Source organism: Taudactylus pleione, unplaced genomic scaffold (genome assembly GCF_031769625.1).
Source record: "Taudactylus pleione unplaced genomic scaffold, aTauple2 ptg000407l, whole genome shotgun sequence".
Lineage (NCBI taxonomy): Eukaryota > Metazoa > Chordata > Amphibia > Anura > Myobatrachidae > Taudactylus > Taudactylus pleione.
Window position 1 is genome coordinate 3288652 of NW_028284809.1, and position 72089 is coordinate 3360740.

General features: G+C 47.3%; 1 protein-coding gene across 2 annotated transcripts; it reads left to right on the forward strand.

The window, feature by feature from the left end:
* Positions 1–827: 827 nt before the first annotated feature.
* LOC148506377 (uncharacterized) lies at positions 828–37958 on the forward strand. 2 transcript variants are annotated; one of them, XM_088446849.1, is made up of 8 exons: positions 828–915; positions 22945–23277; positions 25744–26043; positions 27055–27339; positions 29369–29455; positions 31194–31562; positions 34693–35025; positions 37066–37958. In XM_088446849.1, the coding sequence occupies exons 1-8, from the start codon at positions 897–899 to the stop codon at positions 37146–37148; spliced, it is 1809 nt and encodes a 602-aa protein (XP_088302975.1). In that variant the 5' UTR covers positions 828–896; the 3' UTR covers positions 37149–37958. The 2 variants fall into 2 exon arrangements, with proteins under 2 accessions (XP_088302975.1, XP_088302974.1); XM_088446848.1 differs by lacking the exon at positions 828–915 and adding an exon at positions 12388–12624.
* Positions 37959–72089: the final 34131 nt, after the last annotated feature.

The following is a 72089-nucleotide window of genomic DNA, read 5'->3' on the forward strand; positions in this document are numbered from 1 at the left end:
GCCTCATTTTTTCAGTGGGCACCATAGATGTTGGTGCACATACAATACAAGTCACAGCAGTAGACTTGAAATACCAATGTATTTTTTATTAGAATTATAAATAGTATTGTCCCTCACATACTATTGGATGCAATTTAGACAAATACAATACTCTAATGTTCTCTAGCAAGTAGCAGTTTGAGGAATAGGTTCAAAATGACCTGACAAACTCTGAATGCAGCTTTAATAGGTTTGAAATGCACTAATATACTCTGAATTAGGGGTGTGCACCGGCCACTTTTCGTGTTTTGGATCTGGATCTTTCTTCGTGTTTTGGATCTGGATTGGTTTTGCCAAAACCACCATTCCGTGTTTTGGGTTCTGGGTCTGTATTTTTTTTTAAAAAAGCATAAAAACAGCTAAAATCACACAATTTGTGGGTTATTCTGCTCCTATGCTATTATTAACCTCAATAACCTTAATTTCCACTCATTTCCAGTCTATTCTGAACACCTCACAATATTGTTTTTAGGCCAAAAGGTTGCACCGAGGTAGCTGGATGACTATGCAAAGCGACACGAGTGGGCGGCACAAACACGTGGCCCATCTAGGAGTGGCACTGCAGTGGCAGACTGTCATGATTGGTGTCTGCGAGTTACCTGTCTCAGGTGGTGATCGGGTTTCAACGGAGGCCGGCATGACTGGAATCACAGATAATGTAAATAGCTCTATTTACAAGACTTGGGTAGCAGTGAAAACTGCCTTTGATGATAAATGACAGGAACTGGAGGGACCGGACTGGGACCGGCAGGAAGACTTGTTGAATTGAACTGATGAACTAAGAACTTGACTCTGGACTGGAACAACGTGGACTGAACTGATGAGCTTGGAACTTGACTCAGGACTGGAATGTGACAATGGCTGAAGGGAAGTCAGGTAATGCTGAGACGAGGGCTAAACAGGGTAATCTGGAATTACTATGACAAAGGCTAGAACTCAGGTGCAGGCTGGACAGGATAATTGGAAATAACAGGTTTCAGGAAGGAATGGGTAGGTTTGGGAATTTGCAGGCTGGACAGGATAATTGGAAATAACAGGTTTCAGGAAGGAATGGGTAGGTTTGGGAATTTTAGGTTCAGGGAGGGAATAGGTAGGTAACAGGGGCAGGAGTTGATCCACAGCAGGAAGCAAAGCAGGGTGACACGATGCAGGTTTACAGAGTGCCAGGGACCAACCAGGAGTAGGACTAGCAGCAGAGCACAGGCCAGGTATTGCTGTAACAGGACGTCTGGATGCCAGGTATTACTGTAGCAGGTTTTCGGGATGCACTAGAGGTTGCTGTCAGCAGGCTTACTGGATTGCCAGGTTTGGCTGTAACAGGTTTTCTGGAAGCACCGGGGGTTGCTGCCAGCAGATTTACTGGATTGCCAGGTACAGCTGAAACAGGTTTTCTGGATAGCGCCAGGGATTGCTGTAGCAGGTTTCAGGGACAGACTTGAATGCATGAACCATACACCACGGGAAGACGAGATGTTCAGGCCTAGAATGCTATCAGGAGAGGATATATATACCATGGGTCTGGCAGCAATTGGTAGATACGGACAGGTGGTCTGGTAGTAGCATTCTGAGTGGTGGAAGGCACAACATGCAGAGGGAGTATACATCTCTGCAGCTCTGAGAATCAGAACCACACCTGTGATTCCAATCAGGGCTAGCAGTGCTCACAGACAGAGGAGAGGCCAGGTGCAATAATCAGAGCAAATCCTCCAGGCAAATTACACACACAGATCCATGGGGGAGCTGACAGGGGTAAGTCCCAAGGCAAAAAGGTGACAACTAGATAGGGTCGTGACACAGACAGGATGGCAGTTTGAAAAACTAGCCCCAAACAGTAAATAATGCAAAGAAAAAAAAGAGGTGCAAGATGGAATTGTCCTTGGGCCCTCCCACCCACCCTTATGTTGTATAAACAGGACATGCACACTTTAACCAATAATTTCAGCGCCAGGGTCTGCCACACGACTGTGGCTGAAATGATTGGTTCGTTTGGGCCCCCACAAAACAAGCTGGCAATTAATCTGTCCCTGCACAATCTGGCTCTACAGAGGCAAGATGTCGTCCTCATCCTCCTCATCCACCGATTCCTCACCCTCTTCAGTGTTGTGTACATCCTCATCATCACAAAGGGCTCTATTTATTAACATTATTTTTACTAAAATAATGTGAAAAAGGGTGTTTTCACACCCTTTTCACATTATTTTAGTATCACCTATAGTTATTACAGGGCAATTGGAGTAGAATTCGTAAAATTCTACTCCAACCCCTAAGTATCACTTATTTTTAGTAATCAGATCGCATTTCCCATAATTGTAATGGGAAATGTGATCTGGCCAAAGTTACTAAAAATAAATTGTAAAAAAATATCGGGGAAAGCCCTGTGATAATAACGCCACCTGGAGGTGGCGTTATCCAGGGTCTCCCCCGGTTACCGGATTCCTGTTCTGCTCTAAAAGGCAGAGCAGAGCCTGGAGCCGGCCCCAGTGATCAGCTGTGTGGTCTAAACAGACCGCAAGCTGATTACTGTAAAAAAAAGAAAATAGTCAAAACATTTTTTTACTTACCTGACTCCAGGGACCGGTGATCGGGCGTCCGGTGAGGACTCCCCTCCGGTCAGCTGGTCTCCCATAGTGCACTGCGGCCCGGTCATCAGGTGATTGGGTCCCAGTGCAGTATGGGAGATCACCTGATCGGAGGCATGGAGGACATCACCGGAGGCCCGTATCATGCAGGTGAGTGTAATTGGGGGAGGGGGTTGCGGGGGGGTGGGGGTGTCGTGGGAGGTCCGCGATCATGGGGCGGGGCTTGGCACCGGGGGGGGGGGGTAGCAGCGGCGGCCGGTCAGCACATGTGCAGGCACTTTGTCACGGTATTTTTTGCGAAAATACCGTGACTAGTGTGCGGAGGGGATTCGCAGGGACAGAGCTTTATCGCAAGCTCTGTCCCTGCAAGGAATTTGTTGTAAATCCCTGTGATATTGCCTGAATTCGCAATGCGAATTCAATCGTTAATATCACACTACAATCTGCATTCAATATGCGGATTGTGGTAAATATAGCCCAGAGTGTTAATTCGTCCCCGCTGGAATCCACCACCACAGGTCCCTCTGTACGTTCTGGAGGCTTGTCTCCCTGGAAGAATTGATAATTCATTTTGATGAACATCATCTTCTCCACATTTTGTGGAAGCAACCTCCTACGCCTTTCGCTGACAAGGTTCCCGGCTGCACTAAACACTCTTTCGTAGTACACACTGGAGGGGAGGTAAAATAGAGCCAGTTTGTACAGGGGCCTTCAAATTGCCTCTTTTTTCTGCCAGTACAGGTACAGACTGTCTGACATGCCTACTTGGATGCTGTCACCGATGTAATCCTCCACCTTTCTGTCAATGGTGACAGTATCATATGCAGTGACAGTAGACATGTCAGAAATTGTTGCCCGGTCCTTCAGTCCGGACCAGATGTCCAAACTTGGTCATGCCTGCCCTGCATCACCGCCAGCGGGTTGCTTAGGATACCTAAGTTGTTTCCTGGCAGCCCCAGTTACGGGAGAAAATGAAGAAGGAGCTGTTGACGTGTCCCGTTCCTCTTCAGCTGACAGTGTTTTCACCAACAGGTCTTTGCACCTCTGCAGGCTTGTGTTAGCCGGAAAGAGAGACACCACATAGGCTTTAAACCTAGGATCAAGCACGGTGGCCAAAATGTAGTGGTCTGATTTCAACAGATTGACCACCCTCGAACCCTGGCAAAGCGAATGAAGGGCTTCATCAACAAGTCCCACATGCCGAGCGGAATCGCTCCATCTTAGCTCCTCCTTCACTTTCTCCAGCTGTTCTGCAAAAGCCTGATGAGGGGAATGACCTGACTCAAGCAGGCAGTGTCTGAACTGACTTCACGTGTGGCAAGTTCAAAGGGCTGGAGCACAACACGGAAATCATTCTCCACTGCGCTTGAGTCGGATGCATACCCCCTCCTTTGCCTATGTTATAAGTGGATGTATAGGCTTGAATGGCCTCTTGCTGCTCCTTCATCCTCTGAAGCATATAGAGGGTTGAGTTCCACCGTGTCACAACCTCCTGCTTCAGGTGATGGCGGGGCAGGTTCAAGAGTGTTTGCTGGCGCTCCAGTCTTTGGCACGCAGCCGCTGAATGGCAAAAGAAATTTTTCAGGCCACCCAAAGCGTCTCCTGCACGCCCCTGTCGTTTTTCAGAAAATTCTGCACCACCAAATTTATTGTGTGAGCAAAACATGGGACGTGCTGGAATTTGCCCAGATGTAATGCCCGCACAATATTGGTGGCATTGTCAGATATCACAAATCCCCAGGAGAGTCTAAGTGGGGTAAGCCACTGGGCGATGATTTCCCTCAGTTTCTCTAAGAGATTGTCGGCGGTGTGCCTCTTACTGAAACCGGTGATACACAGCGTAGCCTGCCTTGTAACGAGCTGGCGTTTCTGAGATGCTGCTACTGGTGATGCTGCTGTTGTTGCTGCGTAAGGTGTTACATCTACCCAGTGGGCTGTCACAGTCATATAGTCCTTAGCCTGCCCTGTTCCACTTGTCCACATGTCCGTGGTTAAGTGGACATTGGGTACAACCGCATTTTTCAGGACACTGAGGACACTTTTTCTGACGTTTCTGTACAGTCTCGGTATCGCCTGCCTAGTGAAGTGGAATCTAGATGGGATTTGGTACCGGGGACACACTACCTCCATCAATTGTCTAAATCCCACTGCACTAATGGCGGATACCGGATGCACGTCTAACACCAACATAGCAGTCAAGGCCTCAGTTATCCATTTTGCTTCATTTTGACTGCTGTCGTACTTCATCCTCCTCGCTAAGGACTGTTGGAGGGTCAATTGTTTAGTAAAAGTAGTGGTGTTCCTACTTCCTCTCTGGGATGATGAACGACTCCCAACAGCAACAGCAGCAGCGGCAGTAGAAGGCATAGCAATGCAGGATCCTCCGGAGGAATCCCGGATAGGAGAGTCAGTCATGCCAGTGACATGGCTTGCAGGACTACTTCCGATCCTGACTAAGGAGGAAATTGATGAGGAGGGAGTTGTCTGTGTGGTTTGCAGGTGCTTGGATACAATAGGACAAAGGGATTTAGGTGTCCCTGGACTGCTTACGGTCTTAGCCAAAGTTTCTGAACTGGACAGTAACTTTTTATGAACGCACTGCAGGTGACGTATAAGGGAGGATGTTCCTAGGTGGTTAACGTCCCTACCCCTACTATTTTCACAAAACAGTTGTTGTCCAGATTTGGATAGAAATATTGCCAGACCAAAGAGGTGGAATGTTTGGTCTTCTGCCCAGGCATGACCGTGATGGGCTTTTTCATCCCACGGACAACAACTGTCTCCCCCGGAGCCTGATTTAAACAAACCACATCACCATCAGAATCCTCCTCGCCAACTTCCTCCTCAGCGCCAGCTACACCAGTATCCTCATCCTGTTGTACTTCAACAGTGACATCTTCAATTTGCATATCAGCAAGTGGACTGTGGGTGCTCCTTTCAGCACTTGCAGGGGGCGTGCATATGGTGGAAAGAGCCACCTCTTCCCGTCCAGTGCTGGGAAGGTCAGGCATCGCAACCACCACCACACTTGGACTCTCCTTGGGGATTTGGGATATCTTCTTAGAACGCACAGTTCTTCGCTGTGCTTTTGCCAGCTTAACTCTTTTGATCTTTTTAGTGGGAGGAGGGCTTCCATCGTCATGTGAAGCTGAACCACTAGTCATGAACATAGGGAAAGACCTTAGCTGTTCCTTGCCACTCCGTGTCGTAAATGGCATATTGGCAAGTTTACGTTTCTCCTCAGATGATTTAAATGCTTTTTTTAAGGTCATTTTCCTGAACTTTGTCATTTGGGATTTTATATGCCCTCTACTATGACATTGGGCATCGGCCTTGGCAGACGACGTTGATGGCATTTTATCGTCTATGTCATGACTAGTGGCAGCAGCTTCAGTACTAAGAGGAAGTGGTTCTTGATCTTTCCCTATTTTATTTTTATCGGACAAAGTTTTGTTCTCCATTTATGTTATATTGATAGATACGTGCGGCTAAGGCGCACACAAACACAGAAAAGAAGAATTTTTATTTTTTTTGGAGTGCACTTTGGGAGTTACACCACCCTTTAACAGACGAGCCAGCCAGCCCTTTACTTATGACACAGGCGCACGCTTGGCGCTGCTCCTTTGTTGATGCACGTGCGGCTACAGCACATACAATTCACAACACAGAAAAGAAGAAATTTTTATTTTTTTTGGAGTGGACTTTGGGGGTTACACCACCTTTAACAGACTTATGACACAGGCGCAAGCTTGGCGCTGCTCCTTTGTTGATGCATGTGCGGCTACAGCCCACACAATACACAAACACAGAAAAGAAGAATTTAAAAATTTTTTGGAGTGCAATTTGGGGGTTACACCACCCTTTAACAGACGAGCCAGACGGCCCTTGATTTATGACATAGGCGCACGCTTGGCGCTACTTTGTTGATGCACGTGCGGCTACAGCACACACAATTCACAAACACAGAAAAAAAAATTATTTTTTTTTGCACTTAGAGGTAGCACCCCTGATGGACAGAACACCCCCTGGACAACACTACAGCACCCCTTTAGGACTACTGCCTTTATGGGACACTGCACAACACAGCCCAGCCAGCCCCTATAGACTTTGGAGTGGACACAGCCCCTATGGACAACTGACTGCACAACACAGCCCAGCCAGCCCCTATAGACAACAAACTGCACACCACAGCCCAGCCAGTCCTATGGAGTTTGGAGGAGTGGACACAGCCCCTATGGACAACAGCAGCACAGCACAACACAGCCCAGCCAGCCCTAACTCCCACCCTCCCTCTTCACTGTCCACAGCCGGAGTGAAAAATGGCGCCGACGCAGGGACCTTTTATAGAATCCAAAACCCGCGAGATCCGACAGCGGGATGATGACGTTTTGCCTCGATTTCAGATCCGAGTCAGGCGGGAAAACTCGAGCCTGATTCGGATCCGACTCGGATCGGGGGGGGTTCGGATTCCATAAATCCAAACCCGTTCATCCCTACTCTGAATACAACTTTAATAGCTTTGAAATGCACTAATATACTCTGAATGCAGCTGTAATAGGAATGAAATGCACTAATATACTCTGAATGCAACTGTAATAGGAGTGAAATTCACTAATATACTTTGAATGCAGCTTGCAGATGTAGCACACTGTTTTAGGGGCAGATTCAATTACTTGCAGTGTTTATCGCATGGGTAAAGCTTCAGGTTTAACGCCCGGAGCTATCCAATTATTAGTCAATTTGTCTGCATGGTAAACCCGAAGCTACTGTACTGTAGCATGCATTAACCCATAGATTAAGTGCTGGAATCTATGGGTTTCCCTGCGCGTTAAACCCCAGAGGGTGCATTTAATACAGATTTTTCCACACATGTGCCTTTGAAAGAGACCAGAAGGCATGAACACGTCAAGCACCAGAGGTACTGCCAGATACACTGCCAGACTTGGGCACAGGGTTTGCAGAGGAACATTCCAGACTGCAATAAATCAGCAATAAGACTTGAATACTGCATGTTAAAAAAAATCCAGAGATATTTGTTACATATATTTGCAAAGATATGATTAAGCACCGGGGCGCGTCAAGGTGTCTCTCTGCCGGTGGTCCCTAACGCTGCATGATAATAGCACCCACTTTGGATCACATAATTGCATACTGTTATGCCACATGATAATAGCACATATATTAATATATCTAAGTTAAGAGCCAACTCACCTGGAGGCACCCCAGAATCCTCCAAATGGCACTACAGGAACCAGCACACCTTCCAAATGCTGGTCCCATCCATGCCTCTCAGATCAGCAATATAAATTGGTAGCTGCTCAGATCAACCTAATGGTCTTTCACAGATGCATGAAAGGGAGGAGCTTCCTAGTGAAGCGGGCAGGATCGGGAGACTTAATGGAGAATTTGTGGGTCCACCAGGAGGGGGTTGGGCTATATGGTGTGAAAGGGACGGGGTCTAATCACGGTCTCCCCTTCCCCCATCACCTCTACTGCTCGAGCCATCTCCCCTTCTGACCCTAAGGGGCCTATTCATCATCATCACTTAATTTTCACAAAAGCAGGTGAAAAAGCACATTATCACCTGCAATTGTGACAATTAAGTATTCGGGCCATTCATTAAGAAGGTAAAGCAGGAGATATCACAGATATACACCCCATACACTAGTATCACAGATATCTCCTACTTACCTTCTGTTTGCGGAATGTGCCGCTGTCCCCATACACTAGTATCACAGATATCTCCTACTTACCTTCTGTTTGCGGAATGGCCCGCTGTCCCCATACACTAGTATCACAGATATCTCCTACTTACCTTCTGTTTGTGGAATGGCCCGCTGTCCCCATACACTAGTATCACAGATATCTCCTACTTACCTTCTGTTTGCGGAATGGCCGCTGTCCCCATACACTAGTATCACAGATATCTCCTACTTACCTTCTGTTTGCGGAATGACCCGCTGTCCCCATACACTAGTATCACAGATATCTCCTACTTACCTTCTGTTTGCGGAATGACCCGCTGTCCCCATACACTAGTATCATAGATATCTCCTACTTACCTTCTGTTTTCGGAATGGCCCGCTGTCCCCATACACTAGTATCACAGATATCTCCTACTTACCTTCTGTTTGCGGAATGGCCCGCTGTCCCCATACAGTAGTATCACAGATATCTCCTACTTACCTTCTGTTGGCAGAATGGCCCGCTGTCCCCATACACTAGTATCACAGATATCTCCTACTTACCTTCTGTTTGCGGAATGCCCCGCTGTCCCCATACACTAGTATCACAGATATCTCCTGCTTACCTTCTGTTTGCAGAATGGCCCGCTGTCCCCATACACTAGTATCACAGATATCTAATACTTACCTTCTGTTGGCAGAATGGCCCGCTGTCCCCATACACTAGTATCACAGATATCTCCTACTTACCTTCTGTTGGCGGAATGGCCCGCTGTCCCCATACACTAGTATCACAGATATCTCCTACTTACCTTCTGTTTGCGGAATGGCCCGCTGTCCCCATATACTAGTATCACAGATATCTCCTACTTACCTTCTGTTGGCGGAATGGCCCGCTGTCCCCATACATTAGTATCACAGATATCTCCTACTTACCTTCTGTTTGCGGAATGGCCCGCTGTCCCCATATACTAGTATCACAGATATCTCCTACTTACCTTCTGTTGGCGGAATGGCCCGCTGTCCCCATACACTAGTATCACAGATATCTCCTACTTACCTTCTGTTGGCGGAATGGCCCGCTGTCCCCATACACTAGTATCACAGATATCTCCTACTTACCTTCTGTTGGCGGAATGGCCCGCTGTCCCCATATACTAGTATCACAGATATCTCCTTCTTACCTTCTGTTGGCGGAATGGCCCGCTGTCCCCATACACTAGTATCACAGATATCTCCTACTTACCTTCTGTTGGCGGAATGGCCCGCTGTCCCCATATACTAGTATCACAGATATCTCCTACTTACCTTCTGTTGGCGGAATGGCCCGCTGTCCCCATATACTAGTATGGGGACAGAATTCATCAAGCTCCGAAAATATAATATTTTCGGAGCTTGACTGCGGGAGCATTCGTCATCTTCAGATGGTGAATACCCCCACTTGTGGATCGCTACAAGCTCTTCCCTATGGGAAGAAGGTCCGGGTTGCTCCTTCCGCCGGACGTCGGGGCTCTTGAGCGCATGAGTGGCCTGTAGGTCGCGCATGCATACCGCCGTCACTGCTCCGACAGTAGTAGTGAAAAGATTCACTGCCCCGAAAAGGAGCAGTGAAGCCGCTCGCGGGGGCAGCTGATTTCGCATTGATGAATTGCTGCGGTGAGTTAGAGTTAATTATCGGGGTCCCGATTATCGGGGTCCCGATAATTAACATCATGAATAGGCCCCTAAGTGCCTTCAGTCATATTCTCGTTAATTTAACACATTTGAAAACACTGTCATAGCTGGGACTTGAACCCATCACCTCACACTTAGCAGTCAGACACCTTAGCAATAGAGCCATTTGCCCCTAATATGGAAGTCTGTAGTATATGAAGGGTGAGATAAGCCAAGACTTAAATCAACAAATGAAGACTGTGCCTGTGTGTAAATGTGTAACTAAGCTTCTATATATACATATGTAAATATCAAGCTGACACAAAAGAGATGTATTTAACTTCTTTAATAGAGTCACAGTGCTCTTAGGAGTAAAGTGGTGAGTAATATTGCAGTACAAATGGTTCTAATTAGGGATGTGCAGGCTCGGATAGGTTCGAGTTTGCAGGTGGAGTTCGGATTTTTCCCTCCAAAAAAACGGAACTCAGAAAGAGGCAAAACGTCATCTTGCACGGACAAACATCATCATTCCTGGACTTTTGGACTTTTGTCCAGGAATGATGATGTTCGTCCGTGCAAGATGACGTTTTGCCTCTTTCTGAGTTCCGTTTTTTTGGAGGGAAAAATCCGAACTCCACGTGCAAACTCGAACCTATCCGAGCCTGCACATCCCTAGTTCTAATAGGTAAAAACAAATAATGTTGAAACGTAAAAAGGAATGGGGGGGAGCTTAGTTACACACAGGCGCAGTCTTCATTTGTTGATTTAAGTCTTGGCTTATCTCACCCTTACCCATATATATCTTAGAAGGAAGGGGATTTCCTTCTAGAAGACCTGCTGCCTCCTCATTTACTAGAACATCTAGCAAAAGATGCGGACGTTCTTGCGTCTTTGGCTGCAGGTGCGTCTGCGTTTTTATGCTAATGTAGCTACAAAGCCCTACCCTGGTGTACAAGCATGTTATCGATGCTGCATTACCGTCCAGTGCATCTTTCGGCGCAACATCGGTCTCACCATGGAAACATGTGCCAGCCTTAGAGTACAGTAGCTGCGGTTTCAGCGTCTGAGTGTGGCCTCCTATGTGCGCAGTTGTGCGTCTCTGTACATAGCAGCATTTAGTGACACGCCTGCAACACTCCCATAAGGTGCCACATGCCTGTTACTTCCCTGACGTCACCCTGGAACGCACAATATAATCCCCAGACCCTGCGTGCAAATATGTTCTGCATGTCTGTGCGACGCCACGCAGATGAATGCGCGCACGAAAAACATCGCTCCACTGCATCCGATATATGCACTGCCAAGACCTTAGACTGTAATCTCCATTGAGGCAGGGACTGATATGAATGACCGATATTCTCCCCGCAGAGCGCTGCGTAACTTAGCGACACAGTATAAATAAACCATAATACATACTGTACTTGCTTACTCTCCCGGAGCAACCAGGAGGCACCCGAAAACCGAGTGGCGTTACCGGCTGCCCGGAAGAGTGGGCAAGTCTCCCATCCGGCCGCAAAATGCGATAGTATGCTAATCCATTGCGATCGCTATGCCGTCGCAGCACTACACAGGGACGCCCACCTTACCTTACACACATCCGTAACGTTTAGCAAGACTGCGAAAACATCGGTACAATAGAGTACCATGGCAGCCTCACGCACAATCGCACAAGCCCTGACCTTACTCAGTAATGGCTAACTTCAGCGCACGCTATGAGGCCACAGGCTGCGCACGGCATCGCAGTGGATAATTTATGCACGCCCATGCAATGGCGTGCAAACGCACTGGTATGCCTGCGTTTCTCAGACGACCCACAAACGGCGCTTCTTGTCAATCAGTCTGCGATGGGTCTGGGTAGTCACTGCGATCTCACTCCTGATCACAGTGGCTAGTTCGCGCACCCACACTGCGATGCATACGCGTGCGCAGATAGCAACAAACGGCCGATTGCATGCGAATTACCAACTGCGATCGTTGCTGAATCCGGCCCTCAGGCTCAATATATTTATATATGTAGCATTGATTATATGCAGTATTGATTAGTCATGATATATACATGTGTTTCAGACATCATGATCAAAATCAATAGTTGCTTCCAAGATTGTAATATGGTGACAAATGCCGCAACGCAGCGAGATACATTTCCGTGGCATAATGTATGGAAACACATTGAAAGCGAATGATTAAATACATCGCTGTCTGTTTGCAAACCAGGGTGCGCTGCAGCTAATCGGTGTCATTTACAAACGTTAAAATGTGTAATTCCCAGGTGTCTGCGGTAGTGGCACATTAATGTGTTATCACACACCCCCTGGGGATTCCTGGGACCTTAGTCAATAAATAATAATGCTCTCAGCCTGTTAGCACAGAGCTCGGAATAATGCAGCAGGGAGATCTCCCGTAGTAACCTGTGCAGCACGCTGACCAGAGACCTCCATCCACCACATCCCATGCCCCCCTCCCCAGTGTGGCTGCAGTACCCCTGTCTATGAGGTAGGGGCTTGCATTCCTGCACCATCTGCATCTGTGATGGGTGGTCTGCCAGCCCCCCGGTAGGAGGAGACACAGCTCTGTGACTGGTAGCTTTGGGAGGCCCTGGTCACCTCTGTGGTGCTGTATTACCATGTCCTCCCAGGTCCTCATCCTGCTGCAGATGGTGACAGCAGCCTGTGAGTATAATGCACTGAATGGGGGATGCAGGCAGACAGCACAGGCTGCAGTGTGATCATGTCCTTGTGATATTGTAGTGTTAGCAGGATGTGACTGTAGTGCTAGACTGAGCCTCTCTCCATCTGTATGTGTCCTCTGTCTGTGTCACTGTGCATTACTATGGGGAGGGTGTGTGCCTGTCCCTGTGCTCTACCCATTAGGTGCCAGGACCTGTAGCTGTGCAGATGTCAGCACCATTGTGTGGCATTGTGCTCTCTGTCCTTTGCTCAGCGGTTTTGTATTTATTCACGGTGATCCCTATTGTTCATCTCTGCTCTGTGTCTGGTCCGCGCCGGGAAACTATTCCTGGGGGATTCCCAGCCGTCCTGTGTCCTGAGGTGTTAGAATGTGATCTGCAGATTCTACCCAGCTATGAATGCACCAGGCCTGGCCCATATTAATGCCAAACACGGATCAGGCTATGGTGTCTCGGTGCAGTGCAAGCTGGTACCAGGTAGTAGAGAGGAGCACAGCGTGTACTGTTATAGAACAGGGGACCTGCTGTATGTGTTACACGTAGCTCTTGCGCCTACGGCCGTAAATGCTCCGACAAACTACATCTTTACTCATGGAAGGTGAACGCAAGTCGGTTTTGCGGCTGTATCCTGCGTGTAAACACGGGCAATGTACAGTCGTACACATTTCAGTCGCTGCTGGGGCGTAACTGGGGGGCAGCAGGGCATTTGCACGTAAGATAAATTCATGGAGGGAATTTCGGCATTGCCGCCAGATTTTGTAGTAAGCGTATATATTACGTCAGTTTCCAGATGGAACTATTGCGCCAGGTGTAGAGCGGATGGAAGTGCGCACTTTTAATGATGGCGGCTATGAAACTGAGCGCATGGAAAGCCAGCCCTAGAGACGCGTACAACTCATACAGGTGACTAGCTCATCCGTACATGTGATGCAGGAGCAATTATAGCCGACTTCGGGGTATTATTTACTAAAGTGCAGCTTTTTAGAAGTGGAGATGTTGCCCATAGCAACCAATCAGATTCTAGCTGTTATCTAGAACAGTGGTTCTCAAACTCAGTCCTCAGGACCCAACACAGGTCACATTTTCCAGGTCACCCAGCAGGTGCACAGGTCTACTCATTACTCACTGACACATTTTAAAAGTTCCACAGGTGGAGCTAATTATTTCACTTGAGATTCTGTGAGGAGACCTGGAAAACATGCACTGTTTGGGGTCCTGAGGACCGTGGTTGAGAACCCCTGTTCTAGAAAGTGCTTCTAAAAACCAGCGCTTTAGTAAATATACCCCATACTGTATATACAAACCTGCACAGGCCACGATGTATGTATAATACTCTGCTACTACAGTAACTATAAAATACTGTATACATACAGTATATTATAACCTACCCTCCAACATGACCCCTTCCACCCTGTACAAAACACTCTGCTCCTGGACTTCCCACCTAATTAATGATTGCAGACACCTGTGTTGAGCTGGTTAATAGATGAGACAGACAGGCGTTTCACCACAGGTGATTGTCAGGGAGACTCCCTGAAATAGCAGCAGTCTCCCTGATGACTCTAGCAATCTCCCTGATTGCACCTTATCCCCATTATGTAGCTGTTATACAACAAAAAACAGAGAGCCTGATTCAGAGCCGCTCGTTCGCTCCGAGCGATGTTCGCACATCTGCGCATGCGTATGGGTTTTAGTACGTATGCGCGAACCAGTCAGTGCGGTCGGAAATCATGTGCTCGCAAAATAGCGAGGGCCTGCTAATTTGAGTGACAGGATGAGGCGTTTGTGGGTGGTAACAGGGGAAGGTGCTTGAAAACGGGGAGTGGAGATCCGAACGCAGGCGTGCCAAATGGTCAAAACGGGCGTTTTAAGGGTGTGCATAATTAACAAAGCAGCGTCATCGACCACGTCACTTGGTTGTCTTTTAGCCTGAACTGCTCGCAGTGATTGCGGTAGGAAAATGCTACCACAAGAATAGCGAGCAGTTCAGACGCCTTTCGATGTACTCGATTAATCTAATAAATAGCGGAGATGACGTATGATGCGAGCGGCCAAGGGGCGTCTTTACAAAATAGCGAGCGCATGTTTCGTTCGCTCGCTCAGACATAGAGGCGTCAACAGACCGCAAAGAGCGAGCGCTCAATTTAAATAGCCAGCCCCTTTTTCTGAACGACCATCCGCAAATAGCGTCATCAGGCCCAGAGATATATACATTAAAACATGGGCGCAACTACCATAGGGGTACAGCTGCTATGGGGCCTAGAGCTGTGGGGGCCCATCTCTGTTGTCAAAGTTACATGTGTTATATATTTTTCACCATAGGGCGGTACATAGGGGCCCTTACAAACTATAACTATGGGGCGTTCAAATACCTAGTTATGCCCCTGCATTCAAATGTGATCATTAGTGTCCTTTTCCTGTATTGGGTATAAGGCACAATGGGGTAGATGTATTATAGCGGCACTTACCGCGCCGCTATAACGCTTCCCGCTTCGCCTCTTTACCGAGGCGAAGCAGGAAGCACTACCGATGAGATGTATAAACATCTCATCGGCCGGAGAGGGGGAGCGTTAACTCCCCCCTCCGGCGCTACCCGCTAGAGACAGCAGCGCATCAGCCTAGTGCTGACGCGCTGTGTCTCTGTCCCGGCCGGCTCCACTGAGCATGCGCGGGATCTCGCAAGTATCGCGAGATCCCCGCGTGGAGCCCTGGAGCCGGCAGCCGCCGCAGCAGGGACAGCGCTGTCCCTGCTGTGAGGATAGGCTAGCGCCAGGCTGTAGCTGTCGATAGCGACAGCTACAGCCGGCCGAACGGTCATGCGTTATGACCGATCGTACATGGCCCTGCCGTCGGCGCTGCTATCTTGTAGCGCCGATAATGACTGGGCCACTGTTATTTACCAGCCAGACCCCCGATCATACATCGGGGAGAAGTGGTATCAGCGCACATAACGTGTGCTGATACCGCTTCTGGGCTTCGTACATCTCCCCCAATGATCCCTATGGCTACATGTATTTTCTGAAAAGTATGGTGCACACATACGGTCAGATGAACATTGAACGATTTCTGACTGCATTAAAATGAATGGAATCGTCCAAATCTGACTGCAAACACCTCAGATGTCAGATATCGTTATCTGAAAAACGGTAACGGGCATCGTGTGAAGTCACACATGTCAGATTTTTTGTCAGATATGAACGATTGAACGATTTTTAAAATTGTTATCGTTCAAATCTGACAGAAAATCTGACCGTGTGTATGCGCCAAGTATCAGTTTGTTGTTATCACCAAGTAGCTCTTACTAAGGGCCTCATTTACAAACGAATTGAAATACCAGCGGGAATTTTCATTTAGTATCACTGTGATACAAACGAAAATTCCACTGGTATTTACTAATACTTACCCCTCCGGCGAGGTCCCGCGAAGTCGAAGTCCTCAGCGAGGTCCTCAGCTGGGTTGCTGGCAGCCTAACGTTGCCAGCGACGGGGCTCCAGGGTCATGCGCGACGGTCCATCTGCGCATGTGCATGACAGGGAGACCCGGCAGTGCCTGGAAGGCTTCGTTGAAGCCGGAAAGGCACCGCCGGGTCTCCATTGCCGGCAATGGGGCCCGCATCGCTCTCGCCATCTTTTAGATGGCGAGAGCGATGCTGTACAAACAGCGGTAATCTAAGATTACCGCTGTTTACTAAATACATGAAGATGATATAACCCCTGTAGCGAACGCCAAAGGGGTTATACTTCATTTGTAAATGGGGCCCTATCTGCTTTGGGGCTCATTTACATATGTATGTAAATCAATTTTATGACACGCCTCTTAGATGTAGCAGTACACGCCCACTTTAACGCCACCCTCATAGTTAGTGCTTTCACAGTCACCCTGAAATTAATTTTTAAAAGTAGGCAAATATGCTCCAAGGTGACTTCTAACATGTCTTATAATGCAGGATGCTGTACAGTACATTATTATACATTTCCTGTATGATGTATTCTGTGTATAGGGTCGTGTTCTACTGTCACTGGCTGTAATACATTCCATCACTTTCACAGTATGACACAGGTGACATCACAGCTCATCACATATATGTTATATTCTACAGGGCTGCTGACCTCTCCACATATACCAGGATATACATTTACACACATAGGTCCTGATGCAGATTTCCATTGGGTGGGATTAAACCGCCATGTAGCCAATCACAGTCATCGGAATGCACATGGCGGCACTGAGTAATTCCATAGACGAGTGTCAGGGTGGCAGTGACCTAAGTACCTGTGTGATTATGTCAGTGAGGACAGGGCTGCATGTGACAGGGACAGTGACATGATGTGATGAGGCGAATGGAGGCAGCAGGAAACCACAGACTGAGAGTTATATAGTAGGAGGAGCAGGGTCCCCAGCAGCACAGAGTATATCAGGAGATGAGTGATGTGTTAGTGAGGACAGGGCTGCATGTGACAGGAACAGTGACATGATGTGAGGAGGGGAATGGAGGCAGCAGGAAGCCACCGACTGAGAGTTATATAGTGGACGGAGCCGGGTCCCCAGCAGTACAGAGTATATCAGGAGATGAGCAATGTGTTAGTGAGGACAGGGCTGCATGTGACAGGGGCAGGTACATGGTGTGACGAGGGGAATGGAGGCAGCAGGAAGCCACAGACTGAGAGTTATATGGTGGAAGGAGCAGGGTCCCCCAGCAGCACAGAGTATATCAGGAGATGAGTGATGAGTCAGTGAGGTCAGGGCTGCATGTGACAGGGGCAGTGACATGATGTGAGGAGGGGAATGGAGGCAGCAGGAAGCCACAGACTGAGGGTTATATAGTGGGAGGAGCAGGGTACGCAGCAGCACACAGTTTATTCAGGAGATGAGTGATGTGTTAGTGAGGACAGGGCTGCATGTGACAGGGGCAGTGACATGATGTGATGAGGGGAATGGAGGCAGCAGGAAGCCACAGACTGAGAGTTATATAGTAGGAGGAGCAGGGTCCCCAGCAGCACAGAGTATATCAGGAGATGAGTGATGAGTCAGTGAGGCCAGGGCTGCATGTGACAGGGGCAGTGACATGATGTGAGGAGGGGAGAGGGGAATGGAGGCACCAGGAAGCCACAGACTGAAGGTTATATAGTGGGAGGAGCAGGGTCCCCAGCAGCACACAGTTTAGTCAGGAGATGAGTGATGTGTTAGTGAGGACAGGGCTGCATGTGACAGGGGCAGTGACATGATGTGATGATGGGAATGGAGGCAGCAGGAAGCCACAGACTGAGAGTTATATAGTAGGAGGAGCAGGGTCCCCAGCAGCACAGAGTATATCAGGGGATGAGAGATGTGTTAGTGAGGACAGGGCTGCATGTGACAGGGACAGTGACATGATGTGAGAAGGGGAATGGAGGCAGCAGGAAGCCACAGACTGAGAGTAATATAGTGGGAGGAGCAAAGTCCCCCAGCAGCACAGAGTAAATCAGGAGATGAGTGCTGTGTTAATGAGGACAGGGCTGTATGTGACAGGGGCAGTGATATGATATGTGGAGGGGAATGGAGGAAGCAGGCAGCTACAGACTGAGAGTTATATAGTGGGAGGAGCAGGGTCAACAGCAGCACAGAGTATATCAGGAGATGAGTGATGTGTTAGTGAGGATAGGGCTGCATGTGACAGGGGCAGATACATGGTGTGAGGAGGGGAATGGAAGCATCAGGAAGACACAGACTGAGAGTTATAAAGTGGGAGGAGCCAGGTCCCAAGCAGCACAGAGTATATCAGGAGATGAGTGATGTGTTAGTGAGGACAGGGCTGCATGTGACAGGGGCAGTGACATGATGTGAGGAAGGGAATGGAGGCAGCAGGAAGCCACAGACTGAGAGTTATATAGTGGGATGAGCAGCACAGAGTATATCAGGAGATGAGTGCTGTGTTAATGAGGACAGGGCTGCATGTGACAGGGGCAGTGATATGATATGAAGATGGGAATGGAGGAAGCAGGCAGCTACAGACTGAGAGTTATGTAGTGGGAGGAGAAGGGTTCCTAGTGTCACAGAGTATAATAGGGATGAACACCAGAAGTCTGGCGTGGAATGGTTGTAAGGCTTCCAACATCAAATCACATGATGCGATGGCTACTATATGGCCGACATATCGTGTGTGCGTCAGCTAGTGTGTACAGATGATACGTCTCCTGCATAATTACCTACTCTCCCGGAAGTGTCTGGAGGTTCACGTATTTTCGGGGAGCCCCCTGCACCCCCAGAAGAGTATCTGCATCTCCTGCATCCTGCCCTCTTCCTAGTGAAGTGGGCAGGATGGGCAGATAATTGGCGGGAATCGTGGCTCTGTGTTGAGGGGAGCAGGTCTAAATGGTGTGAAGATACGTTATTTAGCCCTGCCCCTCCTTATGCTCCCGCAATTCGCGGCAGTTTGTCGTGACGGGGACGGGCCTAATGACGTAGGAATCCGTCCCCGCCCCCCAAAGTGGCCACTGGTGTCTGCTCCCCGAGCATCTCCCGGGGGGCAGATACTAAATGTAGGTAAGTATGGGCTGCTGTGATATATCTGCGCATCGTGCTGTACAGGCCGCCGGAGAGGGGAGCGCAACACGACCCCCGGCTAGATGGCAATGATGGTCAGTCAGTGTATGTGAACAGCCATCATCTCTTTCAGGTGTGTAACCAGCTTTACGTAAGTCCAGCACTACAGCCGTGTCCCTGCTCATTTTACCTCAATACGCCATGCAGGGCGATATACCTGGCGGGAGTGAGCTGCCAGGTCCCTTGCAACTCCGCCAGCGTCGGCGATGTGACTAGGACGCACCAGCAGACTGTGCTGATTAATTAGATATGTGACACTTGTATGTCTGTGCAACTGAGGGGCCTATTCATTAAACGTAAAAATTCAATGGAGATAATTAGCTTTAGAACTCTCATGGAGTTCTAGCTAATTATAGGTGGAATTCATCCTTCCACCTCTCCATAAGTATCTATTCCGAAAAGCTGTCATTTTTGCGATGACAGCTTTTCGGGAAATAGATACTTTTCCCTCTCTACACTACCTTATCGCATCTGAAAACAGTGCTGCGCATGCGCTGTTACATCTGTAAAACCAGCGCATGCGCAGCACTGCCTACAGATGTGGTAAGTTTCGTACCCCCCCCCCGACCCCCCACACCCCCCTCCGCTCACCTTCCCCCCCCCCCCCCGACTTACCTGTCCGCGCAGCAGCCTCCGGCTCCGTCCTGCTGGTCTGTCGTGGTTTCCCAGCAGACCACATGACAGATTAGAAAAAAAAATAATTTTTTTTTTCTTTTTCTAAACTTTCTTGTGCTCTGCTGGGGAGCACACATGACAGACCAGCAGGACGGAGCCTGAGGACGGAGCAGAGTGCCGGAGGGACTCGTCGGGGGACCTGATACAGGTTAGTGGATTCTGCTATTCGCCACCTCACAGTGGCGAATAGTAACTGCATCAAATTCCGAAAATTTATAATTTTCGGAATTTGATGAATACCACAATTTCAACATCCCCATACTAATGTACTAATGTATGGGGAGTGTGGAAATTAACGCAGGGGGACTTAGCAAGGAGATATCTGTGATATCTCCTGTGTTAAGTCTGTTCATGAATACCAAAATAACGTTATTTAAGGAAAATGTCCTTAAAAACTTTATTTTAGTGTTGATGAATAGGCCCCTGAGTCTTTTAATGGAACTTGTCGCGGAACAATTCTGCGGCCGCTGCACGGTAGCACTTCGCAACACGCTGATAGAGAGACTCAGTCGCATACGACAGATATACAAGTGTCACCTATCAAATTTATCAGCACAGTCTGCTGGTGCGTCCTACTAGCTTTGCTTTGTAACTTAGACGCTTGAGTCTTACAGGACCAGGAACGCCGAGAGGGGCTGTTTGGCCCAATTGCAGCAAAGGCGAGGGAGGACACATCTGTATGTCAATTTAGTGTCTACATCTCTGTTTTATTGCGTGAGAAGTACACGATCCAATGTGCCTAACAATAAACGTCCACGGCCTCCAGGCACCCGCTGAAGTTCTGCCACTGATATGTATGAAGCGTGTGTTAATTTCCACTTGTCTTTACCCAGCGCTTGTGTTTGAATGAGCCCTTATATTCTTCTTGGAGCGTCTGTCGGGATTCAGCTCAGACTGACCATTACAGAGGTACTACAAGGGTCATTCATTGGGCCACCTGGGGCAAACCATGGAGAAGCCTCGGTGGAGAATAGTCACATCTTGCACTACTTCTTTCTTTGTTTCTGCTTTTGTGTTCTTCAAAGCATACATGCCCACTCTCCTGGATCTCCCCCCCAAATTGCAACCCTCCTGCAGCCTAACACTGGCAGGGAGGCGTAATGAAGTGAGTCGATATAAATCTCATTAACCCGGCCCGGTGATGTCATGTTTGGAATCGCGCTGCACACGCCTAGGGCCTGATTCACAGATGTACAGTATTGCACAGTGGAGGGTAGCGCAGGGCAGCGGCTTTGCAATACCATCCTACTCATGATCTAATGCTGCAAGATACGTCTGTGATAAAAAGACGGCACCTGTCAGCATCTGCGTGCGATCCGAGTGCTGCACGTAAAGCGATAGCGGGACAGCCTCTCATCGGAGACGCTGTACTAACAAGAGCTTCAGGAAAGACAGTTTAGGGAGACTATTTCCAGGAAATGATAAATGACCTCTAAAGCACTTACTATTTTGCATGTAGTACCGGTAAATACCACTTGGGGGACTCTTACCCCACACTGTGAAAGTCATTCACACTAAAACCAATTCAATGTAAAAAAAATAAATATATATACGGGACAGTCCCTCCCCAAACTAATAACCAGTGCTATAACCTTAGCTGGAACCCTGCACTTACTGTCCCCCTGCAATAGTATTACTACTGGTTATTCATTTAGCCAGAGGCACTCTGCATGCTTCATGTGTGTATTTATTGTTTGCAGTTCCCAATTTAATACATGCAATATCTATATAAAGAGTAAAAACACTTTTTCACTTTTTGATGGTGACACTTGGGAACCACTGATCTATAGCAAAGGCCCCATATGAGACCAGCAGCAAATCATATCTCGCGCAGTGGCAAACGCAGGATTTCTAGAGAGTGGGGTTTCCAAATGCTTGATCTTAGAGCGAGTTTGACCAGCCCATGAAGAGGGCAGAATTAGCACTTAAACAGCTATAATATGTGTCCTACAAAGTGCAGTGTATGTCATAATTCCGACATATACAGGGCCAGCATAGTTAACCCATTAGATGTGGTAGTAGGGCAATCCAAGCCTGAGCTGAATGCTTTTATTTCAAATGTGGGCATTATTCCAGAGCATTGGAGCAAATCTGGATAGTTTGGGGGAGCGGCAGAAGAACCTAGCACTGCCGTGGTTTCCTTGTGCACTGGATAGTGTTTGTTATACAGTATTAATAATTATCCCTATATATGGTCTATAGTAGTGCACCTCTAACAGTGCACATTTTCCAGATCTCCTAGTTGGTGCAAAGGTGTAATCATTACTGGTTGTGTTATTTCATAGTAAAATTTAATTATATACTGTTATAGTGGTCATAGTATGGGTGGGGGAGGAGGGTTTCCAGGCAACTGGAAACCCCCCTGTGTTTGCCTATGTCGCAATTGTATAGATATTTCATTAGAGTCCCAATTTGCGACTGCAAAAGGTGCAGTGTTTTGCCCAAAAATGGTAGTTTCTGGATGGCGTAGGGTGGGCTTTGGGCATACTGGATGAGCTTTGGCAGATCAGAGGATAATTTTGCAAAGTGTAGACCATAGGCTACAGCCTAAACAGCCCGAACTCCAGAATGCTTGGTAAATCTGGCAGCTTCACAGCCCCCATAGAAACCTAGGGCAAAGCAGGGGTCTATTGTGGGGATGATGCATCATTGGCCCGCCACCCCTGCCCAGATTTTGCTACATTGCCAAGTGATGGCATGTTACGGCCATGACGGTATCATACTCTCCTACCCTCCCGGAATGGCCGGATGGCTCCTGACAATCCAGCGGCGCTCCTGGACCTCTTCCAATATCTCACCAAAGGAGAGACGTATCCATCATTGGAGAGAGATAAAGTACCAACCAATCAGCTCCTAACTGTCATTTTTCTAGTACAGCCTGTAACATGACAGTTAGGAGCTGATTGGTTGGTACTTTATCTCTATCCACTTTATCTGTCTCCAAGGTTTGATACACTTCCCCCCTAAGAGCCTGTGAATTTTATGACCTGCGAGATGATTGTATAGGTGTGTACCCAGCTTACAGCGTAACCTCTGTGCCCCGCAGGTGCCCAGCTACAGGTCACCACCTCCCCTGTTCCTGTTGTCACCCAGGCGGAAGCCACCGCCATCTTGCAGTGCAAGTTTACTTCAGGCGTGACCCCCGTGGACCCTGCCCAGGTGCACGTGGTTTGGAAGAACGATGGAAAGAAGGTTTTGTCATACGTGGAAAAACTTACGGCTTTCAGACCCGGGGCTGAGATCACGGAAGAGCTCCTGGCACAGGGGGACGCCACCCTCTCCCTCCCCAATGTCACCCAGGACGATGCCGGCTTGTACTCCTGTAGTATAAGACTGGCCTCCGAGCAGGGGATGCAGAGTGTCAGCTTGATTGTTAAAGGTGAGAGTCATTTGTTGAAATGTGGTAGTGTGTCCTACAAAGTAATAATGTCCCCATTCACTCCCAGGAAACGTTTTGTCCATACTTACAGTACATTCCGGACCTATGATACATGAAGCCTATAGGCTGATTTATCAGAGGGTGAAAAGCCCTGTTGCAATAAAGGTTTTTTTTTTTTTTTATTACAGCGAAGAGTTACCGTTAGTTACCACTGCTAACGCAAGTGGTAAGATTCGGCTTCCCAGTTCCTTGCACAGAAGTCCCTGCCACTCCTTGTACTCCCAGTACACACTGCCATCTTACTGAAGGACACACTGGGCCTGATTCAGAGCCGCTCTTAAGCGGCCGCTCGTTCGCTCTGAGCGATGTTCGCACATCTGCACATGCGTATGGGTTGTAATGCGCATGCGCCAACCAGTCAGTGCGGTCGGAAATCGTGTGCTCGCAAAATAGCGAGGGCCTGCTAATTTGAGTGACAGGATGAGGCGTTTGTGGGTGGTAACAGAGGAAGGTGCTTGAAAACGGGGAGTGGTGATCCGAACGCAGGCGTGCCAATCGGTCAAAACGGGCGTTTAACGGGTGTGCATAATTAACAAAGCAGCGTCATCGGCCATGTCACTTGGATGTCTCTTAGCCTGAACTGTTCGCATGATTGCGGTAGGAAAATCCAACCACAAGCACTGCGAGCAGTTCAGACGCCTTTCGATGTACTCGATTAATCTAATAAATAGCGGAGATGACGTAGGATGCGAGCGGCCAGGGGGCGTCTTTACAAAATAGTGAGCGCATGTTTCGTTCGCTCGCTCAGACACAGAGGCGTCAACAGACCGCAAAGAGCGAGCGCTCAATTTAAATAGCTGGCCTCTTTTTCTGAACGAGCGAGCGCAAATAGCGTCCGGCTCTAAATCAGGCCCACTGTTCAGTGTTCAGTGTTACGCTGACATTCCACTACCGCCCTGTAAAAATATATACCTGCCCGCTCCACTACAGATCGCTAGTGCTCCTCTGGCATCTGTAGAACACTGTGCTGATGAAATGCTATAGAAACATTATGACTCACCAATCCACACTGTCAGTTTCTGCAAAGCAAGTAGGCAAGTGCATCACTCACACTGTGCTAACGGGGGGTAAGAGAGAACGTGATTGACATACTGTATATAGTTACTGCCGGCCAAACACATGCCAAGCGACAGGATCGCTTTCTCTTTCTCTGACTACAAATGTGGGTGGACAAATTGATAAAACATCCACTTGGGCCTTTGGCCGGATCACTTTTAGACCAGATGTGGGTTATGGATTACACTCTGGCAGGGGGCGGTCGTCCTCTGGCAGCATGTAAGAGCGTGCCCAATAAATATCCATTCTATTATTCTTGTCCATAACTTTTATTTTGAGGGCCTGTAAGTCCATGGACCAGATATAATTGGTAATATTACTAAGTATATGGGCAAAAACACTTTAGTTATTATAAGGGGTTGGGTACAGGATGCCGACACACTCGGGGTCCCGGCGGTCGTAATCCTGATGCCGGCTTTCCGACAGGGTTAGGATACCGACATCTGTCAGTCAGTATCCTAACCCTACACCTAACCCTCCATCCCTGCTGCCTAAATTTACCGCCCCCCCCCCCACAGCCTAACCCTCCCTCCCCGCCCTAACCCCCCTCCTCCACAGCTTAACCCTCCCCGCAGCATAAACCTAACCCCCCCTCCTCCACACAGCCTAACCCTCCCTCCCCGCAGCATAAACCTAACCCCCCCTCCTCCACAGCCTAACCCTCCCTCCCCGCTGCATAAACCTAACCCCGCCCCCCACCCCCTGCTCCACAGCCCAACCCTCTCCCTAACCGGCTGGTGCCGGGATTCTCACAGGTGTTGGGATTCCGGTGTCTACATTCTAAGCACCGTTATCCTGACTGTTGTATTATGACCGCATCCCGTTATAGGTATATAAATTACCTCAGTGTTACCTGGCCTCTACTATATTTATGTCAAATTATGGCTTTATGTTTGGTTTAACGATACTAAACATTAGTAGTATAATATATCCAAAGAGGCCTACCATCCATGGATCCATCGGTTCTAGAGAGATGCCACCATCCAGGACTGCATGTCCATATGGAACATACATAGAGAATAATGTCTGCAGAAAATAATGCATATATAAGGCACCTGCTATAGATTCAGAATGTCCCCAACCTCTTATCATATAACAGAGTATTTTAAATAGTTTTACTTCATACTGTAATTCTGTTAGTTCTATAAACAGTTCTATTTGTTGTCTGCAAAAACAGAGCCTCTCCAAATCCCCTTGAAAAAAAACAAGTGTTGCTTTGTGAGCATTGAGATGTTATATATCCACCCTAGCAATGTTCCTCAGGGAGGTATAGAGGTCCACACATGGACATGTTGTGCCATAAGCTACATCTTGTGCTCTCAATTCACTGAACCCATGTCTCGCCTCCAGACCACCGCTACATCAGTGTGGACGGGACTACTGTAATCATGAACCAGTCTAACGAGTTACGTTGCTCAGCGAGTAACCTGTCGTCCTCTGAAGTGACGTTCCAGTGGGTGAGAGACGGCGCGGTCCTCAGCACCTCGGCCCCGCATGTGGTGGAAGGTTCCGTCAGTCAAGGGTTTAATGTGCAGAGCTCCTTCTGCTTCACCCCTGTCATGGGGGACGACCATGCTCATTACTCCTGCCAAGTCCTGGAGAAGAAGTATCCTCACACGCTCAAAAAATCATTCCAGCTGACCTTCGGAGGTAAGTCCTTATTGTCTCCATCCATCAGCTCCACCGATAGGCTTCCGTCACAGCTATTGTATATGGGAAAACTGCTTCTTGGGTATCGCTGCGTATAGGGGCATGTTTATCACAATCCGCATTTTTAATGTGGATTTGATGTGATAATTGCGCACAACTCACAATGCATTTACCAATGCCGGGGCACAAGGACAGAGCTTACGAGAAAGCCGAGTGCGGGCAAAGAGTTAGATGCAAAGGTTCAGAACGGCGAGGGCAACGCTGAGGGGCGGGTGTTGGGCTGCACATGCGCCAGTACGGGCCAATGGAGACGTAATAGAAGGGGTAATGTATACAGTATTGAAAATGACACTCACCAAGGAGTTCCGTCACCATATAACGGGGTCTATGTACTAAGCCTTGGGCAGAGATAAAGAACCAACCAATCACCTCCTAACTGTCACTTTACAGGCTTTGTGTTTGAAAAGTGACAGTTAGGAGCTGATTGGTTGGTACTTTATCCCCGTCCACTTTATCTCCATCCAAGGCTTCGTAGACCTCATAATGTAATGATGACAGTCTACTAATAAAGTGCTTAAATATAAAGTCAACGGAACAAATAGGGATGAAGATATACATTCATCAAGGTTGAGGGGTCTACTTACTAAGCAGTGTTAGGAGACAGAGTGAAAAGTGATAAGAAAGTGATAAGGTGCCAGCCAATCAGCTCCCAACTGTCATTTTTCAAACACTGCCTGTGAGATGACAGTTGGGAGCTGATTGGCTGCCACCTTATCACTTTCTTATCACTTTTCACTCTGTCTCCTAACACCGCTTAGTAAATAGACCCCTAAGTCTATATAGGGGCAGCATTCATCTGACTGACAGCATCATTATATTTAAGGCAATGTAATACTAGTGATATTTGCAGTCACAGGTGTATGAATCGGTCGGTGCACTTGGCTTTGATGGGCTTGAAAACAAATGACCAAAGTAACAACAAAAGATCTCTTCTATCACATTGTCTTCCAGTCCGGCCGGAGGTCTCCTTCTACCTCTCCGGCAAAGGCCAAAAGAACTCATCCTTAATCTGCCTGGTATCGGGGTTCTACCCCGATGACCTCAGCCTGGCAATAAAGAGAGACGGGCAGCTCCTAGGATACAAAACCAACAAGTGGAGGAACGCCAACGGCACCTACACTCTAGAAGCCGCTTACCGGACCAATGTGACATACACGGACAGCGATGTCGATTACTCCTGCACGGTCTACCACCCTACGGTACCAGGGGGCTCGACAGAGAGGCTGAGGTTCTTGGGTGAGTTCATTAACTGGTGCCGGGATAGGCTTTCGTGAAAATAAATTTGTTAAATGAAGATATAGAGGTGACTCATTTAGAACTGGACGTACATCCATTTGTGGGGTGTAAAATACACATCTCCATCATTCTCACTAAAGTGCGTTCATATATAGGAACTCATTTATCAACGAGTGACGTTCTTGTTATCACTCATTACTAATCTTCAGGGCCGCCATCAGGGGGGGACTGCCGGGCCTGTTGTCCCGGGCCCGGAGAGAGAGGGGGCCCGGTGGTCAGCATTAATGAAGAAGACGCTGGCAGCATTCCAAATGAGTTTCCAGCAGCGAGCGGAACGGCAGCCAATCAGGAGCGGCTGCTCCTGATTGGCTGCTTGCAGAACGACAACTAATCAGGAGCGGCCGCTCCTGATTGGTTGTCCCGCGAGCAGCCAATCAGCAGTGGCTGCTCCTGATTGGCTGTCGGTCCGCGAGCAGCCAATCAGCAGTGGCCGCTCCTGATTGGGACTCGGATGCACCCCCAGATACACTTTTTTAGGAAGCAGAACTCTAAGTACCAACCAATCAGCTCCTAAATGTCACTTTACAGGCTGTGTTTGTAAAATGACAGGAGCTGATTGGTTGGTACTTATCTTTCTCCACTTTATCTCTCTCTCTAAGGGGTAAATTTACTAAGATGAGAGTTCCATTAAGAAGTGATGTTGCCCATAGCAACCAATCAGATTCCAGGCATTATCTTCTAGAAGGTGCTAGATAAATGAGAAGTAGAATATGATTGGTTGCTATGGGCAACATCACTTCTTAATAGAACTCCCATCTTAGTAAATTTACCCCTAAGGCTTAGCGAATAGACTCCATTGTGCCCAGTTGTAGCTGTTTATTCAGATTTGTCATTTGCATTTGGTAGGTTGCAGGACATAAGGATATCGCTGGATTTATACAGTAATAAATAACAGATGTGGGGATGTTTGTATTTAGTTACATTTTAGATGGGAAATGTGACTTTTGCATTCTTTAATAACATTATTCTCTTATTTTACCTCATTATATTATTGCTGCTATGTACGAATAGGGTAATGTGATTTTAAATGATGCTATCAAGTCTCATCTCACTCTACGCTGTTACCGGCATAAGTATTCGCATTTATAGGCCTGACGTACTACAGACTACTTTCTGTTATTTTCCCCTAGATTACAGTTTGGTTTAGCCTGACCGATGTCTTTACCTATGAGAGTGCGGGGATATCATGGCCGGTCATTATTACATGTGTCACTTTTGTGAATTTTATTACATTTATTCAAAATGCACCTAGAACTGGGCTTTCCTGTGTAAAGTGCCTCTGACAGGTGCAACAGGCCCCACATAGAAGGTGTAGGCCGAAGCCCTCGTTTCCACAAGTATGTAATGGAAAGTGGTCTCCTCTCCGCCTCACCTTCCCGACGGAGCGCTCTAAGGGGTTTATGTATCAATCAGTAAAAAGCGTGGTGAAGTGGACCAGTTTAGAAGTCGCCTATAGCAACCAATTAGCTCCTACCTATTATTTTATAGACTGTTCTGGATCAATGCAACTTCAAAGCTGATTGGTTGCTATGGGCAACTTCCCCACTGGTCCACTTCTCACTGCTTGATACATAAACCCCTAAATGTGCCTTCTCCACCCCCTGAATCTCATCTCACAACACAGCCTCATTTTCTCATGTGGTGCATAAATGAACTCTGATTTGCTCCCTCATTTGCACCACTGCAGAAGCCGCCATTTTCATGTGTAATATCCATGGAAACAATGGGCGCACACAGCTGAATAAAGACAGACACGTCCTGGCAGTGATTAGGCAACATGTAGCAGTATCCTAAATACTTCTGGTGTTTTTGCAGATCATGCGTTATTCTGCTGCTTTCCTTCTCAGGAGGCCATTAGGTATAATAGCACAATGCCACCAGAAATACTGTACGGGATTATTTTACAGTGGGTTTTGGCGCATGCGTGTGAAATGTCTGTACAGTAATTCTTTTTTATTTATCCTTGCAGTTGACACTTATGTACCAAAAGCCTTATGGATCTCAGCGGCTTGTGGATTTTTGCTGGTATTCGGAATTCAAATTTTCTGTAAACATGGTAAGGCGGAGATCAAATCGTAGGACTGTAATAGGTCAATGTAAATGACTATAGAGCAGGCGGACATGGAAAGGATTTGCATTATAACATGCGCGTATTTCTCCCCGGGAATCTCCGGGACTCTCCCAAATTTTGGTGAGCGTGGGCCTCCTGTAGTTTCCCGCTTATCTTGTGGAGTGGGCGGGGACATCACGCATTGTGCTTCCTCAGCCTCCCCCTCCGAGGACACGATTTGCATTATCGCACAGCGGCGGGCGGGGCCTGATGATCACGTCACCTGGCTGTTTTTTGACTGAAGCGCTCGCAGTGCTTGCGGTAGGGTAGGGTCTACCACAAGCACTGCGTATGCCTCCGATAGTTCTCGATGTTACCGATTGTTAAGTACACTTCCTGGAGATGACGTGTGCTGCAAAGGGAAAGTGGGCGTCATTAGTCCGACATGCGATCGCACTGCCTACGCTCGCTAAGACATAGAGGGCGTCCTCATGGTTTGCCGTTCGATCGCTTCCTTTGGATATACAGTATTAGCAGCAGAGTGGCTGCGTGAGAACGCATCTAGCAAACGGGTCTGAATCGGGCCCACAGTCCCAAAAATAGATAACATCAATTGGGGGAGCTTGTGGTGGGGAGGCCAAAAAAAGGTTCATTTTAAAAGGAGGACAGTGAAAGGTCATCGCAGGGAGCGTAGAGGTGAGTAAGGCAGAGGGGCACAAAATGGGGGCGGAAGCCTCAGAATTTTTTTTTGTGTCTTGTGATTGTCAAGTCCTAGACAATGGATTTGGGGTTCAAGGCTTAAAAATTAAATTATACAAGGGGCATACTTTCCTGGGTTCCGGACTGAAGACAGACTGTAATTAGATAGACAATTTCTAGATAGACAACAGATGTTAGACAGACAAAAGTTTGACAGGGACAAAAGGTCGAAACACAAAGGGTCGACATGTAAGAAGGTCGACATGTACAAATGGTCAACATCATCAAAGGGTCGACACAAAAAAATGGTCGACACTTTTTTTTTTTTAGGGTTAAGGTTAGGTTTGGGGTTAGGGTTAGGCACCAAGGGGAGGGTTAGGGTGAAGATTAGGACTAGAAGAAAAAATGTCGACCATTTTTTTGTGTCGACCTTTTAACACTGTCAACCATTTGTACCTGTTAACTTTCTCACATGTCGATATTTTGTATGTTGACCTTTTGTCCCTGTCGAACTATAGTCTAACATCTGGTGTCTACCTAGACATTGTCTATCTAATTACTGTCTATCTCTTATACCACACCCAACTTACCTACTTTCCCGGCAGACTTCCGAAATGTGACTTTCCAAAGAGTAGGTGGTCCTCCCGCATCACGCCTACTTCCTACTGGAATGGTCAGGACGGGGAGAATAATATCGCAAATCGCGGGTCCTTGGGGAGGGAGAAAGGGAAAATGTGACGAGAATTAGTCATTTCTGCTCAGTGCACTCTTCATAGACGTAATGAGGAGAAGCGCCCGGCCCGCCACCATCAGCGGCCTGCTGTATCTCCTCTCCTGGCTTCTCCCAGAGGGGAGAAATAAAATGTCGGCAAGCAGGACAAGGGGTGCCAAATATGAAAGTGCCACAGTCCTAAATGATTTGCCATTAACGCAGGAACAATAGAGGGATTTGTAGATGAGCCTATGGTCAGTGTGGCGTTCCTCCTCGCTTATAACGTACTCATGAGCAAGTCATTTCTTCCTCCCTTCTCTTGTGTCCTTGTAGTGACTGATGTCTCCATGTGTAAGGACTGGACCGAGGGCAGTATAGCGGTCCTGAAGTGCAGCATCGCAGGCCGATACCCAAAGACCATCACTGCGATGTGGCTGATCCGACAAGGCGAGAAGGAGATTGAGATAAAGGAGCGGGGACCCCTCCACTCCGCCGGGGACTACCGGGAGCTGCAGGAGCAGGATTCCTACACCTGCTGGAACATCCTGAAGAGCACGTTTGTGGGTGGGATTCGCCATTCGCTCTCCTCCATCCTCTGCTTCCAGGTGCGCAAGGAGCAGCACGAAGGGGCCGAGTTTATCTGCCGGTTCATGAGAGCGGGGAAGGTTCTGCAGGAGAGGAAGTATTTCGGAACCGTGCTGGGTAAGAAAAGAGGAGGAAGACAGGTCAGAGGAAAGAGAGACCGACATTGTCCTTACCAATCTCTTTAATGCTAGTTTCTCATCAATAGCAAGTAGTGACTTTCACTAATACAGAAGTGGGCTACTGTTACACTACACATACCAGCATGCCCTGCCACTGGTTTTCTGTTACGACATGATAAAACTGTAGCAGGGCATGCTGGGATGCATACTTCCACAGCAGCTGGAGTGCCGGACATTGCCGACCACTACACTAATATTTGCGTGACACTACGCGAAACCCGTTAAAACCAACGTATGAAAAAGGGATATTGCGTTTCATCGTTTTTGTGCAAATTTCCATTGCTGCATGTGGAGTTTGCCCTTCAAAACTGTGGGCCTGATTCAGACCCGGACGCTACTTGCGTCCGCTCGCTGGCTAAAAGGGGCCGGCTATTTAAATCATGTGCTTGCACTGCGTCGCGTAAAGCCACCCACTAAGTAATAGCGAGCGGCCGCAACTATGCGCTCGCACCTGTATAAAGACGCCCCTTTGCCACTCGCAACACATGTCATCTCCGGCAGTTGTAGGATTAATCGGGAACATCGAGAGCCATCGGAGCTGCTCGCAGCGCTTGTGGTAGCCTTTTCCCACCACAACATTGCGAGCAGTTCTGGCTAAAATACAACCCAGTCACGTGTGTAATGACGCTACTTTGCTAATTATGCACGCCCATTAAACGCCGTTCTGACGGTCGGGCATGCCTGCGTTCGCACATCCACACCCCCGTTTACAAGCACCTTCCCCTGTTACCACCCACAAACGGCGCTATCTGTCACTCAAAATAGCGGCCCGACTGCGGGCTACTGGCAAGCACTTTCCCATCACAATGACTGGTTCGGGCACGCGCATTGCGACACATACGCATGTACAGATTGCAAAAAATTGCTCAATGCGAGTGAGCACAGCATAGCGTCCGGGTCTGAATCAGGCCCTGTGTCATCTCCAGTGGGGAAAAATGTTGCATCTTCTGATGGGAGAAGCTGGGCAGGATGTGGTACCAGGTACCATTGTGTGACCATTGATCTACCTTAGAGATGGCCATTGATCATTGACGGTTAACCCAACAAAATTGATCCAAAATGAAAGATGGTGGGGCCTAAAGTGATAGATGGTCACAGTCATGTTATTAAGTCTTTCTACTGCCAACTGCACCCACACACCATAGAGCACATTGTGTTCATTGGGCCAGTTTTGGAAACCAGAATGTAGATGGCTCTTCTGGTTATGTCCAAGTAGGAGAATTAATGACATTTGCATAGAATGAATAATACTGTGCACATGTAACTCTTGTCTTATTGGTCCAACTTAATGTATTTGCCCATTATTAATGGACTTTTTATTTTGAAGGACTTAGCCCTAAAGGGTCATTTGCCGCTACAATCCCCCACCAATTTGCTGTAGATCGTTAGGTTAGATTGTTAGCACCTAAACTGTACTGAACTGTATAAGATTTTGTTTATAACACATTGGTTCGAGTTGGGTACGGGAATGCGGTCGGTTAGAATCCTGATGCTGGCATTCCATCACGGTAAGGATACCGACACCTGCCGGTCAGTATCCTAACCCTCCCCCTCTCCCTACCTCTATAACCCTCCCACCAAGCTCCCTAAACTTAACCCTCCTCCTTTAGTGCCTAACCCAGTGGTTCCCAAACTTTTTTGAATCGCGGCACCCTAGTGCATCAGCATTGTTTTCACGGCACCTCTAAGCCAAACGTTTGTTATTGAGAAATTCAGAAAAACATGTAATGAAGTAGTAAAGTGAAGTAAATTGCGCTGACCCGTCATCCTTAGGTTTGGTTATATAGTGGTGGGCAGGTTAGTGCTTCTGTTCGTGCACATATTTGCATTACATTGACCATAAAGAATTTGATTTGGTGCTGGACCACCAACCTAAGGACCCCTTGCAAGTGTCCCAAGACACCCTAGGGTGCCGCGGCGCACAGTTTGGGAACCACTGGCCTAACCCAAATCCTAACCCCAGTATTTACCAGCGAGACGCTGGCATCAGGATTCTGACAGGTGTCGGGATTCCAGCACCGGTGCTCAAGCACCGGACTTCCCGATTCTCTGGATTATAACTACATCCCTTTGCATCGTTCCTGGAAGCCAATGTGATGTAGCTAGAATCCTTATAATCGGGATGCCCGACCACTGGCATCTTGACAGTAAGTATTGGGGTTAGGGGAGGGGGAGGATTAGAGTAAGGGGTTAGGCACTAAGGGGGGAGGGTTAGGCACTAAGGTGGGAGGGTTAGGGTTAGGCACTGGGGGGGGGGGTTAGGTGTAGCCACTAGGGGGGAGAGTCCGGTTTAGGCAGCGGGGAGGGAGGGGAAGGGAGAGAGGGGGGATATAGGACACTGACCGACAGGTTTCGGTATCCTAACCCTGTCGGGATGCATCTGTCAGGACCCGAGCGCTGGCATCCCATACCCTACCCATATCACAGAGTGACCGCCTGCTACTTTATAACAATATTTTTCAATAAGATATATTTGTCCGCATAGTTTAACCTTGTTTATGGCTTACATTAGTCCTGGTCAAGGGCTCTCTCAATTACATCTGTGTATGTGACGCTCTTTAATCCAACGTAATACAAAGTGTATGTGCCAAGGTACAAAGTGCAGGAACAAAATAGCTTCCATTAATAGTATAGGACGAGAGAGACCCAAGGACAAACAAGGTCAGACCTGGTGCAAAGTTCATAGTGCAGATGGCTGTGCCGATATGTCCGATAGGTGGGCTCATTGCTGTTGTTACACTGCACAGGGGATAGTCTGTCATTTGTAAATTGATACGGTTTGATCCTAGCACACCACGTAATAATAAAAAATTAGTTGCTTTGTGAGTATTAAATGGTTACAAGGGATGTGGGTAATGACCTTCAGCTATGACCTTTAGCTTTGCCCTTCCTATGCAAGAGGTCTTCAGCCTATTTCTGGGCACAAACCAGGTGGACTTTAAACTTGATTGTTAGTTGTGTAAACTGTGAATATCAATGTGGAACCTCATACGCCAAGTTGACACATAAATTAGACCCAACTTTCCAAGTCAATTTGGTTACCGTTGCCTATTTTTCTCTCCCACCAGATAATTACGGGTTCTACTCGGTATCTGAAGTTTGTGTCCCCGAGCTCTGTAACGAGGGGGAGAAGTTGACCCTTAGCTGCGCTATGAGGGGAAATGTCCCCCGTGAGATCAGAGTAACGTGGGAGAAGTGCCTGAACGAAGAGCGGACCATGATGGTGAAGGAACAAGATGGCAATTACCAGGTCACCGAGAATAAGTCTCCCGGGCAGATCTGCTCCTTTCTCACCTTCTGCCCAACGTGTGAGGAATCCGGAGCCGTGTTTACGTGTTCATTCACTGAGACCGAGGGCCGGATCCTCGCGGAGCGCAGCTCAAAGCCTCTGAAAGTGGCCGGTAAGTACTCTCACTGTTCCGCAAGCACTTATACAGCAGGAGGCCAAGATGTATTACGGTGGGCTGCTTGATATTGTACACTGAACAACATCCCCAGTATATCTTGTACCTCTTCAATGCTAGAGGCTAATGGGTTATATTAGGAATATGTCCCACAATATAGGGGACCCGCTAGGAGGCATTGGTCAAACAAAGTAACGAATGCCTACCTGGGGATTGCATGCATAGTATTATGTAGCTTGTGTGAAAGGGACAAAATAATGTAATGTCTACCTCATTAAGGGGCCTATTTATTAAGGCTATTTTTGCAGGAGATCCCCCTGAAAACTGACAGATTCCCACAAAATCTAAGTAATTCTTAGGGGGGGGTATCCAATTAGCCGCGGTAAATTACTGCGGCTTATTACTTCGCGCGAGGCTATCCAATTAGTCCAGAAGTCAGCCCGACGCCGGCAATTATCGGGGTTTTTTATTTTGGATTAACATAATATTGACCCCACTACTGTTTGAGTATCTATTTGGTGCTACAAGCTTAATTTTCTTGTTTATTTGGACTGTGTGACAGCTGCCAGTAACGTTGACACTATTTATATTATTTTATGGAATTGCCACAATTTAATGAATTATTATTGTAATGGTTAAGATTAACAATATTTTTGCTGTACCATTGTTCATATTTATTTCATGCTCTACGCTGTTTATTAAAGTAACCATTATTTTTAATTGATAAATAAAAGTAACATTTTAGTAATTTTCGCTAAGTGTGCCCCCAGGAAAAAAAAGAGTTCTCTTCCTTTCTTCCCAGTGTTTAACATAACTATATGTACTCTCCGGGGAGCACCCCCACAGCGACTCTTTTCCGAGGATAATAGTGATTTCCTAATAGTGGGCTGTATCACTGTTTTGTATTATTTTAATTTTCTTCATTTATATCTTTAATCCACCTGTGCTTGGGCCTCCCAATTCCCCCTTTTCCCTTTAACAATACAATATATAAACTGTCAGTCCTCCATGGGTGGTGGGGTCCTGTGCTAGACTTCATAATATAGTGAGGGATGGCTACCACATCCTTTATGTGAAGAGAAGGACAGGGGCTAAGGATTACCTGGGCAGGTGAGTGGGGGAGGATTACAAAATGCATTTTATAGAAAAAGTGGTGAATAAAAAAAGACAGATCATAAAAGCCGCCAACTACTCTTTCAAACCTGTTGGCCGGTGTCAGACCAGAGATTGACATTTTCCGGTCTGTAGGAGGCCTTTAAAGCCTAACAAACCAGAGTTCTGAAGATCTGGGGAAGTTCATTCATTCGATCAATATAGACGTGGGTACGGGATGCAGTCAGGATACCGGCGGGCACTATCCCGCCCACCGATATCCCGACACTGACATCCCCACATGGAACTAAAGATAGGCGTCGAAATCCCGACACCTATCATTAGCACAACTACAAAATCCCGACACCCAGCATACCGAACGAAGGTAAGCCGGGTGTCTTAGCGGCTAGCCGTGCGGAGGGGGGGGGGGGGAGTAGGTTTAGGGACCCCTGGGGGGACTTAGAGTAGGGAAAAGGGGGGTTAGGACTAGGCACCCCCTCTGTAGAGTTAGGTTTAGGGTGTGGGGAGGGGGGTTAGGTTTAGGCACTAACGGGGGGAGGTTAGGGTTAGGCACTAGGTGGGGAGGTTAGGGTTAGGCACCACTAAGGGAGGGTTAGGGTAGGGAGAGGAGAGGGTTAGGGTACTTACCAGCTGCAGACGGGATTTCAATCTGTCGGTCTTCTGCTGTTGGTTAAACAGCTGCTGGCATTACATACCAATTCCATGGGTACTCCCATTATTAGTCAAACTCAAGCATCAGCTCCTGGATGTGGCAACACATAGGGAACTTTTTGTTAAAAAAAACTTTGAATCCATATCAGTGTTTTGCAGTCGACCCAGCAATAATGAAAAGCATACTACATATGTATGAATCCCTAAGAGGGAGGCGAAGGAACGCTGACAGTTAGCCATTAATGTGTGTTTTTGTCATCTTGCTTTTTACAGAACTGAAGAAGAACAGCTGGTCCCGGACATACCAGGACTGGGGCTTCCGAGCGTTTGACGACTCCGTCATCACAGAGATGTGATCTAGCTTAGACCTCTCTGGTCTACTCTGTACCAATCCCACCTCATCCAACCTTGTATTTGTTTCCGGTCCTACTTCCTGGTCTCGGCCCACAGCCCCAGGCATGCAACACAATACGAATGATCTGTTTATTGGCAGCTGGACCCTTGGGATCAAATTGGGCCGTCTCGTTACCAACTTACAACCGTGGGCACAAAAGCTTATGGGTGGATGGTGTATAGTCTGTTTCACCGCTACGTGTCGTCTTTAGGTGTTACAAATCTGGATGTTTGTATAGGAAATCGGTCATCTAGCAGTGTCTGAATCTGACGTTTCTACCAGGACATGGCAGCATTTCCTCCCGTTCTGACAGGTGCAGAGAACATGGACAGACATTGTCAGAAATGCAATCACTGGGCACAAGTCGGCACCGGATATACATGACAACATAGAATTAATTTGCACCAACCTCCATCTCAATGTGAAAAAACACTGTACCTAGTCTTGTAGCAATCTTGTACGTGGCAACGTTCCTGCCGTCACCACTATTTAATGTATTTATTATTGAACTTTGTTGAAACACGACGTGAGGCATATTACTTATATATACATAGAAAAGGAGGCAGGTGGTGCACAAATCGTGTAAAAAATATTGTATATTTTTCATGTTTCTAAAACGTGATGAATAAACAAACACAGATGAATCGTCCATGGAAACTGGTAACGGTCACGCGAATCAGCTGCTCTGAAGCAGAGACTTTTATTGTATCGTCATTGGCTTACGTTATCATAGTTGTTAAACGTTGAATAAAAACAAAAATGTTTAACTTTTCTGAATTCTATCTGTAGTGATCCAGCGGAAGACAAAAATTAAAGCGATCTGTCTGTCCTGTCCCCTTGATGGCGGAGACCCCTACTCAACTCACCAATTTCAGTTAGACCCTAATAATGGACCCCGACAGAGAGAGAAGGGTTTCACCGAATGAGGGACATTTAAACACTGGCACCCACGCTTGAATATTTGTACATTTCATAATTGCCAACTGTCCCTAATTTCCAGAGATTTGTCCCCGAAAATGATTGCCCCCTGTAAGTGTCCCTATTTTTCTGTACTGCAGAGTAAGTCTGCGTATTAGATTTAATTAGACAAAGCGATTAAGATGAAAAAAAAAAGTAAGCCATAATGTAATTCAGTAGACATGACATGATGGGGCTTTTCATGCTTCAAGGTCTCCCAATAGAGTGTTGTGCGTGACGCGTTTCGGTGTGACGACGCACTTTGATGCAGCGACTCGCCTGTAAAAGGAACCATGGAAAATATATCTAATATGTCAGCAGATATGACATTTCTTTTTTAGAATGAATGTAATTAAATATGTTTAAATAAATAGTGACCCCTGTTCCATTTGATGAAGAGCATTGAAGTCCTGAAGCACATTTGAAAGGTCCCCTCGCTATCATAGTGTGATGTGATCCATATATGAGATGGTATTTAAGCAGAAAAATACATTTATTTATTTTTTTTAAAAGTTGCATCCTGAAAAGGGGTAGGACTGTGGGAAAGTGATGGCACGTACGGTACGGTAAACGCTTGCTCGTGTGTTTGCATTTTTTTTAGGTGCACATTTAGTTTTTGGAGGCATTTCCTGAGAGCGTACAGCAGGATTCGGGTCCGGATGTACGCAGGATGGAGCAACTAGGTTCCCTGATACAAAAGCAAAGTTTATTGCACTGTACGTCCAAAGTGCTGTATGAAGAGCAGACCTCACAGCTGTCCCACTTTGGACGGTACAGTGCCAGTTCTCGGGGAAATTTGGGGGGGAGCATTCACCGCATAGCAGCATGTAAATAGATGCGTATGTGTGCGCACAGCAATCTATACAGTGCAGGTGAGTGCCTGGGGGCAGCACAGCATCTTCGAGAGTGCTGGGCATGGCTCCAGAGTGATGAAAATAGGCCATGCCCCCTTTGCCCATGAAGCCACGTCCTCCTTTTTGGAAGGTTATATTGTGTCTCCTTTTGAGGAGTGTGCAGCCTGTAACATTCAGAAGCTAAATAATATAGGGACACATTTATTAAAATAATTCTGCAGGGAACAGATGTTTTGGAGTTTTTTTGGGGGGGGGATACCCACAAGAACGAAGCATCTCCTGGATGTAGGAAGGGGCGATATTGGAGGTATCTATTGCGGTTCTTCCATTTTCAATTACAAAACCAACCCCTATAGCTTTCTACGGAGGCTGCTGAATGGTGACGCTTACCAAGCTCCAGAATTGGAAGCTTTGAGGAGATTGCCCCCGGTAGCTATTGCCATCTTCCCCTTGGTGACATACATGGACTGCTGTTCAAACACACAGCAATATTATTATCCAGATACCTGGGGAGATGTCAATCTTGTAGCCCCTCTCACACTTGAACACTAGAGGTCAGCAAAATGCAGTTTCTCTGTTCAACTTTCCGTCAGTTGTTTAAGAAGGCTCTGAAAAAAAACATTTAAAATTCAGTATCCCATAATCAATGATAATGTTTTTCTGCTGTGTTTTATTGACTTAGAATCCCCGCAGATCCGTTCATGGTGATATACCAGGGATATTGACAAATTTTGCACAAATCGAGTTTGGCTTCGCCTTCCCATAGCCACAACACGCAGCATTTATAAATTTGTATTTTGCACAATTCATCTTCTGTGAATGGAGCTGGGACAGCGACGATAAATTAATTCTGCCTTGCGGTGTGATTTGGTATAAAACTATTTATAAAACTAATAATTGCCTTTTCGCTGGCCTAGTAGCTGGAAAATAGACTTCTCTGTATATATACTGTAAAAAAGGTGAAACATCTAAGATCTCTGCTGTTTCGCTTGGCTGTGGCTGGAAGTGTCGGCCCCTCGGAGCACGTCTGCAATTTAAGGAAAGTACAAATTTGTCTAACTTCAAAAATGTTGTAAAAAACATAACGCCACCTGTAAACGGCCTTATATACACTCACATGGCCCCAGGCAGAGAGATTGCTGCCTTCTCCTATAATGCATCGGTCGCTCGGCTCCTCCTCGATGGGTCCCACAGCCGCCTTGCACACGTGTGAACCCGGCGCTTTTGCAGCAAAAGAAGTCTGCACACAATTGTCAACTCATCGCCGGGACAGGACCTTTACAGCGTAGTCTGTGCTGACATAACATTTACTGTAAGTACGGAGAAAAAAATCATGCGAAATGCTGCGAAAAGCGTTATTTAGAAACAAACCAACTTTCTCAGTAATTTCTACAGTGCCCTAGACAATAGCAATAGCAATGTATTGTCTTCCACCTGACGCCCGGTATCTTGTCTTTATTGCAGTAGAAGAGGCTAGGTTTACTAAAGCTTCTAAAACAGACAAGTGATGGTGTTATCCATAGAAACCAATCAGATTGTAGTTGTCATTTGCAATCTTCAGTAGTCAATGCTAGACAGAATCTGGTAGGTTGCTATTGGCAACACCACCAATGTTTCATTTAGAAGCTTTAGTAAATCTACCCCATGGTCTTCTCCATGCTGTGGCTTTATGCATTTTTTTCCCATCAACACTGTCAGGTTTATTTATCAAGCAGTGAAAAACTTAGAGGAGTGGACAAGTGGAGAACTTGGCCATGGCAACCAATCAGCTTTGAAGTAACATTTATCAAATACAGTCTATAAAATAACAGGTAGAAGCTGATTGGTTACCATGGGCAACTTCTTCTCCAGTGGTCCACTCCTCTAAGTTTTTCACTGCTTGATAATAAACCCCAACAGGGGAAAACTTAGGATACCAACACCTGTTAGTAGGTATCCTAACCCTAACCCTCCCCCCCGGTGCCTAAATCTACACCCCCACCCCCGCAAGCCTAAACCTAACATCCCCCCCACAGCCTAACTCTCCCCCTAGTGCCTAACCCACCCCCTAGTGCCTAACCCTAAATCTCTCCCTAGTTCCTAACCCACACTCTCCCCCTAGTGCCTAACCCTAACTCTCCCCCTAGTGCCTAACCCTCCTTCTAGTGCCTAGCCCTAACCCTTCCACTAGTGCCTAACCCCAACCCTCCCCCTAGTGCCTAGCCCTAACCCTCCCCCTAGTACCTAACCCTCCCCCTAGTGCCTAGCCCTAACTCTCCCCCTAGTGCCTAACCCAAACATTCCCCCTAGTGCCTAACCCTCCCCCTACTGCCTAACCATAACTCTCCCCCTAGTGCCTAACCCTTCCACTACTGCCTAACCCTAACCCTCCCCCTAGTGCCTAACCCTCCCCCTAGTGCCTAACCCTAACCCTCCCCCTAGTGCCTAGCCCTAACCCTCCCCCTAGTGCCTAACCCTAACTCCCCCTAGTGCCTAACCCTAACCCTCCCCCTAGTGCCTAACCGTAACTCTCCCCCTAGTGCCTAACACTAACCCTTCCACTACTGCCTAACCCTCCCCATAGTGCCTAACCCTAACCCTCCCCCTACTGCCTAACCATAACTCTCCCCTTAGTGCCTAACCCTAACCCTTCCACTACTGCCTAACCCTCCCCCTAGTGCCTAACCCTAACCCTCCCCCTAGAGCCTAGCCCTAACCCTTCCACTAGTGCCTACCCCTAACTCTCCCCCTAGTGCCTAACCCTAACCCTCCTACTAGTGCCTAACCCTCCCCCTAGTGCCTAACCCTAACCCTCCCCCTAGTGCCTAACCTTAACCCTCCCCCTTGTGCCTAACCTTAACCCTCCCCCTAGTGCCTAACCATAACGCTCCCCCTAGTGCCTAACCCTAACCCTTCCACTACTGCCTAACCCTAACCCTCCCCCTAGTGCCTAACCCTAACCCTCCCTCTACTGCCTAACCATAACTCTCCCCCTAGTGGCTAACCCTAACCCTTCCACTAGTGCCTAACCCTCCCCCTAGTGCCTAACCCTAACCCTCCCCCTACTGCCTAACCCTAACCCTCCCCCTAGTGCCTAACCCTAACCCTCCCCCTACTGCCTAACCCTAACCCTCCCCCTAGTGCCTAACCATAACTTTCCCCCTAGTGCCTAACCCTAACCCTTCCACTACTGCCTAACCCTCCCCCTACTGCCTAACTCTAACCCTGCCCCTAGTGCCTAACCCTTCCACTACTGCCTAACCCTCCCCCTACTGCCTAATCCTAACCCTGCCCCTAGTGCCTAACCCTAACCCTTTCACTACTGCCTAACCATAACTCTCCCCCTACTGCCTAACCCTAACTCCCCCTAGTGCCTAACCCTTCCTCTAAATTGACTATTTACCTTCTGGATGCTGGAGGTCAGGATGCCAGTGCCGGGATTCTGCTAGGTGTCGGGATTCCAGTGCCGGTATTCTAATCACTGGCATCCCATGTGCCGGGATTATGACCGCATCCCTCATGGAATACTAGCTGTTACTTTGTACATTATCACATATGTAATACATAGAGGCCTATTTAATAATGATCATAGGGCCACAGAAATGAACACTCCTTATGGGGGGATTTCAGGGAGGGGGGGCTATTTATGATTGTGGCAATGCCGAGACCCTTTACTTTGGCCACTGACGGCAGTGTAGAAGTTTACATTGTCAGATTCTGTCCCTGTATATATTCATGTGGACACAAGATTGGGGCCAAAAATCGTGATAAATAAGCCTACACCAGCGGTATCAGCTCTCTTGTGTGGAGGGGGAGGGGTAATAAATAATGGGCAGGGGGAAATGCCCCCAGGAGATCTATTATCAGTGGGGGTGGGGAATGGATAAAATAAAGTAATTTAACACTGGTGGGGGGTAAAATAACAGGGGAGGAGAAGAAGGTGCAGGAGCAGGGGGGTGCAAAAATCAGGGGCTATTTACAAAGGGGTGGCTGGGTTATAAAACAGTCTCTTTTACTACTAAGGGCCGGATTCAATTAGGTGCGAAATCGCATACGCGCCCCCGTTTTCGCCAAAAAAACAGGGAAAAAAAAGGTAGATGCAATACAAAAAAAATAGCGAAAACAGGCGAAAAAGTCAGGACATGCGAAAATTGCTTCTCTTCCCCACAAAATGGCTGACTTACATCGGAAATTAATTTAGAACTGTATTATTGGCAGTAACAAAATTATTTGGTGTACTTAAATTGCGTCAGTTGGCGGTAACTTGCATATACGAATAGATGTAAAAAATTATAGAAAGCAATTTTTTTCCCAGGAATTCACTGTTCCACGTATGGGGGTACGTTAAAATGGCAAGTATATTTTCGTGTCGTAAAAACGCACTTTTAAAAACAGTAACAAAAACACCTACTGCTTACACGTGCAATGTTTAAAACACTTGACGCATCCATATGGTATACAATCGGGAAGCCGGCTTCCCGACTGTCATATCCCGGCGAGGGTGAAATGCCGGGCGTCTAGATGTAGACGCCTGACATTTCCCTGATGCCGGGAGATCGGCGCCCGGCATCCCGATCAAAGGGATGCCGGGCGCCGCGAGCGGACAGCCGCGCGGGGGGGAGGGTTAGGTTTAGGGCACTCGGGGGGGACCTAGGGTTAGGCACCCCCCCGGGAGGGTTAGGCTAGGGGAAGGGAGGGTTAGGGTTAGGCACCCCCAGGGGGGACTTAGGGTTAGGCACCCCCCCGGGGAACTTAGGTTTAGGCAGCGGGAAGGGGGGGGTTAGGGTTAGGCACATAGAGGGGGGCTTAGGTTTAGGCACTTTGGGGGGAGGTTAGGGTTAGGCACCCCTAAGGAGAGTTAGGGTTAGGGGGTTAGGTTAGTTAGTACTTACCTATCCACGATCGGAATTTCCAGCGCTGTCGGACTTCCGCTGCCGGGAACTCTGCTGTTGTCGGCCAGGCGCTGCCGGGAATCGAACCACTGGCCATGCGGCCGGCGGTATTTCATACCGATTCCATCCATATACCCCCCCCCAAAAAATACCAGAACCAATATGTTAAACCCATATTCATCGATTTTATTTATATTTTTCACACCAAATTTGTCAGTTTTTTTTCCGCCATATTATGCAAATTACGAAAATTACGAGGTAATTTATCATTGGGGGGGTGTCCAAAGGGTTCTGAAAATAGGGATTTTTTTTCGCCTGTTTTACACTGTCCTATTATCGGTCGATTTCGCACCTAATTGAATTCGGCCCTATGTGGGTGTGGTAATCATATTGCACTATTATCTGATTTATAATAGATACTGTACTGTATATAAGACATGACAGCAATAGCAACAGTGACACTCATGGGCTGCAAGAAGGTACTACACAGCACCAAAATGATTTTAGGCAATTATAGCGTATATCTTATGGATATTTCCAGGGGTTGTAGACCTTTCCACAGGGATGTACTGCTTAGGAATGAATATAAATCATTGGAAACAATGACGACCATATCCAATTAGCCCCGAACACTGTTCGGGCGCTAATTGATCCCCACGATCGGCGAAAAATGGGGATTTTTCGCCAATAAACCCCGATTTTCGCCAATATTTTTTTCCTCCCTATCCTATTAATTCGGGCAAATTAATAGGATAGTTCACCCGTTAACACATAGGAGCCGCGATAAGCTCGCGGCCCTATGTGTTCTCGCCTTTTTTGGGGCGAAAAGAAGGCACTTATTGTGTATTATATATCGGGACACATCAGGTCCCAAAAAAAAAAAACCCTGATAAGTGCCGTTGCCGTTGGATAGCCCCGAGCGAGCAGCGGGCGAGCTAATTAGCCGCGGTAATTTACCGCAGCTAATTGGATATGGCTATTCTTCGCAGTATACGTGATATAAAAAAACTATTAAAAGAACATTGAAAATTGGTGATCTTAGGGATGTGAGTCAGAGATGGACGGAATTGAACAGACGTACACCAGCAGTTTTGCAATTCCGTCCATTTTAATGGAAATGCAGAAGGAAATGTCAGACATCTCCTTGCTGCATTTGCTAGCCCCATCGAAACTATCGCAACCGATTGGTCAGGCTGCGGGAGCTGAAGCTTCCCGCATATGGACCGGGTGCTGCTCACTTCAGAGGTCAGGAATCTACGTCATCATCAGATGAACGTACATCTCTGAATGAGGCCCTGAGAGTCATGGGGCCATTCCCACCATCACATTCTAAATTGCCAACGGGGCATTGAACATTTTAGAATGTTACACAACCTATAGATTGTACTTATGCACAAAGTATGAAACATGTATTAAAAATGCAGTAGTAAAATGCATCTGAAGCAGTGGTCTCCAACCTGCAGCTCGCGGTCTTAATTTTAGTAGCTCACCTAGCTGCAGTATTGGTGAATCAACTAGGAGGAAGTGACCATGGACGTGTGCTCCCCCGTGGCATCAACTCCGTGGGTCGAGCCACAGGGAAGCACGTCAGGTGATTGTCGCAGCCTCTACAGCAATCACCTGACGTACTTCCCCGTGGTTCCACCCACGGCGTCTAAGCTACGGTGGAGCGAGTGACTCCTGCTTAGCCCTGCCGGAAAATCACACAGCAGCCTTGCCTATATCTTCTGCTCCTCTACTGCACGTACCTCCTCGGAGCCGGTAATTAACAGTAAAATGTCCTTGTGCTTACAATTTATTTACAATCTACAACAATATCACTGTAATAATTATATGCATTGTTATTTTCTATGAAACATTTTATTTATCTTTTTCATTTTCATTAAACGACCTTCAATTGTCCGGTTATTAGCCAGACTTTTTTTTTCCTACAATTTTAGTAGCTCTTCAGGAGGTTTCATTTTTCTAGAGTAGCTCACACCTCAATTAAGATTGGAGACCACTGGCCTAAAGTGTGCATTAGTTCTCATGCAGTTTTAGCCATTCTCCCAGCACATATGTGTGAATGAGTCCTCGATCTACAATAATAGTTGGTTACTAATGTGTAGAATTTGATTACTGATGTGTATAAATAATATTGCCCAACCCAGAGTATAAATTGTTTATTGCTGAGAATAGTATACTTGTCTGTGCTGGGTATAACAGGTCATAATCTGCTTTGTACTGGCCCCGCCTTCAGGCATGTGACCAGGAAGAATCACATTCTCCCACCTCATGTTAAGACACCTGTCTCTTGTTGCTGGCAGCTGCTCTCTGGTCCACAGTGCTGATTGGGTGCTGAGATCCATACAGACAGCAGACTTAGCAGGAAAAGCTGCCTCCCCTGGGCATGCACAGCAGCTCCGCTCTGTCCCCTGTACAGCATGTTATGGGCGCAGCTCTAGTAAAATTGTATGATATACTACTGCTATTAAGGTTATGATTCAAGCCACTAGCTGTGTTTGCCTATGCATGGGCGAGAGATGTATCAAGTCTTGGAGAAAGATAAAATGGAGTATTTCTCTCTCCAAGGCCTGATACATCTCCCCTACAAAAAGGCCGCCTCAATTCATCCGCTCACCAGATTTTCAGACATGCACAGACAAGAAGCAATGCTCTAAAGCATCATTCTGAATCATGCCAATCATTTGGCACCTGGACAGAAATATCAGTCCGATGCCGGGTCATAACTAGGGCTGTGCGACCGGTGCCACCGCACAGAGCTCAGGGCTCTCTAGGGTGCCACCGTTGCCTTGCTTCTGGCTAGCAGGGTGACTGGAACATCACCCTGCAGCCAGTATCACTGCGGAAGTGCTTCCCGGGGCGTCCTTCGTATGCCCTGAGCAAACTATGCCCCCTGCCTGTAAGTACAGCGCTCGGATTCGGGGAGCATCCTGAGGACGTTTTGGGTAGTGGGCGGCACCGGGCCCTCAGACCCCTACTACGATATTGGGCCGATAAGTCACTATTGCACTCACTGCTTCTGTGGCCAGTATTATTAGTCTGCAGAAATTGGGACGAGCAAACAGTGCTTTTGATTTGCCGTTACAGTCACCCACATCTACTCACTCCGTATATATTTCCTGAGAGGCCATGTAAGCTTATTTGCCAAAATTGTGAATAATCTACCAAAATATTACTATTGCGTGCTATGTTCTGTTCCTAAACTGAATCGCCACTGCGATAGAATCAAAGTGCAGCATCCGAGCCGTCACAGCGCACTCTATTGAAGAGGGAGGAGCACATTGGGCCTGTGGATGGTGGTAGTTAGCTAATTAAAGGTTCCTGGGAAGGGGACCGCACTATGGCCCTCATTCAGAGCCGCTCGCTAGCGGCAGTACGCTCGTTCTGAGCGATGTTCGCACATCTGCGCATGTGTACGGTTTTTAGTACGCATGCGCGAACCAGTCAGTGCGGCCGAAAATCGTTTGTACGCTATATAGCGAATGCCTGCTATTTTGAGTGACAGAATGAGGCGTATGTGGGTGGTAACAGGGGAAGGTGCTTGAAAACGGGGGAGTGGAATTCGAACGCAGGCGTGCTTAAAAGTCAAAATGGGCGTTTTAAGGGTGTGCATAATTAATACAGCAGCGTCATTCACCACGTCACTTGTTTTTTTTTAACTCAGAACTGCTCGCAAAATAGCGGTTGAAAAAACCAACCACAAGAATAGCGAGCAGTTCATACGCTGTACGATGTACTCGATTAATCTAATAAATAGCGGACATGACGTATGGTGCGAGCGGCCAGGGGGCGTTTTTATCAAATAAACGAGCGTATGTTTTGCGCGCTCGTTCAGACTTAGAGGTGGGAACAGACTGCAATTTGCGAAGGGATCATTTGAATAGCCACCCCTTGTTTTTGAACGAACGACCGCAAATAGCGAACGGCTCTGAATCAGGCCCTATGTACTATCCGAGATGGACAGGTTGTATTAAAAGGGTTCAGGAAGTATCCTGTTTATCTGCCCTGACACCAGGCTCCCCCCTATATTTAGGGCATATAGTTGTATACCACTGTTGGTGGTGATTGCCATGCAACCAGGGCCATTTTCACAGTATGGATGGGATCATCTGAGCTTTCTCCAGTTACCGTGCTCAGCTCGTACATTCATGGCATAACTGCACAGAGAAATGATTTTATGTGCTGTAGTATGATCCTGCAACTTCCCTGTGTACATGGCAGGGAATCCCAGCGTGTACCCCTGACCTCGCCTTCACCTTGAGTATATTACTCCATTACCAGATGTATCTGCAGAGCTATATGTGTCAGCCAACGAGGTATAAATACACACAACTGGGGGCTGACGGCTAGTTGGGATAATCATAATGACACATTTTTCACTAAGGAGCTGAGTCCAACCAAAGCCTCTCGCTGCTGCGTGACCTCCTGCCCATTCTGCCGCTGAGTTATTCCGGCGTCTCCAGCAATCTACCATTCATAGCAATAACTGCAGCGTAAGCGGAACCATTTTTAGGGAGAAGGTCCCAGTGTTTAACTCTTTCAGGACCCCAAGGCACAGCTACCGATGGACAGGAGAGATTAGGAAGATTTGGGATGTTGTCGTGATTATTATATATATATATTAGGGATGTGCAGGCTCGGTTCTACTCGGTTCCGTTCGGATTTTTTTACCGAATCTTATTGGGTATCAGCTGTCATGAGTTTTGGATAGCCAATAAGATTCGGTAAAAAAAAACGAATGGAACCGAGTAGAACCGAGCCTACACATCCCTAATATATATACTGAAGTAGAATTGACCCTTAACTCTGCTGTTCCTGCCCATTCTCCATGTGTGACCTATATCCACCCCACTGACTGTACCTATGCTGTTCCTCCCATTGCCCATGTGTGGCCTGAATCCACCCCACTTACTGTACCGCTGCTGTTCCTGCCCATTGCCCATGTGTGACCTAAATCCACCCCACTTACTGTACCTCTGCTGTTCCTGCCCATTGTCCATGTGTGGCCTATATCCACCCCACTTACTGTACCTCTGCTGTTCCTGCCCATTCTCCATGTGTGGCCTATATCCACCCCACTTACTGTACCTCTGCTGTTCCTGCCCATTCTCCATGTGTGACCTATATCCACCCCACTTACTGTACCTCTGCTGTTCCTGCCCATTCTCCATGTGTGACCTATATCCACCCCACTTACTGTACCTCTGCTGTTCCTGCCCATTGCCCATGTGTGGCCTGAATCCACCCCACTTACTGTACCGCTGCTGTTCCTGCCCATTGCCCGAGTGTGGCCTGAATCCACCCCACTTACTGTACCTCTGCTGTTCCTGCCCATTGCCCATGTGTGGCCTGAATCCACCCCACTTACTGTACCTCTGCTGTTCCTGCCCATTGCCCATGTGTGACCTATATCCACCCCACTTACTGTACCTCTGCTGTTCCTGTCCATTGTCCATGTGTGGCCTGAATCCACCCCACTTACTGTACCTCTACTGTTCCTGTCCATTGCCCATGTGTGGCCTGAATCCACCCCACTTACTGTACCGCTGCTGTTCCTGCCCATTATCCATGTGTGACCTATATCCACCCAACTTACTGTACCTCTGCTGTTCCTGCCCATTGCCCGAGTGTGGCCTGAATCCACCCCACTTACTGTACCTCTGCTGTTCCTGCTCATTCTCCATGTGTGGCCTATATCCACCCCGCTTACTGTACCTCTGCTGTTCCTGCCCATTGCCCATGTGTGGCCTGAATCCACCCCACTTACTGTACCGCTGCTGTTCCTGCCCATTGCCCGAGTGTGGCCTGAATCCACCCCACTTACTGTACCTCTGCTGTTCCTGCCCATTGCCCATGTGTGGCCTGAATCCACCCCACTTACTGTACCGCTGCTGTTCCTGCCCATTGCCCGAGTGTGGCCTGAATCCACCCCACTTACTGTACCTCTGCTGTTCCTGCCCATTGCCCATGTGTGGCCTGAATCCACCCCACTTACTGTACCGCTACTGTTCCTGCCCATTGCCCGAGTGTGGCCTGAATCCACCCCACTTACTGTACCTCTGCTGTTCCTGCCCATTGCCCATGTGTGGCCTGAATCCACCCCACTTACTGTACCTCTGCTGTTCCTGTCCATTGTCCATGTGTGGCCTGAATCCACCCCACTTACTGTACCTCTGCTGTTCCTGCCCATTATCCATGTGTGACCTATATCCACCCCACTTACTGTACCTCTGCTGCTCCTGCCAATTGTCCATGTGTGACCTATATCCACCCCACTTACTGTACCTCTGCTGTTCCTGCCAATTGTCCATGTGTGACCTATATCCACCCCACTTACTGTACCTCTGCTGTTCCTGCCAATTGTCCATGTGTGACCTATATCCACCCCACTGACTGTACCCAAGCTGTTCCTGCCCATTGCCCAGGTGTGGCCTGAATCCACCCCACGTACTGTACCCATGTTGTTCCTGCCCATTGCCCAGGTGTGACCTAAATCCACCCCACTTACTGTACCTCTGCTGTTCCTGCCCATTGCCCATGTGTGGCCTGAATCCACCCCACTTACTGTACCTATGCTGTTCCTGCCCATTGCCCATGTGTGGCCTGAATCCACCCCACTTACTGTACCTCTGCTGTTCCTGCCCATTCTCCATGTGTGGCCTGAATCCACCCCACTTACTGTACCTCTGCTGTTCCTGTCCATTGCCCATGTGTGGCCTGAATCCACCCCACTTACTGTACCTCTGCTGTTCCTGCCCATTGCCCATGTGTGGCCTGAATCCACCCCACGTACTGTACCCATGCTGTTCCTGCCCATTCTCCATGTGTGACCTATATCCACCCCACTTACTGTACCTCTGCTGTTCCTGCCCATTCTCCATGTGTGGCCTGAATCCACCCCACTTACTGTACCTCTGCTGTTCCTGCCCATTGCCCATGTGTGACCTGAATCCACTCCACTTACTGTACCTCTGCTGTTCCTGCCCATTGCCCATGTGTGGCCTGATTCCACCCCACTTACTGTACCTCTGCTGTTCCTGCCCATTGCCCATGTGTGACCTGAATCCACCCCACTTACTGTACCTCTGCTGTTCCTGTCCATTGTCCATGTGTGGCCTGAATCCACCCCACTTACTGTACCTCTGCTGTTCCTGCCCATTATCCATGTGTGACCTATATCCACTCCACTTACTGTACCTCTGCTGTTCCTGCCCATTGTCCATGTGTGACCTATATCCACCCCACTTACTGTACCTCTGCTGTTCCTGCCAATTGTCCATGTGTGACCTATATCCACCCCACTTACTGTACCTCTGCTGTTCCTGCCAATTGTCCATGTGTGACCTATATCCACCCCACTGACTGTACCCATGCTGTTCCTGCCCATTGCCCAGGTGTGGCCTGAATCCACCCCACGTACTGTACCCATGCTGTTCCTGCCCATTGCCCAGGTGTGACCTAAATCCACCCCACTTACTGTACCTCTGCTGTTCCTGCCCATTGCCCATGTGTGGCCTGAATCCACCCCACTTACTGTACCTATGCTGTTCCTGCCCATTGCCCATGTGTGGCCTGAATCCACCCCACTTACTGTACCTCTGCTGTTCCTGCCCATTCTCCATGTGTGACCTATATCCACCCCACTTACTGTACCTCTGCTGTTCCTGTCCATTGCCCATGTGTGGCCTGAATCCACCCCACTTACTGTACCTCTGCTGTTCCTGCCCATTGCCCATGTGTGGCCTGAATCCACCCCACGTACTGTACCCATGCTGTTCCTGCCCATTCTCCATGTGTGGCCTATATCCACCCCACTTACTGTACCTCTGCTGTTCCTGCCCATTCTCCATGTGTGGCCTGAATCCACCCCACTTACTGTACCTCTGCTGTTCCTGCCCATTGCCCATGTGTGACCTGAATCCACTCCACTTACTGTACCTCTGCTTTTCCTGCCCATTGCCCATGTGTGGCCTGAATCCACCCCACTTACTGTACATCTGCTGTTCCTGCCCATTGCCCATGTGTGGCCTGAATCCACCCCACTTACTGTACCGCTGCTGTTCCTGCCCATTGCCCGAGTGTGGCCTGAATCCACCCCACTTACTGTACCTCTGCTGTTCCTGCCCATTGCCCATGTGTGGCCTGAATCCACCCCACTTACTGTACCTCTGCTGTTCCTGTCCATTGTCCATGTGTGGCCTGAATCCACCCCACTTACTGTACCTCTGCTGTTCCTGCCCATTATCCATGTGTGACCTATATCCACCCCACTTACTGTACCTCTGCTGCTCCTGCCAATTGTCCATGTGTGACCTATATCCACCCCACTTACTGTACCTCTGCTGTTCCTGCCAATTGTCCATGTGTGACCTATATCCACCCCACTTACTGTACCTCTGCTGTTCCTGCCAATTGTCCATGTGTGACCTATATCCACCCCACTGACTGTACCCAAGCTGTTCCTGCCCATTGCCCAGGTGTGGCCTGAATCCACCCCACGTACTGTACCCATGCTGTTCCTGCCCATTGCCCAGGTGTGACCTAAATCCACCCCACTTACTGTACCTCTGCTGTTCCTGCCCATTGCCCATGTGTGGCCTGAATCCACCCCACTTACTGTACCTATGCTGTTCCTGCCCATTGCCCATGTGTGGCCTGAATCCACCCCACTTACTGTACCTCTGCTGTTCCTGCCCATTCTCCATGTGTGGCCTGAATCCACCCCACTTACTGTACCTCTGCTGTTCCTGTCCATTGCCCATGTGTGGCCTGAATCCACCCCACTTACTGTACCTCTGCTGTTCCTGCCCATTGCCCATGTGTGGCCTGAATCCACCCCACGTACTGTACCCATGCTGTTCCTGCCCATTCTCCATGTGTGACCTATATCCACCCCACTTACTGTACCTCTGCTGTTCCTGCCCATTCTCCATGTGTGGCCTGAATCCACCCCACTTACTGTACCTCTGCTGTTCCTGCCCATTGCCCATGTGTGACCTGAATCCACTCCACTTACTGTACCTCTGCTGTTCCTGCCCATTGCCCATGTGTGGCCTGATTCCACCCCACTTACTGTACCTCTGCTGTTCCTGCCCATTGCCCATGTGTGACCTGAATCCACCCCACTTACTGTACCTCTGCTGTTCCTGTCCATTGTCCATGTGTGGCCTGAATCCACCCCACTTACTGTACCTCTGCTGTTCCTGCCCATTATCCATGTGTGACCTATATCCACTCCACTTACTGTACCTCTGCTGTTCCTGCCCATTGTCCATGTGTGACCTATATCCACCCCACTTACTGTACCTCTGCTGTTCCTGCCAATTGTCCATGTGTGACCTATATCCACCCCACTTACTGTACCTCTGCTGTTCCTGCCAATTGTCCATGTGTGACCTATATCCACCCCACTGACTGTACCCATGCTGTTCCTGCCCATTGCCCAGGTGTGGCCTGAATCCACCCCACGTACTGTACCCATGCTGTTCCTGCCCATTGCCCAGGTGTGACCTAAATCCACCCCACTTACTGTACCTCTGCTGTTCCTGCCCATTGCCCATGTGTGGCCTGAATCCACCCCACTTACTGTACCTATGCTGTTCCTGCCCATTGCCCATGTGTGGCCTGAATCCACCCCACTTACTGTACCTCTGCTGTTCCTGCCCATTCTCCATGTGTGACCTATATCCACCCCACTTACTGTACCTCTGCTGTTCCTGTCCATTGCCCATGTGTGGCCTGAATCCACCCCACTTACTGTACCTCTGCTGTTCCTGCCCATTACCCATGTGTGGCCTGAATCCACCCCACGTACTGTACCCATGCTGTTCCTGCCCATTCTCCATGTGTGGCCTATATCCACCCCACTTACTGTACCTCTGCTGTTCCTGCCCATTCTCCATGTGTGGCCTGAATCCACCCCACTTACTGTACCTCTGCTGTTCCTGCCCATTGCCCATGTGTGACCTGAATCCACTCCACTTACTGTACCTCTGCTTTTCCTGCCCATTGCCCATGTGTGGCCTGAATCCACCCCACTTACTGTACATCTGCTGTTCCTGCCCATTGCCCATGTGTGGCCTGAATCCACCCCACTTACTGTACCTCTGCTGTTCCTGCCCATTGCCCATGTGTGGCCTGAATCCACCCCACTTACTGTACCTCTGCTGTTCCTGCCCATTGCCCATGTGTGGCCTGAATCCACCCCACTTACTGTACCTCTGCTGTTCCTGCCCATTGCCCATGTGTGGCCTGAATCCACCCCACTTACTGTAACTCTGCTGGTCCTGCCCATTGCCCATGTGTGGCCTGAATCCACCCCACTTACTGTACCTCTGCTGTTACTGTCCATTGCCCATGTGTGACCCTAATAATAAATGTGTCCATTACTAAAAACATGTGGAAACTAGCAATAATAGGCACCTAAATGACGCCCTAATTTGGGGAGTGTACATACAGCACCTGTGGTTTCATATTCCCAGCATCGTGTGGACAAGAGGATTTATCACCTAGTCCTGTAACATTATAGCAAAGTTATATAATGTGTGCCGCAACACATGCACTGTACAGTTTAGATCTGAGCAGAGTATCGCCCGTCAGTACTGCATCAGATGTACATTAGTAAGCTGGTACCTAGAGCGACAGCTGCTGTTTAGATGTAATCTGTTATTAGTAAGAGAGTGCTGACATTTTTATATGCTGGATGTCGGCAGAACGCTGTGTATAAAGGACATACTGTATCCTTCCACTGTATTTCTCTCTCTCTCTTTCTCTCTCTCTCTCTCTCTCTCTCTCTCTCTATCTATCTATCTCATATTATCTATCTATCTATCTATCTATCTCATATCTATCTATCTATATATCTATCTATCTCATATCTATCTATCTATCTCATATTATCTATCTATCTATCTATCTATCTATCTATCTATCTATCTATCTATCTATCTATCTATCTATCTCATATTATCTATCTATCTATCTTTCTATATATCTATCTATCTATCTCATATCTATATATCTATCTGTATTTCTATCTCCTAACTATCTATCTATCTATCTATCTAATATCTATCTATCTATCTATCTCTATCTATTGTCTACTTATTATCTATCTATCTATCTATCTCTATCTCAAATCTATCCATCTAATATATATATATATATATATATTATATATATATATATATATATATATATATATTAGGGGTGAGCGGGTTCGGATTTCTGAAATCCGAACCCCCCCGATCCGAGTCCGATCCGAGTCAGGCTCGACTTTTCCCGCCTGACTCAGATCTGAAATCGAGGCAAAACGTCATCATCCCGCCTTCCGAGTCTCGCGGGTTTTGGATCCTATATAAGGTACCCGCGTCGGCGCCATTTTCTCACTCGGCTGTGGACAGTGAAGAGGGAGGGTGGGAGTTAGGGCTGTGTAGTGTAGTGTAGTGCTGCTGTTGTCCACTACTTCAAAGTCCATAGGGGCTGGCTGTGTTGTGCTGTGCTGCTGTTGTTAATAGGGGCTGTGTCCACTACTTCAAAGTCCATAGGGGCTGGCTGGACTGTGTTGTGCAGTCAGTTCTCCATAGGGGCTGTGTCCACTCCAAAGTCCTGTGCAGTGTCCCAGTCCTAAAGGGGTGCTGTAGTGTTGTCCAGGGGGTGCTCTGTCCATCAGGGGTGCTCCCCCCCAAGTGCTAAAAAAATAATATATTTTCTGTGTTTGTGAATTGTGTGCGCAGTAGCCGCACGTGCATCAACAAAGTAGTGCCAAGCGTGCGCCTGTGTCATAAGTAAAGGGCCGGCTGGCTTGACCGTTAAAGGGTGCTGTAACCCCCAAAGTACACTCCAGTCCAAACCAAAAAATAAAATATTTTCTGTGTTTGTGAATTGTGTGCGCAGTAGCCGCACGTGCATCAACAAAGTAGTGCCAAGCGTGCGCCTGTGTCATAAGTAAAGGGCCGGCTGGCTTTACCATTAAAAGGTGCTGTAACCCCCAAAGTACACTCCAGTCCAAACCAAAAAAAAAATTATTTTCTGTGTTTGTGAATTGTGTGCGCAGTAGCCGCATGTGCATCAACAAAGTAGTGCCAAGCGTGCGCCTGTGTCATAAGTAAAGGGCCGGCTGGCTTGACTGTTAAAGGGTGCTGTAACCCCCAAAGTACACTCCAGTCCAAACCAAAAAAAAAATTATTTTCTGTGTTTGTGAATTGTGTGCGCAGTAGCCGCACGTGCATCAACAAAGTAGTGCCAAGCGTGCGCCTGTGTCATAAGTAAAGGGCCGGCTTGCTTGACCGTTAAAGGGTGCTGTAACCCCCAAAGTACACTCCAGTCCAAACCAAAAAAAAAATTATTTTCTGTGTTTGTGAATTGTGTGCGCAGTAGCCGCACGTGCATCAACAAAGTAGTGCCAAGCGTGCGCCTGTGTCATAAGTAAAGGGCCGGCTTGCTTGACCGTTAAAGGGTGCTGTAACCCCCAAAGTACACTCCAGTCCAAACCAAAAAAATATATATTTTCTGTGTTTGTGAATTGTGTGCACTGTGGCTGCACGTGCATCAACAAAGGAGTAGCGCGAAGCGTGCGCCTGTGTCCCATAAGTAAAGAGCCGGCTGGCTCATTTCTTAAAGGGTGGTGTAACCCACAAAATGCACTACTCTCCAGCAAAAATAAAAAAATATTATCTGTGTTTGTGTGCACGTATATATCAATATAACATAAATGGAGGACCAAACTTTCTCCGATAAAAATAAAATAGGGAAAGATCAAGAACCACTTCCTCCTAGTGCTGTTGCTGCTGCTGGGAGTTGTTCATCATCCCAGAGAGGAAGTAGGAACATCACTACTTTTACTAAACAATTGACCCTCCAACAGTCCCTAGCGATGAGGATGAAGTACGACAGCAGTCATCCTGAAGCAAAACGTATAACTGAGGCCTTGACTGCTATGTTGGTGTTAGACGTGCGTCCGGTATCCGCCATTAGTGCAGTGGGATTTAGACAATTGATGGAGGTAGTGTGTCCCCGGTTCCAAATCCTGTCTAGATTCCACCTGCATCCTCAAAGCAGCAGCGACAAGCGTGCGTCTGTCTGTTAAAGGGTGGTGACACCCTCAAAGTGTGCTACACAAACAATAAAAATATTGTTCTTTTTTTTTCAGTCTTTGTGAAATGTGTGGGCTGTAGCCGGACCTGCATCCTTAAAGCAGCAGCGACAAGCATGCGTCTGTCTGTTAAAGGGTGGTGACACCCTCAAAGTGTGCTACACAAACAATAAAAATATTGGCCCTCATTCAGAGCCGTACGCTCTGAGCAGAGCGCACGCTCTGCATGAGGGCCGGGCTCCTTTTTCATGGAGCGTCCTCCTGGACGCTCGTATAGCTGTGGGTCACCACCCACAGGCTATACGAGCGTGCATTTTGATGGCCGCGATGGTCGTGACCATCGCGACCATCGAAATTGCGAGCCGGAGCCTGCGGTTGAGGTTTTCAACCGCAAGCTCCGGAGTGATTTTGGCTCTATCAGAGCCAAAATCACTCCCACTGACATCACTAGTGATGTCAGTGGGCCGGCTTCTGATGGGAGGCGTTCCCGTGGGAACGCCCCCGTCAGGGAGGCACGCCCCCGGCACGCCCACCAAAGGGGGCGTGCTGTCAATCAACATTGACAGCACGCCCCCTTTGATCGGACACAACGAGCGAAGGAAAGTCCTTCGCTCGTCGTGTCTGGCGCATGCGCATGACGGAGCTCCCTCCGTCGTGCGCATGCTCAGTGCAGACCATTGACCCACTTGCGAGCGTACAGCCGCTCGCGAGTGGGTCTGAATCAGGCCCATTGTTCTTTTTTTTTCTGTCTTTGTGAAATGTATGGGCTGTAGCCGCACCTGCATCCTTAAAGCAGCAGCGACAAGGGTGCGTCTGTCTGTTAAAGGGTGGTGACACCCTCAAAGTGTGCTACACAAACAATAAAAATATTGTTCTTTTTTTTTCTGTCTTTGTGAAATGTGTGGGCTGTAGCCGCACCTGCATCCTTAAAGCAGCAGCGACAAGCGTGCGTCTGTCTGTTAAAGGGTGGTGACACCCTCAAAGTGTGCTACACAAACAATAAAAATATTGTTCTTTTTTTTTCTGTCTTTTTGAAATGTGTGGGCTGTAGCCGCACCTGCATCCTTAAAGCAGCAGCGACAAGCGTGCGTCTGTCTGTTAAAGGGTGGTGACACCCTCAAAGTGTGCTACACAAACAATAACAATATTGTTCTTTTTTTTTCTGTCTTTGTGAAATGTGTGGGCTGTAGCCGCACCTGCATCCTTAAAGCAGCAGCGACAAGCGTGCGTCTGTTTGTTAAAGGGTGGTGACACCCTCAAAGTGTGCTACACAAGCAATAAAAATATTGTTCTTTTTTTTTCTGTCTTTGTGAATTGTGTGGGCTGTAGCCGCACTTGCATCCTCAAAGCAGCAGCGACAAGCGTGCGTCTGTCTGTTAAAGGGTGGTGACACCCTCAAAGTGTGCTACACAAACAATAAAAATATTCTTCTTTTTTCTGTCTTTGTGAATTGTGTGGGCTGTAGCCGCACTTGCATCCTCAAAGCAGCAGCGACAAGCGTGCGTCTGTCTGTTAAAGGGTGGTGTAACCCTCAAAGTGCTCCAAAAAATAAAAAACTATTTTTTTAATGTGTTTGTGACTTGTGTGCGATGTAGCCGCACGTGCATCAACATAGTAGCAGCGCCAAGCGTGCGCCTGTGTCATAAGTCAAGCGCTGGTTTGGACATCTGGTCCGGACTGAAGGACGTGCCAACAATTTCTGACAAGTCTACTGTCACTGCATATGATACTGTCCTTAAAGCAGCAGCGACAAGCGTGCGTCTGTCTGTTAAAGGGTGGTGACACCCTCAAAGTGTGCTACACAAACAATAACAATATTGTTCTTTTTTTTTCTGTCTTTGTGAAATGTGTGGGCTGTAGCCGCACCTGCATCCTTAAAGCAGCAGCGACAAGCGTGCGTCTGTTTGTTAAAGGGTGGTGACACCCTCAAAGTGTGCTACACAAGCAATAAAAATATTGTTCTTTTTTTTTCTGTCTTTGTGAATTGTGTGGGCTGTAGCCGCACTTGCATCCTCAAAGCAGCAGCGACAAGCGTGCGTCTGTCTGTTAAAGGGTGGTGACACCCTCAAAGTGTGCTACACAAACAATAAAAATATTCTTCTTTTTTCTGTCTTTGTGAATTGTGTGGGCTGTAGCCGCACTTGCATCCTCAAAGCAGCAGCGACAAGCGTGCGTCTGTCTGTTAAAGGGTGGTGTAACCCTCAAAGTGCTCCAAAAAATAAAAAACTATTTTTTTAATGTGTTTGTGACTTGTGTGCGATGTAGCCGCACGTGCATCAACATAGTAGCAGCGCCAAGCGTGCGCCTGTGTCATAAGTCAAGCGCTGGTTTGGACATCTGGTCCGGACTGAAGGACGTGCCAACAATTTCTGACAAGTCTACTGTCACTGCATATGATACTGTCCTTAAAGCAGCAGCGACAAGCGTGCGTCTGTCTGTTAAAGGGTGGTGACACCCTCAAAGTGTGCTACACAAACAATAAAAATATTGTTCTTTTTTTTCTGTCTTTGTGAATTGTGTGGGCTGTATCCGCACTTGCATCCTCAAAGCAGCAGCGACAAGTGTGCGTCTGTCTGTTAAAGGGTGGTGTAACTCTCAAAGTGCTCCAAAAAATAAAAAACTATTTTTTTAATGTGTTTGTGACTTGTGTGCGATGTAGCCGCACTTGCATTTTCAAAGCAGCAGCGACAAGCGTGCGTCTGTCTGTTAAAGGGTGGTGACACCCTCAAAGTGTGCTACACAAACAATAAAAATATTCTTCTTCTTTTTTCTGTCTTTGTGAATTGTGTGGGCTGTAGCCACACTTGCATCCTCAAAGCAGCAGCGATTAGGGGTGTGCACCGGCCACTTTTCGTGTTTTGTGTTTTGGTTTTGGATCTGGATCTTTCTTCGTGTTTTGGATCTGGATTGGTTTTGCCTAAACTACCCTTCCGTGTTTTGGGTTCTGGGTTTTGTGTTTTGGATCTGTATTATTTTTTAAAAAAGCATAAAAACAGCTTAAATCACAGAATTTGTGGGTTTTTATGCTCCTATGCTATTATTAACCTCAATAACCTTCATTTCCTCTCATTTCCAGTCTATTCTGAACACCTCACACCTCACAATAGTGTTTTTATGTCCAAAAGGTTGCACCGAGGTAGCTGGATGACTATGCTAAGCGACACGAGTGGGCGGCACAAACACGTGGTCCATCTAGGAGTGACACTGCAGTGGCAGACAGGATGGCAGTTTGAAAAACTAGGCCCCAAACAGTACATAATGCTTGGGCCCTCCCACCCACCCTTATGGTTGTATAAATAGGTCATGCACACTTTAACAAACCAATCATTTCAGCGCCAGTGTCTGCCACATGACTGTGGCTGAAATGATTGGTTCGTTTGGGCCCCCACAAAACAAGCTGGCAATTAATCTGTCCCTGCACAAACTGGCTCTATGGAGGCAAGATGTCGTCCTCATCCTCCTCATCCACCGATTCCTTGGATAAAACAGGACAACGGGATTTAGGTGTCCCTGGACTGCTTACGGTCTTGCCCAAAGTTTCTGAAATTGACAGTAACTTTTTATGAATGCGCTGCAGGTGACGTATAAGCAGGGCTGCCATCAGAAATGGTGGGGCCCGGTACTGACAAATTAGGCAGGGCCCCCCTCGCCCCGGGGTATGGGACAGAAGTGGGTGGAGCTACTTTGGGGGTGAGAGACAGGGAGGGCTGGACCTATTGGAGGCACAGATTAATCGTTCGTAAGTTCTGTTATATTACTTGCTGTGCTGACTTTTTTATTTGCATGTTTGTAATTTAATATATCTAAGATGTTTTGTGTGTGTGCATGTGTGTGTGTGTGTATATATATATATATATATATATATATATTATATATATATAAGATACATACACAAACAAAAGCCTCTGGTGCTTAGATATATTAAATTAAAAGCATGTAAGTGTCAGCACAGCAAGTAATATAACAGCACTTACCCACATGTATGTGTGTGATATATATATATATATATATATACATACACACACTATATATATATACACTGTATATAATACATAAATTAGGCACTCCCTCCCTACAACAGAGCCCAAACTTACCTGGACACTCGGCCATCTCCGTGACTCTGGGAGCTCAGAGGACAGCCAGCGCAGTGATATGTGAGGTACCGCGTGTCAGTGGTGGAATGCAGAGAAGAAGCGTCTCGTGGCATTTAATACATGGAGCCAGCACAAGCCAATCACAGCTCGCTGAACTGCAGCCAGCCAATCAGCAGCGGCCACTGCTGATTGGCTGGATGCTGTTCCATGAGCTGTGATTGGCTCGCTAAACTGCAGCCCATCAGCAGCGGCCGCTGCTGATTGGCTGGCTGCCGTTCCGCGAGCTGCTATGATTGGCTTGCGGCGGGCTCCATGTATTAAATGCCACCAAGTCTCTTTAGGTCTTTTGCTGCTCCCGGTGCATTCCAGCAGTGATGTGCGATACCGCACAACACTGCATTTCACACCACCGCTACCCGGGCCCCCTCTCTCTCCGGGCCCGGGACTGGAGTCGCCGCAGTCCCCCCCTGATGGCGGCCCTGCGTATAAGGGAGGATGTTCCTAGGTGGTTAACGTCCCTACCCCTACTTATTTCACCTTTACATATGGTACATATGGCAAGACAGTTGTTGTCCAGATTTGGATAGAAATATTGCCAGACCAAAGAGGTGGAATGTTTGGTCTTCTGCCCAGGCATGACCGTGATGGGCTTTTTCATCCCACGGACAACAACTGTCTCCCCCGGAGCCTGATTTAAACAAACCACATCACCATCAGAATCCTCCTCGCCAACTTCCTCCTCAGCGCAAGCTACACCAGTATCCTCATCCTGTTGTACTTCAACAGTGACATCTTCAATTTGCATATCAGCAAGTGGACTGTGGGTGCTCCTTCCAGCACTTGCAGGGGGCGTGCAAATGGTGGAAAGAGCCACCTCTTCCCGTCCAGTGCTGGGAAGGTCAGGCATCGCAACCGCCACCACACTTGGACTCTCCTTGGGGATTTGTGATATCTTCTTAGAACGCACAGTTCTTCGCTGTGCTTTTGCCAGCTTAACTCGTTTGATTTTTGTAGTGGGAGGAGGGCTTCCATCGTCATGAGAAGCTGAACCACTAGTCATGAACATAGGGAAAGTCCTTAGCCGATCCTTGCCACTCCGTGTCGTAAATGGCATATTGGCAAGTTTACGTTTCTCTTCACATGATTTAAATGTTTTTTTTTAAAGTAATTTTCCAGAACTTTGGGCCTGATTCAGAGCTGAACGCTCTGACCAGAGCGCTCGCTCTGAATCAGGGCCCTCCTCTATGAAAATGGAGCGGCCTCCTGGACGCTCATATAGCTGTGGGTGACCACCCACAGCATACGCGAGCGGCCAAAAAGATGGTCGCGATGGTCTTGACCATCGCGACCATCGGACTTGCGACGGAGACCCTGTGGTAGGGTCTCCCTGCCACAACCCCTGGAGTGATTTTGGCTCTATCAGAGCCAAAATCACTCCCACTGACATCACTAGTGATGTCAGTGGGGCCGGCTTCAGACGGTAGGCGTTCACATGGGAACACCTCCGTCTGGCAGGCACGCCCCCGGCACGCCCACCAAAGGGGGCGTGCTGTCAATCAACATCGACAGCATGCCCCCTTTGGTGCGAGACCCGGAGCGATGGAAAGCCCGTCGCACCCCGGGTCTCGCGCATGCGCACGACGGAGGGAACTCGCAGTGGGGAACATCGACCTGCTTGCGAGCGTACTGCCGCTCGCGAGCGGGTCTGAATGACCCCCTTTGTCATTTGGGATTGTATGTGCCCTCTACTATGACATTGGGCATCGGCCTTGGCAGACGACGTTGATGGCATGTTATCGTCTATGTCATGACTAGTGGCAGCAGCTTCAGCACTAGGACGAAGTGGTTCTTGATCTTCCCCTATTTTATTTTTATCGGAGAAAGTTTGGTCCTCCATTTATGTTATATTGATGTATACGTGCGGCTAAGGCGCACACAAACACAGAAAATAGTTTTTTTCTTTTTGTTGGAGACTAGTGCACTTTGTGGGTTACACCACCCTTTAAGAAATGAGCCAGCCGGCCCTTTACTTATGGGACACAGGCGCACGCTTGGCGCTGCTCCTTTGTTGATGCACGTGCAGCCACAGTGTACACAATTCACAAACACAGAAAATATTTTTTTATTTTGTTTGGAGTGCACTTTGGGGGTTACAGCACCCTTTAACGGTCACGCCAGCCGGCCCTTTACTTATGACACAGGCGCACGCTTGGCACTACTTTGTTGATGCACGTGCGGCTACTGCGCACACAATTCACAAACACAGAAAAAATATTTATTTTTTGCACTTGGGGGGAGCACCTCTGACGGACAGAGCACCCCCTGGACAACACTACAGCACCCCTTTAGGACTGGGACACTGCACAGGACTTTGGAGTGGACACAGCCCCTATGGACAACTGACTGCACAACACAGTCCAGCCAGCCCCTATGGACTTTGGAGGAGTGGACACAGCCCCTATGGACAACAGCAGCACAGCACAACACAGCCAGCCCCTATGGTCTTTGGAGGAGTGGGCACAGCCCCTATGGACAACAGCAGCAGTACAACACAGCCAGCCCCTATGGACTTTGGAGGAGTGGACACAGCCCCTATGGACAACAGCAGCACAGCACAACACAGCCAGCCCCAATGGACTTTGGAGGAGTAGACACAGCCCGTATGGACAACAGCAGCACAGCACAACACAGCCAGCCCCTATGGACTTTGGAGGAGTGGACACAGCCCCTATGGACAACAGCAGCACAGCACAGCACAACACAGCACAACACTACACTACACTACACAGCCCAGCCAGCCCTAACTCCCACCCTCCCTCTTCACTGTCCACAGCCGAGTGAGAAAATGTCGCCGACGCGGGTACCTTATATAGAATCCAAAACCCGCGAGACCCGGAAGGCGGGATGATGACGTTTTGCCTCGATTTCAGATCCGAGTCAAGCGGGAAAAGTCGAGCCTGACTTGGATCGGCCTCGAATCGGGGGGGCTCGGGGGGGTTCGGATTTCAGAAATCCGAACCCGCTCACCCCTAATATATATATACATATATATATATATATATATCATATCTATCTATCTACCTATCTATCTATCTATCTATCTATCTATCTATCTATCTATATCTCTCTCATATCTATCTATTTATTATATCTATCTATCTATCTATCTCATATCTATCTATCTATCTATCTATCTATTATATCTATCTATGTATCTATCTATCTCTCTCTCTCGTATCTATTTATCTATCTATTATAACTATCTGTCTATCTCCTATCTATCTATCTATCTATCTATCTATTTATCTCTCTCATATCTATTTATTATAACTATCTATCTATCTCATATCTATCTAGCTATTTATTATATCTATCTATCTATCTCTCTCGTATCTATTTATCTATCTATCTATTTAATCTATCTATCTATCTATCTATCTATCCAATGCCTATCTATCTATCTATCTATCTATATATCTATCTATCTCATTCATATCTACAGTATTTATTATATCTATCTATCTCATATCTATCTATCTATTTATTATATCTATCTATCTATCTCTCTCGTATCTATTTATCTATCTGTTTAATCTATCTCATATCTATCTATCTATCTAATGTCTATCTATCTATCTATCTATCTATCTATCTATCTGTCTATCTATATCTGTCTATCTATCTATCTATCTATCTATCTAATGTCTATCTATCTATCTATCTATCTATCTATCTATCTATCTATCTATCTATCTATCTATCTATCTATCTATCTAATGTATATCTTTCTATCTATCTCTATCTATCTATCTCATATCTATCTCTCTATCTATCTATCTATCTATCTATCTATCTAATGTATATCTTTCTATCCAGTGGCGGGCTGGGCCGGGGGGCAGGGTGTCACTGTGACACAGACTGCACCGCGTGTGTAGCGCTGACTGGACGGAGTCCGGTCAGCGCTACACAGCACAAACACACAGCCGCCGGAGCCGGCAGCTGTGTATTTGCTGTAATCAGCAGCCGCTGAGAGTCTGTCAGCCTCTCATCGGCTGCCGCTGCTCCCACTGCGGGAGCCATCTTCCGGCTCCCGCAGTGGGTAATGGGAGAGACGTCGTCATGACGTCTCTCCCATAATGCAAAGCGGCCAGAGGAGCCGTTGGCAGCGTCGGGACCAGGAGCTGGAGTTTCAGGTAAGTGTTTTATTTTTTATTTTTTTATTAAGTCTCTACTGGGGGGGGCTACTGGGGGCACTACCAGGGGGGGATTACTATGGGGGCACTACCAGGGGGGGATTACTATGGGGGCACTACCAGGGGGGGGATTTCTATGGTGGCACTACCAGGGGGGGATTACTACTGGGGGCACTACCAGGGGGGTGGATTACTACTGGGGGCACTACAAGGGGGGGGACTACTACTACTGGGGGCACTACAAGGGGGGGACTACTACTACTGGGGGAACTACAAGGGGGGACTACTACTACTACTGGGGGCACTACAAGGAGGGGACTACTACTACTGGGGGAACTACAAGGGGGGACTACTACTACCACTGGGGGCACTACAAGGGGAGGGGACTACTACTAGGGGCACTACATAGGGGGAGGGGACTACCACTGGGGGCACTGCGAGGGACCACTGCTGGGGGCTCTATATAAAGGGCAATACTGGGGGTACTGCATAGGGGGGAGACTACAACGGGGGCCACAATTTAAGGGACATTGCATAAGGGTTACCACTATTGGGGGCACTGCATGGGGGGGTGGACTGCTACTGGGGGCACTGCATAGGGGGTACCACTATTGGGGGCACTATATAAGGGGTTTACTACTGGGGGCACAAGGGGCACTGAACATGGGGGACCACTACTGGGGGCACAACGGACACTGCATAGGGGGGGATCACTACTGGGGGCACTACTGGAGGCCTGCATAAGGGTGTTATCTCCTGTGGCACACGGGGGCACTGCATATGGGCACTACGACAGGGGGCTGCCCCTAATCTTTATTTTTACCTTACATTAATCCCATATGGACCCGCCTCTTCCCTGAAACACTTGAGGGGGGGCGGCGCCGTAGCACGCACGTTCTTCGGGCACCCTGGCTACACGCTACTCCTCTGCCAGGGCCGCCTGCATGCATTTGCCCCCCAGGCTAAAAGTTGCCAGCCAGCCCCTGTTTCTATCTATCGGTATATCTATCTATCTATCTCTAATGTCTATCTATCTATCTATCTATCTATCTATCTATATATCTATCTCTCATATCTATCTATTTATTATATCTATCTATCTCATATCTATCTATCTATCTATCTATCTAATGTATATCTTTCTATCTATCTATCTATCTATATCTAATGTGTATATCTATCTATCTCTATCTAATGTCTGTATATCTAATGTCTATCTATCTCATGTCTATCTATCTATCTATATCTAATGTGTATATCTATCTATCTTTATCTAATGTCTATATATCTAATGTCTATCTATCTATCTCATATCTATCTATCTATTTATCTATCTATCTCTATCTCAAATCTATCTATAATCTATCTATCTATCTAAAATGTATCTATCCATCTCATATCTATCTATCTATCTATCTATCTATCTATCTATCTATCTATCTATCTATCTATCTATATCTAATGTGTATCTATCTATCTATATCAATCTAATGTCTATCTATCTATATTTCTATCTCATATCTACCTATCTATCTGTCTATCTATCTATCTCATATCTATCTATCTATCTTTATATCTATCTATATCTATCTATCTATCTATCTATCTCTATCTCAAATCTATCTAAAATCTATCTATCTATCATATCTCTCATATCTATCTATCTATTTATTATATCTATCTATCTATTTATTATATCTATCTATCTATCTCTCGTATCTATTTATCTATCTATCTCATATCTATCTATCTATTTATCTATCTTTATCTAATGTCTATCTATCTATCTATCTATCTATCTCTATCTAATGTCTATCTATCTAATGTATATCTTTCTATCCAGTGGCGGGCTGGGCCGGGGGGCAGGGTGTCATGTGCCCCCCGGGCCGCAGCGTCATGCGGGCCGCGGGCCGGTGCAGTCTGTGTCACTGTGACACAGACTGCACCGCGTGTGTAGCGCTGACCGGACGGAGTCCGGTCAGCGCTACACAGCACAAACACACAGCCGCCGGAGCCGGCAGCTGTGTATTTGCTGTAATCAGCAGCCGCTGAGAGTCTGTCAGCCTCTCATCGGCTGCCGCTGCTCCCACTGCGGGAGCCATCTTCCGGCTCCCGCAGTGGGTAATGGGAGAGACGTCGTCATGACGACGTCTCTCCCATAATGCAAAGCGGCCAGAGGAGCCGGTGGAAGCGTCGGGACCAGGAGCGGGAGTTTCAGGTAAGTGTTTTATTTTTTATTTTTTTATTAAGTCTCTACTGGGGGGGGCTACTGGGGGCACTACCAGGGGGGGATTACTATGGGGGCACTACCAGGCGGGGATTACTATGGGGGCACTACCAGGGGGGGATTTCTATGGTGGCACTACCAGGGGGGGATTACTACTGGGGGCACTACCAGGGGGGTGGATTACTACTGGGGGCACTACAAGGGGGGGGACTACTACTACTGGGGGCACTACAAGGGGGGGACTACTACTACTGGGGGAACTACAAGGGGGGACTACTACTACTACTGGGGGCACTACAAGGAGGGGACTACTACTACTGGGGGAACTACAAGGGGGGACTACTACTACCACTGGGGGCACTACAAGGGGAGGGGACTACTACTAGGGGCACTACATAGGGGGAGGGGACTACCACTGGGGGCACTGCGAGGGACCACTGCTGGGGGCTCTATATAAAGGGCAATACTGGGGGTACTGCATAGGGGGGAGACTACAACGGGGGCCACAATTTAAGGGACATTGCATAAGGGTTACCACTATTGGGGGCACTGCATGGGGGGGTGGACTGCTACTGGGGGCACTGCATAGGGGGTACCACTATTGGGGGCACTATATAAGGGGTTTACTACTGGGGGCACAAGGGGCACTGAACATGGGGGACCACTACTGGGGGCACAACGGACACTGCATAGGGGGGGATCACTACTGGGGGCACTACTGGAGGCCTGCATAAGGGTGTTATCTCCTGTGGCACACGGGGGCACTGCATATGGGCACTACGACAGGGGGCTGCCCCTAATCTTTATTTTTACCTTACATTAATCCCATATGGACCCGCCTCTTCCCTGAAACACTTGAGGGGGGGCGGCGCCGTAGCACGCACGTTCTTCGGGCACCCTGGCTACACGCTACTCCTCTGCCAGGGCCGCCTGCATGCATTTGCCCCCCAGGCTAAAAGTTGCCAGCCAGCCCCTGTTTCTATCTATCGGTATATCTATCTATCTATCTCTAATGTCTATCTATCTATCTATATATCTATCTCTCATATCTATCTATTTATTATATCTATCTATCTCATATCTATCTATCTATCTATCTAATGTATATCTTTCTATCTATCTATCTATCTATCTATCTATCTATCTATATCTAATGTGTATATCTATCTATCTCTATCTAATGTCTGTATATCTAATGTCTATCTATCTCATGTCTATCTATCTATCTATATCTAATGTGTATATCTATCTATCTTTATCTAATGTCTATATATCTAATGTCTATCTATCTATCTCATATCTATCTATCTATTTATCTATCTATCTCTATCTCAAATCTATCTATAATCTATCTATCTATCTAAAATGTATCTATCCATCTCATATCTATCTATCTATCTATCTATCTATATCTAATGTGTATCTATCTATCTATATCAATCTAATGTCTATCTATCTATATTTCTATCTCATATCTACCTATCTATCTGTCTATCTATCTATCTCATATCTATCTATCTATCTATCTTTATATCTATCTATATCTATCTATCTATCTCTATCTCAAATCTATCTAAAATCTATCTATCTATCATATCTCTCATATCTATCTATCTATTTATTATATCTATCTATCTATTTATTATATCTATCTATCTATCTCTCGTATCTATTTATCTATCTATCTCATATCTATCTATCTATTTATCTATCTTTATCTAATGTCTATCTATCTATCTATCTATCTCTATCTAATGTCTATCTATCTAATGTATATCTATCTATCTATCTATCTATCTCATATCTATCTATCTAATGTATATCTTTCTATCTATCTATCTATCTATCTATCTATCTCATATCTATCTATCTATCTATATCTAATGTGTATATCTATCTATCTAATGTATATCTTTCTATCTACCTATCTATCTATCTCATATCTATCTATCTATCTATCTATATCTAATGTGTATATCTATCTATCCATCTATCTATCTATCTCTATCTAATGTCTATATATCTAATGTCTATCTATCTATCTATCTATCTCATATTTATCAATCTATCTTTCTATGTATCTATCTCTAACTATTATCTATCTATTTATCTATCTCTAGCTCAAATCTATCTATAATCTATCTATCTAAAATGTATCTATCTATCTTTCTATCTCTATCTAATGTCTATATATCTAATGTCTATCTATCTATCCATCTCATTTCTATCTATCTATCTATCTATATATCTCTCATATCTATCTATTTATCTTTCGATTGTATATCTTTCTATCGATCTATCTATCTCTATCGCATACCTAGCTATATCTATCTCATATCTATCTATCTCATATCTATCTATCTCTCTCATATCTATCTATTTATCTATCTCTCTATCTGATATCTATTTATCTATATCTAATGTGTATCCATCTATATCTATCTATCTATCTATCTCTATCTATATCACTATCTATCTATTGTCTATTATCTATCTATCTCTATCTATCTCAAATCTATATATCTAAAATGTATTTATCCATCTCATATCTATCTATTTAATCTATCTATCTTTCTCGTATCTATTTATCTATCTATTATATCTTTCTATCTCATATCTATCTATCTATCATATTGTGAGGACATGAGATGTGTGTTACAAATGTATTTGCCGCATCTCAGTCCTCGCCGTGTTTAATTAACTTTTTAGCCCTTTGTGTTCCCCCATCCGTCTGCTAAGTGTATGTGTGATCATTCACATGACTTATACTTCTGCAGTAGCAGGGGTATATTATGTACTGTAATAATGTAAGTAATTTAAATTTTTTATACTGGATAAGCCTTGATGTTAGCCTTGTCCATATGTCTGTGTTATTCATAACCAGTAGAGCAAGGTGACACCGCCCAGAACAAAAGACCCTCTAAGTTAATTCCCACCTCCCCTGGGGATGCTCAGGATGTACTCCTCCTTCCATTTGCCTGTTTTGTGCCTCACTTGAATCTGGTAGACTGAACGGAACCAACCCAGCAGGTGTTCATCAGGGAAGTAATATCCGGAGGAGGTAGGAGATGAGGGACGTGCACCAATCAGGATATTGTGTGGGTGGTCACAATATCGTGGGAAATTAGAAGATTTCAAAACGGGTCACCGAAGGCAGCTGCCCATGTTAGTCGCTGGCTTTGGCTAAGAGGCCTCGCTCTGCCAAGGTGCTAGTGGAACGCATCACCAGTTCTGTGGATTTATACTTTGGTAATTCTGCAAGGACCTATACGCTGTTCACTGCTGTGTGTTCTGTGATTAGCTTCTACTGTATGGGATCCTGGAAATGCTTGGTTGGACCCAGGGACTATCACTGCTGTGTGATCTCTGATAGTTTCTACGTGTGGGGTCCTGGAAATGCTTGAGTGGACTTATGCGCTATTCACTGCAAGTGTGATCAGTGATAGTTTCTACTGTGGGGACTGAGGGTCTCTAGCTATTTCGTGGAATTGTTCTGGGACGTTATACTCTACTGGGACTGCCTCTGTCTGGACTGCTACCTGTTTATTGCCTGTTCACTGTATTTACCGCTTGTCCAAACATATTATCTGTTGCTGTGTGCTGTGGGAAAATAAACCATCACGTTGGTTTCATCTGCTCGGTGTCTGGGTGATTGAGAGAACCCCGTATCCTCACATTTGGCGGCAGTGACAGTGGGATCATTCAGACATCAGTCAAGGAGCAGTGAAAGTGTGAAGTCACACAATGGAGAAGAGAGGATCAGGCCATATGTAAGGAATTTGCAGTAACATGGTCCCAGCAACTGAGTGGGCATCAGTCCTATAAAAGGTAAAATGGTGCTAAGGAAAGAAAGTCAGTGCCTCAAGTCTCCCAGGGCAGTGAAGCTCGTGGATGGAGGTACGTCGGCATGTCTGCAGGCTAGGAAGCCGGATATATTATTTCTTATAAGGATGCAGTACATATGGGCGTACTGGAATGAAGCTCGGAGGATGATTAGCGGGTGGAGAGTATCCAGCTTAACAGACAAATTGTGTTATCTGGGAGATGCTTTCATGCACTGCAGAAGTGAAGCAGTCACATGGAAGATGCTGGATGAACCAGAGTTTGAAGAATTCACGGAGGAAGTGAAGGCTACAATGGCCCAAATGATACAAGGAAGCCACTGTACAAAGACAGAAGGGCAGGTCCAGGATAAGTTGTCCTCCTGGATGGATCCAGAGGAAAGATCCAAAATAGGTCTACTGCAACCCATCCAGACAACCAAGGGGTTTGCCCCAAAATTATCTGTTACCAGTGGAGCGGGGTCATTGTCAGTGGGGCCCCTAACCCCTCTGGAAGAAATGTGCAGGGAGGAGTTGATAGCAGAATGCCAGCTGCGAGGCATCCCTGGCCAATTTGGCACGTGCAGGGAAATCCTTCAGTGTATACTCCAGGACCAGGGGGACCCCACCAAAGCGTTCACTGATTATCGGATTTTTATCCTCCGTCACGGCCCACGGATGAGTGTGGGGGAACAGCTGGAGTGTCTGGAGTCGTGCTTTGTTGTGGCAGAGGCCTCAGATCGTGGTCTCCTGGATACCCCAGGCTGGCAGGACCAGCGTTGCAGGGTGG

Coding starts and splice junctions, on each gene's coding strand:
- LOC148506377 (XM_088446848.1), top strand. CDS start 12,579: ATGTCCTCCCAGGTCCTCATCCTGCTGCAGATGGTGACAGCAGCCT. Junction 12,625..22,944: donor GCAGATGGTGACAGCAGCCT/GTGAGTATAATG, acceptor TGTGCCCCGCAG/GTGCCCAGCTACAGGTCACC. Junction 26,044..27,054: donor ATTCCAGCTGACCTTCGGAG/GTAAGTCCTTAT, acceptor ATTGTCTTCCAG/TCCGGCCGGAGGTCTCCTTC.